At 31.6% G+C, this 72,089-nt stretch overlaps 3 protein-coding genes across 3 annotated transcripts; 1 reads left to right on the forward strand and 2 right to left on the reverse strand.

Moving 5' to 3' along the window:
* Window positions 1–30,006: 30,006 nt before the first annotated feature.
* On the reverse strand, window positions 30,007–31,326 carry LOC120083777 (uncharacterized). Its single transcript, XM_039039643.2, has 2 exons — window positions 30,929–31,326; window positions 30,007–30,520 (listed from the first exon to the last, which is right to left on the reverse strand). The coding sequence occupies exons 1-2, from the start codon at window positions 31,293–31,295 to the stop codon at window positions 30,216–30,218; spliced, it is 672 nt and encodes a 223-aa protein (XP_038895571.1). The 5' UTR covers window positions 31,296–31,326; the 3' UTR covers window positions 30,007–30,215.
* Window positions 31,327–44,532: 13,206 nt separating this feature from the next.
* LOC120084234 (alpha/beta-Hydrolases superfamily protein) lies at window positions 44,533–52,324 on the forward strand. The gene is made up of 8 exons (XM_039040134.2): window positions 44,533–46,753; window positions 47,223–47,267; window positions 47,349–47,478; window positions 50,567–50,636; window positions 50,718–50,766; window positions 51,040–51,137; window positions 51,710–51,848; window positions 52,065–52,324. The coding sequence occupies exons 1-8, from the start codon at window positions 46,397–46,399 to the stop codon at window positions 52,209–52,211; spliced, it is 1,035 nt and encodes a 344-aa protein (XP_038896062.1). The 5' UTR covers window positions 44,533–46,396; the 3' UTR covers window positions 52,212–52,324.
* A 105-nt stretch (window positions 52,325–52,429) lies between these two features.
* On the reverse strand, window positions 52,430–53,339 carry LOC120084236 (protein TIFY 5A-like). The gene is made up of 3 exons (XM_039040135.2): window positions 53,093–53,339; window positions 52,922–53,009; window positions 52,430–52,809 (listed from the first exon to the last, which is right to left on the reverse strand). Exons 1-3 carry the CDS (start codon window positions 53,227–53,229, stop codon window positions 52,600–52,602), a joined length of 435 nt encoding a protein of 144 aa, XP_038896063.1. The 5' UTR covers window positions 53,230–53,339; the 3' UTR covers window positions 52,430–52,599.
* Window positions 53,340–72,089: the final 18,750 nt, after the last annotated feature.

Consider the following 72,089-nt stretch of genomic DNA (forward strand, 5'->3'; position numbering starts at 1 on the left):
CGTTCTAACATATCAAATACGTTATTTATTTTCACTGAAGTATTCTAATATCATATCATATATGTTATTAAACTCCCACTGAAGTGTTCTAACGTTAAACAGGGTATACATTTCCTTAGGCTTGTTCCGACTAATTAAACAATCTAAGTCTAGGTGTTTATCTAAGTATAACATTTATATTTGAATTTAATCTACGATGTATAAGTGATAAACCAGTTTTAAAACCTCACAACACTCATGTATTGCTCATAAAACCGGTTAACAACGCTCAATTATTCTGCCATAATCCCCAGGTAGGGAGTGTTCTATAGATCGTCAACTTAAATACCCCCACCTTTCGATAGGATTATATACCGATTGAGTTTGTAACCCTAGTTTTACAAGTTTAATGACCTATTTTAACTATTAAAATGAGTGGTTAACCTACATGAGCATGCAACTGTTCTTTGTTATGGATTTTAAATGTCTAACCCAATTTTATAACAGCTTACAAAATTTTAGACATGCTAAACATCCCCAACATACATCAAGGGCATTCAATATTTAATATAACATTTATATTAAATAAAAGAAACCCTAAACATGCATACTATATATTATAACATACTTTCAATGCATGTAACATGCTTCCTATGGTGGGATTTTAAATCTACATGGCATACTGTATGCACATACAAGATTTATTTAATTATAACATACATCACATGTATAAATAATTAAACACAAAGTGATATGGTTTTAGTTTTGGCATTTTCAAGTAAACAACAGAGGCCTAATTATTATAACAACTAGCAAGAAACAGCTCCAAAACTCTTCCGGACCGCTCGAATCACTCCAGACCGGACCCGAACAGATTGAACTAGACATGAACTGTTTGAACCAAACCAGCCAAAACCTTTTGAAGCTAAACCGGACCGAACAAGAAGAGAACCAATCGAACAGGCTCAAATCTCACTCACTCGTACATCAAACTGGACCAGAACTCACTTCCTCGCTCGGTTAACGCTCGTCAAGCCGATCAAACTCGTATGGTTCAGTTGAAACTCGATCCTCGACGTCTGGTAGAAGAAAACTCGATCCTCGCTTCTCAATGAAACTCGTTCCTCACTTGACTATGAGCATCATGATGCTCAAGGACAGCGTTGCAACGCTGCCTGGACAGAAGCTCACGATCCAGTTTTCTGCAATTCGGCCTTCTTCATTTCTTTCTTCAATTACAACATAATTTCAACTCTAATGACTCCAAATAAATTATAAACTCTTGAGCACATATATAAGCTCATTAAACAAGAGCCAATTATAAATTTAATCAATGAATCAAAAAGAATTTAAATGCCAAATCTCAGAAAACCATATAAGTGCACCATTTTTATATATCACATGAAAAAACACCCACCACACCGAAATTAAACCAAATTGAATGCTTAAATGATGCTCTAATACCAATTGATAGAGTATATCAGCATGCAGTGAAATCAACAAGGATCAATAAGCATTCTAATTCATTAATTTTGACTATAAATTAAGCATGTTCATAAACTAATAAGAGGGTTTCATAACATACCTTTGTAAAACTACTTGAATCTCGAATTCCACTGCAAATCTTCTCCAAATCTACTTGTGAACAACCTCAAGGTCTTTCTCTTGGAGCCTTAGATTGAGTTGTGGGACTTAAAATAAGCTTGAATAAAGGAAATTTGGAGAATAAACACATTGTTGCAACTTGAAGAACATCTTCTTCAACCTCTCAAGCTTTTCAGCAAAAACTCATGAAGTGCATCAATTTGTATGCTCAATTCTCAGCTTATTCTCCTCTATTTATTGTAAACCCATCATCAAAATAGGTTGCTTCATGAGGAGTAGCTCATGCTTGGAGATTGACTCAATGAAAAGAGTGGGAAATGAGTGAACTCCTTAGTAGTGATAGTGGAGAAATCCAATTTTTCCATTTTTATTGTTTTCAATTTTTGTTTTACAAATTTGATTTTCAAAATCAATTTTGTTTTCAAAATTGAAAACTTTATTAGTTTTACAAAATTAATTCATTAATTAATTTTCTAATAAAATTATTAATAATTAATTAATTAAAATTTTAATTAATTCTAATTAATTCTGAAGGAACTCTTATCAAAGAATACCTCTGAGTGGAAGCAAGATCATTCCAAACTCATTATGACAGAATTATCGCATTCACAATCAAACAGATTAGTTATGCATTTAACAACAAATTACGGCATGTTTTTAACTTTATACAACAAATGAACAAGATACGTACCAATTGAAGAACCCTTCTTCGCCTCAAATCTCGCTCTCACTGTGCAAGCCAAACCAATCATCCACCAAACCATGTTGTCATTTGCCCACGAACAGACTCCTCATGAACAAGGCAGTAGGGAAGACACCACCACTCGGAACCCTCGGTATTCTCGAAGTGAGAATCCAGGAGGTGTAGGCTCTGTTGGATTTGGTAGAGGGAAGGAGGAAAGAATGATCGTTTACTACGACTGAGCAAGTGGGAGATATCGGGAGTCTATCGTATAAACAGATGCTTGATAGTTTAGGTAAAGGTACAGGATCGTGTAGTAAAAGTGGCTTTGATCGTATAGACGATCGTTTAGTAAAATGCTCAAGCGCGCGATTGGTTAGAAAACCCTAGATGATTGTTTAGGTAATTTTATGCAATCATTTAGTAAATGCACGCAAGTACACAATCGTTTAGTAAGCGTTGAGCTGTCGTGTATGCTTTCGGTTTGCTAGGCGAAAGACAGTGTACTCAACGATGAGCGAATATCTGATCTCTTACAAAATGAAAACCATTTTCATTTTATCCTTCAGTTATGAAAAATGAATGCAACCTCCCACTAACTCATTCGGTTACCAAGAAAAAATGGCAAACAACTATCCCATAATTTTTTAAATTAAAAAATAAATATAATCATACTATATTTATAACATATGGCTTAATATCACATCATATGCAATATATTAATCATAGTCCTTTTCTCCTCCACTAGATATAAATCATATTTATATCCTTTTTCCTCCAATTAATTTATCTCATACATCATGTAAACTATATCATATATAATTGACCCGTTTAATTATATCATATATAATCAAACTCCCTCTTGTCAATTTGAACACTTCAAATTGACCCAAAAACTTATTCTCAACTTGAATCCACTGAGCTACCAAGGGGACCTTATTGAAGGAACTCTTGTATAAGAGTACCTATGAGCAGAAGTGGATCTTTCCAATTCATTGTGACAGAATTTTCACATATACATTCGAACAAACAGATATGCATTGAAAACACTAAATTACTAGCATGCTTTGAAAGATAAAAAACAAAAGAACGAACTCCTCACACTCTTTCTCGTCCAGCAAGCAATCACCTAGCAACAGGTCATCTACACGAACAGCAGCGCAAAAATAACAGGCAACGGGGACGACACCACCACTAACAGCCCTTAGTATTCTCAGATTGAAAATCTAAAGGGTAGGCTTTGATAGAATTGGTAGAGGGGAGGAGAGAGGGCTATCGTGTACTATGAATAAGCAAGTGGGAGAAAGGGAAGACTATCGTATAGTTGGGTGCTTGATCGTTTAGAGCAGGGTACACGATCGTGTAATAAAAGCTAAGTGATCGTTTAGTTACGCTCAGGCGCTAAGCGATCGTCTATGAAAAGATAAGCGATCATTTAGGAAATCGCGGGCGATCGTTTAGGAAAGCACGACTGTGCGATCGTTTAGTAAGCGGGAGCTATCATATAGGCTCTCAACACTAAATGATAGAATGCTAACATACCGTGAGCGATTATGCATATCTCGTGCAAAATGAAAACAATTTTCATTTTATTCTTCAGTTACTAGAACTGAATTGAACTTCTCACTTTCGCACGAATTCGGAGAAAATGTCGGCCAATTATCTCAAAACCATCCAATTAATAAATTAATAAATATAATCATATTATATTCATAACCTATAGTTTGATATCATATATCAACCATAATGTTTTCTCCTCTACTTGATATAAATCATATTTATATCCAATTTCCTCCAAAATAATGTATCTCATATATTTAGTCAATTATATCATATATAATCAAACTCCCTCTTGTCAATTTGAACATTTTAAACTGACTCAAAAACTTATTCTCAACTTGTATCCAAGATACCAAGGGTACCTTATGGACCTATGGCTCAAAGCTCCAACGGTATGTGAATAACTGACTAAACTCTTTAGCCACGAGATCTATCATCTGTTAACTACCAGGCATTCCACTAAACACCGACAATTGAACTCTTCTTACCACAGATATATTTCTGTGTCCATTGGATATAACCAATCATGAGTATGATAACCCTTCACAGATGCTCATAAGTACAGTTGGGCCAATTTATCAGTTTGCCCCTGTAGCTACATCTCATTCCTTAAGTACCACGGATCCCTCTAACGAACAATACAACATAGTCCAACTATGTGTGAATACCTCTGGGGCCATGAGAAGATGTGTGGCATCACGTTCAAGCCCTAGAATCAGTCCTTAAGGGAGCTATCTATCTACTTACCCCTGCTTCGGGAAGGAATGAATTCCATCTTGTGTAGCTGAGTTCCCAGCTCCCAAATTAGACGAATCCCCAAAATGGTAGGTTTGAGTCGATAGTCTGGCAACTCACACCCATGCAAATCAAAGGACCGCCCTCAATGGCAGGAGTTCCTAACTTACTCAAGATTGAGGTCATGTTACCTATGGTCATCCTAGTGAAGTAAAGTCTCTGTCATGAACGGTATTATATAATGAGACGTTAACACTTCGTGATCAGGTCTTATACAAACTCTTTGTATAGGACGCCCCCGCTCGCATGTCCCCTACACGAATGATCAGGATCAGACCATCTGTGACAAGTCACAACACTTGTAACTATTCCACAAAGTGGGCCGCATCCGTAGCATTACTAGGTTCCCTCCTATATCCATATACTACAAACCATTTTGGTTATTAGTTAAGACATGATCCACTTATATGTCACCACATACATGCTTAAGTTACATAAAGACAACCAGGGATTTTAATTTATTGGTTTGTGGTAAAGCAAATAAAACAACCAAATGAGCAAAATCAAGAAGTGAAGTAAATATTATATATTATACATCACAAGCGTTCGTACAAACTGTTTACAAACTACAGGATACGAGACTTTAGGGCATCAACCTCAACACTTATGAACCTATGGCTTGAAGCTCCAACGATATGTGAATAGCTGACTAAACTCTTTAGCCACAAGATCCACCATCTGTTAACTGTCAGACATTCCACTAAAGATCAATAGTTGCACTCTTCTCACCACAAATATATTTCTATGTCCATCAGATATAACCAATCAACAGTACGATAACCCTTCATAGATGCTCGTAGGTACAGTTGGGCCAATTCATCGTTTTTCCTCTATAGTTACATCTAACTCCTTAAGTACCACTGATCCCTCTAATGAACAATACAACATAGTCCTACTATGTGTGGACACCTCTCGGGCCATGAGAAGGTGTGTGGTGCCACATCGTTCAAGCCCCGAAATCAACCCTTAAAGGAGCAATCTATCTACTTACCCCTACTTCGAGGACGGAATGAATTTCATCTTGTGTAGCTGAGTTTCCAACTTCCAAATCAGACGAATCCCCATAGTGGTAGTTTTGAGTCGGCAATCTGGCCACTCGCACCCATGGAAATCAAAGGACCACCCTCAAAGGCATGAGTTTCCAACTCACTCAGGATTGAGGTCATACCTATGGTCATCCTAGTGAAATGAAGTCTCTATCATGAATGACATTATATAACGAGACTATAACACTTCGTGGTCCAGTCTTATACAAACTCCTTTGTATAGGACGCCTCCGATCGCATGTCTCCACATGAATGATCAGGATCAGACCATCTGTAGCAAGTTACAACATTTGTAACTATTCTACAAAACAGGCCGCATCTGTAGCGTTACCAGGATAAGGTTTCCCTCCTATATCCATATACTATAGACCATTTTGGTTATCACTTAAGGCATGATCCACCTGTATGTCTCCACATACATGCTTAAGTTACAAACGACAACCAGAAATCTTAGTTTGTTGGTTTGTGGTAAAGCAATTCAAACATCAAATGTTCCATAGACAAAAGTGAAGAAAATATCAAATACTATTACATCACAAGTGTTTGTTCAAAACTGTGTTTACAAACTATAAGACCCAACGAGAGTTTAGGGCATCATACCCAACAAATTCAATATCAAATATTAAATTAATTTTAATACAAAATCCACCATCATGAATTCCTATTCATGAATTTAATATTTAAATCATATTTAAATATTAATTGATTCTCCAATTCCATTTAATTCCAAAATTAAACTCGTAGTTATATCACATATAATTACTAAATCCCTTTATTCTAATTTGAACTTTTCAAATTAACTTATCATGCTACTCTAAGGCTAATCCACTTACGAGCTAGTAGGGGGACCTCGTGGACCTACAGATCATGGGCTCCAACGATCCAAGATTAATTGGCTAAACTTTTTACACCAAATTAACCCCCATTCGTTAACTAATGAGTCCCTCCACTAAAGCCCATAATTGCACTCCCCTCACTATAGATATATTATATCCACTCGATATAACCATGATTAGTAAGTTTACCCTTCACAGGTTATTCGTAATAACTGCTGGTCAAATGTCTATTTTATCCCCTGAGATTACCTCTTGTTCCTTAAGTCCCATTGATCCTCTAATGAACAATTGATTTGTGATTCAATCATCAAACCGAGTCCCTCTCGGGCCAATAAGAGGGTGGGGCCCTTTATTCAAGACCCAAAGTCAACATTTAAAGGAACAACCTCTCTACTATCCATGAAAGCGAGTAGGAGTGAGTTCCATCTTGCATCCTATGTCCCCTACTATCTACCCGTTTTTACCTCTGAAATGGAGGTTTATTGAGCTGTCGCTATTGAGTCAACCCTCACCTATGCAAATCTAAGGATAATCTCGAATAAACAGGAGTTCATAGTTAGCTCAGGATTAAGGTTAAGTTACCTAGGTCATCGCTTTGAAATAGTCAGTCTTAAACAGTAAACAGCGTTATAAAAGTAAGAGTGACTAATTTCGTTGTCCGATCTTGTACAAACCCATTGCATAGGACGCCCTCACTTCTTATGTCATAACATGTACGAAGTAGGATCACATCGTCTGTAGTACTTTACAACTCTGTGTAACTACTATAGGGTGGATTACATCCAATAGTGTTACCAGAATAAGGCACCCAATCTTATTTATATACTATAGATCATTTTGACTATTTACTCGAACCTAATCTACTTTTATGTTTCCACATAAAGCTCAAGTACTCATGTAATAGTCATGGATCTTTTAGTTTATTGCATTTATTTCTAAAATGAAATAAGCAATTCATATATTCAATAACAACTTATTGAATTTTCATAATAAGATTTATTGTTTACAAACCATGAGTTTTAGGACATAAAATCCTTCTCTTCGCACTACATGGATATCGTACATCAGTCTAGACTTCAACTGGGGCAACACCATTTTCTCTAGTCCACGACATGGAGGTTGTTCTTCCAATTGAGGTGAAAATTTCTTCGTTATGAATTCTTGAGGAAGCTAAATTAAAAGGAGCAAAGTGGGTCCAAAATCGCTATGAACAATTTAATTTAGTGGAAGAAAGAAGATTAACAGCATTATGCAGAGGTCAGATTTATCAAAGAAGGATGACAGAGCTTATGACAAGAAGGTATGCCTTAGAGTTTCCAGAGAAGGAGATCTAGTTTTAAGGCAAATTCTCCCGTTTCAGAAATGATCGCCGAGGAAAATGGACTCAAACTATGAAGGACCATATGTAGTAGAAAAGGCCTTTTCTAGAGGAGCTCTAATCTTGACAATATGGATAACCATATACTTCCTAATCTAATGAATTTAGATCATGTGCGAAAGTACCATGCTTAAATTTTAGAAGTCTTAGCAAAGTTTCAGCGAGTATCTAAGAGGATTGCATTTCTTTTTCATTCTCATTTTTCAACTTTGATGTTTATTTTCGACTTTGGTCCTAATAAGATGTTCTTTATGAAATATATTTTCGTTTGCTTCTTCTTTAAATTGAAAATGTTGGCATTACCTTTACGATACCAGAAATAAATAATTAGATTGATAATCAAAACAATTGTGGTAGCTCACTATTTCGGTAAAGTGTTAAAACATCATAAAGTTGAAATTGTAGCAAAACCTTTTTTATTTTTAGTACCCTTAAAGATAGTGTTGTGAAGATTAAGCTACTAGATTCAACTAAAGTTTCTGGAGATGTGCGAAGCAAAGATGGTGATCGAGCTATCGTCATTTTAAAATAAGAAGCAAAATTTATTTATCACTATTTTACGATACTGAATGTTACACTCACCTCATGCATTCAAGCATTTGACATCAATAAACGCATTTCGAGTTGTTACATTAGTTAAATCAAACCTTGCTATTTAGTTGAGATCGAAGCCTGGTTGAGTCAGATCTATATGCTTCTCATATTTGTTAATTTTAACCCAATTCAAGATTAGAGTTCAAAGCTTGGTCAAGTTTTCTTTACTTTTACCGTTGGTTAAATAGAACCTTGCTATTTAGTTGAGGTCGAAGTCTGGTCAAGTCAGGTCAATTTGCTTTTCATATTTGTTAATTTAAACCCAATTCAAGATTGGAGTTCGAAGATTGGTTAAGTCATGTTTGCTTTACTTTTACCATTGGCCTCCCAATTTTCACTAATATCAGTGGCTATTTACAATTTAGCCCTCACCTACGTTATATATATATATATACATGCATGTATTTCTCTCTCCTCCATGCATACTTCTCTCCCCCATGCATATTCTTTCTCCCCATGCATACTCTCTCTCTCCCATGCATATTCTTTCTCCCCCAATAATATATTTCATATATTCTCTCTCCCGTAATTCACACTCATTTCTTCCTCTTCCCTCTCTTTTCTCCTTCCCCTTCCCTCTTTTTTCTCTATCCGACGATGTGAGTTGTAGATGGTAGACGACGACGTGGGCGAATTGATGGCTTAATCAATACGAGGTGACACAAACGACTTGGGACAAATAAATGGCACAGACGGCGTGGGATGAATCGAAAGTGACAGGTTGAGCAAATTCAATTGATGGAATGACGAGACGAGCAAATCCAGTCGACGACGATGGGGAGAGAGATTTGTGGTGGCCATGGCTGAAGAAGAAGAGATGAAGATGGAGGGTTATGTATTATAAACCCCCATATGAAGATGAACTTTGTTTACTTTGTTTTAGCTTTTGTAGGAAATTTGATATATATTGTGGTATATGCATTCGTTTATTTGATATAAACAAGTGTTTTTTTTTTATTTTATTTAGACTTATTGTATTATGATATATATACTGTGGTGTAAATGAAATTTATGAAGAGTTATATACTGTAGTATATTTCATATGTTGGTTTATACTGTGATTTATGTAAGTGTTGAGTCAATCTCTAATTTATAAACTATAGTATACTTCATATATTGGTTAGAATATTTTCAAATACCTAACAAAATGTTCTAAGGTATATTTAAAATACATGAATCCGTCAAAATGTTCTAAGGTATATTTAAAATAACCATTAATCTGTAAAAAAAAAAAAAAAAAAAAAAAAAAAAAAAACTCATAAATTGATATGTACAAATAAACAACGGAATATATTACATGTGCAAGTGAACAAACAATGTATTTCGCATAATATCAAAAATAAACATGAAAAACAAAATGGAAAATAAAATCATATTAAATGTCATTTTCTCTCTCTAAATGAAAATGAAAAAAATATATCAAATGCATTTTATCTCTACAATCGAAAAAGGAGAAAATCATAATAAATGCATTTTCTCTCTCCATAATAAATGCATTATATTGTGATCTATGTCAAGTATTGAATTTATATATTGTAGTATATTTCATATATTAGTTAGAATATTTTCAAATTTCTAACAAAATGTTTTGAGCTATATTTTAAATAACCATGAATCCAAGAAAAAAAAATCATGAAACCAATAAAAATAGGAAAAAAAATCATTAAATGTATTTTCTCTCCAATTAAATTAAATAAAAGAAAAAATCTCAACAAATAAATGCATTTTCTCTCCTCATTTGAAAATATATAAAAAAAAATCATATTAAATTAATCTTCTCTCCATAATAAATGCAGTTTCTCCCTCCATCACTAAGAAAGTTTTGAAAATAGGGAAATATATATAAAATCGAGAATAAAAATAATAAAAAAAAGTAAATTTGTCCAAAAAATATTAAAAGTCTTTCTTGAAAAAAATTCAATTCTAAAGATATTTTTTAAATATAGGACTTAAAGATGGTTTTTTAATGTAAAAATCCCTATTTTTTTTTAACTAAATGATGGGTCTCATTCCTTCTTTTAAAAAAATTGTTTTTATTTTAATAATTGTAGTATGTCCCACTTATTAGTCGTTTTCAAAATTAATGAAAATAGTGGGCCCACTTTAATATTTATTTATTTTTAAGGCTATAATGATTTGTTTTTTCTTAGTCGCTTTTTAAACTCTAATTTAGTATTATTTATTTATTTCAATTTTTTTTTTTGAAGATTCCAAATTTCTCTTATTTATTTAGTTTTATTTTTATATCTTTTTCTAAATCTTAGATGGCTTTAAGTAATCTTCAATCCGCTCTAGGTTGTAATTTAGGATTTCCATTAAATGATTTTGGGTTCTATTTACTTAGACTCTAATTAAATGATTTTCAATTTATTCTTATTATTCTTATTATTTTTATTATTCTTTTTAATAATAAAAGTACACTTTCATTATTATCTTTATTTTTTCTATTATATATATATATATATATATATCTTTTCTCTCCATTTTTGGTTTTCAACATTTGGTCATCTCCTTATTTGGTTTTCTTCTCCTTTCTTATTTATTTCATCAATTTAAATTACTTCAAAATATCTTCCATTGATTCCTTTGTCTTTAAATTGTTTTCAAATAGTCTTCAATTTCCTTTAGGTTGAAGTTTAAGGCTTTTTTATATGATTTGGGATTCTAAATGTTCTGAAATGCATTTAAAATCAATTTGTAAATACAAATTGTTAGGAAGAATTTCGAATTAGAAATCGCTTTAAAACATTGTAATTTTTTTTTTTTTTTTAATAATGTAGGTCCCTAATCTAGCATTGTTTAATGAGTTCATATTAGATTTCCAATTCAAGTTTGGAATTCTTAATCTAAAATTTCTTTTGAATTGTAGATCTATTCATCTTTAAACACTCGGTTACAATCAAATTAATTTTAATTCATTTTCCAAAACAAACCTTAGCTAATTTAAATTTCAAAAAATTTCAAATGCTTTTTCAATTTAAATGATTTAAACCACACTCATGACTTTTGATTTACATTTTACTCTTAAATTATTATGCATGCAACATTTTCCTATGATAGAATTGAGATGATTAATATCTCATATTCTCAAGGAATTCTTCTACAAAGGAATCAAATATAGACTAACAGATATTGTCAATCACACAATTCAACTATACTTATTCTTAAAATTATGGTGAAATTTGGTGAGACAATTCTTTTATTTAAATTTTACCAAATATTCTTAAAATAAAATTTATTAGAAAGTAATAATTATGTCTAGGCTGAGGTACTTATGTAGACCGTAAGGGAACACTTCTATCTGGGAATTATTTAACTAGATAATTTTTATTAGTTTTCATCTTTATCACCTTTCATTACAAATTTCAATAATAGAGTAAAAACGTTTTCAAACGGATGTTGTAAGGTGCTAATAACTTCCCTATACTCATCGACGTCCAAACCTATCTTTGGTAAAACAAGACCAGTCTTGTTTGTTTTTTTTAGGGGTGACCAATCACATCCCGTAATGATTGGTGGCGAATTCAAACCTTTCATCTCCAAAGAGACTCCAAAGAAAAGACGACGATCACTCTGCGTCACGATAATGTTGCGACAATAAAAATGTAAATTTTGAATTTAACACAAATGAAAAATAATAAACCAATGTTTTTAAGCTTAAACATGAAATGGGTCATTAGGGATTAGGACTGTGGAGTCTAATCTATGACTTTCAAAGCTCAAGAAAGGGTCTAAATCTCATGGAGATGTACAAATGCAATGGTGCATGATCACCTTTTTGTCACAATCATTGATGCAACAATGCATTCATTGAACTTAATGCTCTAAATTGCACATTCCACAAAAAAAAATGGAGTTATAACGTTGAATCGTACAAATTAGGTCAAATTTACACGTGTGATGTAGTCTTACACATGTCTTTTTATTGTACATTAAATAATTGAGGAATAAAGCTAGAGACAATCTTTCACATACAGAGATTATTTGACATAGATCTCGAATCTAAAAAGAATCTTTAACACGTGCTAACAATAAACATTGTATTTGGCCTTGGACCAAAACATTAAAAAAAAAATCACATACAATTATAGAAAAGTGAAATTCCTTTTATTTTTAAAAAAATGTGATTAAGGCTCAACTCCAACTCTTTCTTCATAACTCATAGTCTTTTATTTCTAATGTGATAGCAAAGCCTAATCTCATTTATATTCTTTCTATTATTGTTTCTTAATAAGTAAGAGACAATTAATTTCTTCTTACGATTAAGATCATGAAAAATTATTTAAAAAAATAACATTACGATCATTTTTCTAATTCTAAACCTTTGGTTAGTTTTATCTCAGTAGGAAAAAAAAAAAGCTTTATTTATGGTAGAACCAAAGTACATATATGAAGACAAGACAAACAATTACATCAAAATTTAAAAGAATTGAAATGAAAGGTATAAATATTAAATGGTAATGTTTGATGATTAAGACCTTATGGTTACAAATCTTTATAATATCACAAATGCTAAGGTGTCAAAATATTGTGTTACTTAGGGGCTTGTGAATTTAACTTTTAATTTGGTGGTGTGGAAGGCTTTTGTTTATGGCCCTCCACAATCTTTTCCTTTGCAATTAAAGCAGCTACGTGGCACAACAAATTTACACTTCCTTTCCCACCCACCAAATTAAAAGATTCAACCCCTAAAATAATAATAATAAATAAATAAAATAAAAGATTCAACCCCCAAAATAATAAAATAAAATAAAAGATCTAACAGTAACACAACTTTTTCCCCCTTTATCTTAAAGAACTATTTTCTAGTACATGTGAAAAATAATTTATCTTATTGAAAAGTTTATTACTCTATGCTGCTCTACTATACCGTGTCTAAATTTCATTGAAGTTTAATATTGCAATATATTTTTTAGAATCGCTTTCCAAAATATGGGTCTTAATATTTATACAATAAAAATGAACCACAAGTATATGTTAATTAAACTGATTAAGATATATATTCTTGATTTTTACCTTATATTTAAATGTAAATAATAATAATAAGTTACTTTTATGTATATATATATATATATATATATATATATAATTTAGCTTTCGTTATTGTATATTTTTTAGTTTAAAATATTTTGTATTATCAACACAAAGGCACACGTGGGTCCTTATAATAAGAACTTACATTTTATATTATTAAGTTTAATGCCAACCTGAGCATATAATTTGTTGAGCTATTTTATGTTTGATGACTTGGACCATATATTTAGTTAAGGATTTTTAGCATTCTATTTTTTATGTTAATAAAAAAAGGTTATCAAATTAAAAGATTTAAGAGTATTTTACGTTAGGGTGGTAGGACTAGAATAATTGTGGGAAAAAAACTATATAATAGTTTTCACTTCACACTACACAATTTTGAAAAATAAGACGGGCTGTGTTTTTCCTAATTTTGTATATTGATTATTCATCAAAAAATTTAAAAAGTCTAATCCGATAATTTTTTTTTCTTTGATGACATGTGAGATGGGAGATCGAATTTCTAACTTAGAGATTGATAATACAAATTTAAGATAATTGAACTATATTCATGATGAGAAATCGTATAAATAAATTCTTAAAAGAACATAACTTATATTAATTATCTTTTATCGAATTCAAAATTAAATTTATTGGAGATTAATTTAATCGAAATTATATTCCAATAGCTTAAACTTTAAAGCATGCATTATTAAACAAAAAAAAAAAAACAACTTTAATAAGACATTATAATCACTTTAAGTTCCATCAAAGAAAGAAAAATTTATTTATGAAGGATTGATTAAATGGGAAATAGTTCCACCTGTATTATTTTAAGTTCCATCACAAAAACTAAATGTGATTATATGTATCATTTAAGAAAATCAAACAATCAAAACAAGAAAAGTTAAGCAAATAGGTGTGTGGTTAAGTAACTTAATTGTAGATCCTACCATTTCTCTCGAAGAATATTTTTTTATTCAAAATATCTCAACTCCGTTTTTTTTATTTAAAATATTATAAGAACCATTGTTTATAATAGAAGGTAAACTTCCACTTTTAATTATATTAGGGTTGTTTAGAAAATATTTTGAAATAAATTTCTATGTATCAAGAAATTATTTCAAATGGTAAAACTATTGAAATATTTACAAGATATAATAAAATTTTAGAACTATCAAAGATAGACATTGATAGACTTTTATTAGTATCTATCAATATTACTGATAGACGCTGATAGAAGTCTATCAGTGTTTATCAGCGTTTATCATTAATAGTTCTAAAATTTTGCTATATTTTGTAAATATTTTGGTTATTTTTTTATATTCGATAACAAACCATTTTCATCTTCAAAAAATTGTTATAACTTACTTGAGTAATTGTCCTCTAAATGGTTTTTTCTCCCCTAATTTGATTTAGTAATATTTTGGTTCTTGAGTTATCTTATAGATCTTTTTTTTAAGAAAATATTTCAAGTATATATTTCCCCCTCTACTCGTTGCTGTTTTTTTTTTTTTTTTATTGCCTCCTTCTTTCTTGAAGAAAAAAAAGAAGAGAGCGAGAAAAATAACATATATTTAAAAAAAATATGTCATGTTAATATCCTTCAATAGAAAACTAACAACATGAACCTAATAAATCATTTTCTCAAATCTCAAAGATTAAAATATCAAGTTTAAATATGTATTTTTCTAAACTTTTTTCCTTTTTTCTTTTGATTTTTTAGAAAAATATTTTTAGCCACAATGGAAGTGTTATTCTTTTCCTTTGATTATGTTCAATAATATTAGCTTTGACATTTTTGTTTGATTGTATTATAAGCTCAAATGTATATATATTTTTTTTTTCAAACAAGATGTCTAAAGTTATATGCCTTAATCAATATTGTGTTATATAAACTCATGTATAGCATAAAGCAAACCTAAGGGTGCTGAATTATACACAAAAATTAAACTAATTTTAAATATTTATTGTTTTTATGAAGCGAGAGAGAAATCTCAATATCTCACAAGTTTTTTAATGAAACAAAATGTGATATGATTTTGGATATCTTTCCATAATTGTTTCTTAAATCATAATTAAATAACTCACTAATATTTATCACCAATATTAATCTAATTTTTTTTTAATTAAATAATCCAAGTCCAAACCCTATTCCTTAGCAGCTCAGTGGTACTAAAACAAATACTTTTTCATCCTAACTTTTTTAAAGTCGTTTTAATAGATATTTAAAAGAGAGATTTTCAAATATAGAAAAATAAGTCAATTTATTTATAAATATAATCGAATGTTATTGGCTATGAGTAATAGATATGGATAGACCTCTATCAATACCAATAATTACCCTTTTCAAAACCTTTTGAAGTTTTAGCTAAAAAAAAAAAATTAATTCTTAACATAATTTGCTAAACTGTTTATGAAAAACATAAGAAGTGTATTTTTTTTTTTTTGGTCTTTTAAATATTAAAAATATTTACATTTTATAACAAAAAAAAAATTCAAAAGTACAAAACATTTTTGGAACTTTTTGCTATAATAAATTCTTATTCAAAGCACACAGAATTTTTATGGTCTAAACATAAATGTACGCTCCTAAATTTTAGATGTTGTATCCAATTAAATTCGTGAATTATTATTTGAATCAATCTAAGTTTTAAACTTTAGAAGGTGTATCGATTTACACCTTTCATTACGTTTCTTTTGGTTAAATATTGTGTGAAACTTATAATTTTATTTATTAAGTAAACTTTTAGATTTTTATAGACAAATCAAATTGAAATCTCACACTTTGGAATTTCAATCATTTGAAAATGGACTATACATTAATTCTAGTGGTCTATTTTGTTAGGGTATATTTGAAATACATTTTTAAGTGTTTAATTTAAAAATAAGTCATTTTAAACGAATTTGGAGTATTTGGCAACCATTAAAATAGTTTATCAAATATATTTTAATCAATTTTTATCATAAATACTTAAATATAAATGAGTTTCTTTAATTTAAAAAAAAAAAAAAACTTTTTTCTCAAATGAATTCAAACAAATCCTAACTACTTTGGAAGAAATCTTAGATACATGTAATAATTGATTCATGGACGATTTTTAGGTTAAAGTCCATGAAGGGATATATTTCTAAAATGTAAGGTTAAAATAAATATGATTAAAATAAAACAATAATAACAAATAAAATAAATATGGCCGACAACATAGATCAATTGAAGGAACTTGGTCTGATTATGATTTATGTGTTGTCAATTTACTTCAATAAATTTTGTTCTCTTTCAGTCTTTTATATAATATATTGTGGTGGTAAAATGTTGTATTATACACTATCACTAGCTAGAAGGGACTAGAAAGCTTGACATATCATTATAAATTATGACTCATATTAGTTGTATATAAATTGTTACACGGTGTTAGTTTAAATATATTGAAGTTAAAAGTTTGAATCTCTTAACTCATATGTTTGTTTAAATAAGGAAAAAAAAAACATTTTTAGTATAATGTTGTATAGATCTCTTTCTATATTAATAAAAAAAATATTTAATATTAAAATTGTAGTTAAAATATTAGACTAAAAAAAGTTTGTCAATAATAATATTTATATTTCGACTAACTAAAATTTGTGGATTTTATTGTTAAAAAAGAAGAAGAAGAAGTTTAAGAATTAGTTATTACTTTCATGATTAAGTTTTAAGGACCAAATGTGTTGCAAACTAATAAAATTATGGAAATTTTTTAAAGATAGAAAAAATATCAAACTATTTCTAGAAATAGCAAACAAAAATATTTATAGACTTCTATCAGCGTCTATCACATAGTATCAATGATAGACTTTTATATCGATGATAGACGTTTATCAGTTTCTATCACTGATAGACACTGATAGATTAAAATTTTGCTATTTTATGTAAATAGTTTTCCTTATTTTTTATTTTTAAAAATTTCTCAAAATTATTTTAATATTTATAAAATTTTAGAGAAAAGTAAGAATTAAATATATTAAGGGATTGTTTGGGGCGTAGAGTTGGGATAGGATGTTTGGAGTTCATATGTTTATTGAGTTTATATATATGTGGAGTTTATATGTCAATGTGTTTGGGTGCAGACTTATTTGGTCTGAGTTTATATGTCTGTGTTTGGGGTATAGAGTTCATATATTTGAGTATTTGATGCATTTTTTAAAACTTTTTTGTTCAATTATTCTACCAATCTTTGTTTGAATAAAATATGAATTGCAATTTTTTCTTTTAATTTTAAATTTTTCTTTCTTTCTTTCTTTCTTTCTTTTTTGGGTAATGAACAACAATTAATCCATTATATTTCTTGTAGAAATATGTTTACATAAAATAAGAAACCAAACCGAAATCAAAACTTTTTATTCTAGCTAATTTTTCTCTATGAGTTTCATTATCGTCTTCTTTTTCTTTTTCTTCCTATTGTTGCTCTATATTTTTACTATGTCGTGAATTTTTTTAATTAAATCTCCTCCATCATTGTAACAACAAATGGAATATCACCACATTTCTTTATCAATTTCACTTTCATTTTCTCTAAATTTGGAGGATCACCAAAGAACAAATCTCTATTTTTCACTAATTTTTGCTGAAAAATGTTCTAGGATTTTTTTTTCATTTTTTTTTGTTATATGTTACATACTTTTTAACTACATACGTACTTTTCATCTACATACTCTTAACACTCATTTGATATGTGAATTCAATTAAATAAAAATATTTCTTACAAATTTTTACGTATAAATATTGCACTTAATGTAGATAAAATAATATTTTTTTATAGAATCAACAACCCTACAATATACTTTAACAGTCATCAGTCTTATAGTAGTCGGAAGTGGTTGTCGAAGTTAATTATCGATGATGATATTTGCTGGAGTTTGTAGTCGGAAGTAGTTGTCGGAGTCTGAAGTTGGTTGCATAAAGGTGTATTGGAGTTGGTTATCGAAGTTTGTCATCGGAGGTGGTTTTCGAATCTCGGAGCTAGTCGGGCGATAATGGTCGTCAAAGTTGATCATTGAAGATGATTTTCACTGAGATTATAGTCAGAGGTGATTGTCGGAGCCCGAAGTTAGTCGCATGAAGGTCGTATTAGAGTTGGTTGTCAGAGTTTGTTTGCGAAGGTAGTTATCAAAACCCTGAGTTGGTCGTCAGAGTTGCTCGCTCAAAGGTGATCATTGAAGGTGATTTTCATCAGAGTTTGTAGTTGGAGTTGGTCATCGGAGTTTTTTGTTGGAGCCAATTGGTCATCGGAGTTGGTAGCATGAAGGTGGTTATTGGAGTTGGGTCACTGGAGGTGGTTGTCGGGGGCCAGAATTGGTTGTCGAAGTTGGTCGTGCGAAGAACGAACCCGTCCAATATATGTGTTTGAGAATTATTATTATTTTTAGTTCAATAAATATTGAGTGGGAAAAATTATGTCTGAGTTAATGTGTAGTAAGAATGAACGAATATTAAAATATAGTATTTTATAAGCATAAATATGTTTTAATTAGACAAATCGCCTTACTTAGTTCAATCAATAACAATGGTCATAGTAGCTTAACTAGTATAAGGATGTGTTAATGACCATAGGACTTTCGTTCGATTTTTTTCTACTTCCAATTGTATTTTTAAAAAAAACAATAGCAATAGAGGAATGGATTCGAATCTTTAAAAAGTTTGTAACATAATGCATTAACTTGTTGAGCTATACTTGAAAAATTCAGCAACTTAATTAAACAAGCCAATACATTATGTAATATATGATATAACTCTTTGGCATAATATTGTCCTAATTGAATTTAGACAAGGTGCCAAAGTGAGTTTACTGTTGAGAAAAAACTCTCACTTCTACCATAGGAAAAAACAGAAAAAGTAATAGAGAGATTAAAAGAAAGCAATAAAAACTGAGAACTCAAGAATTTACATGGAAAACTCCAACTTGAAAAAAAAACTATGAATTAGAAAAAAAAAATCTACTATATGAACATAAAAACTCCCAATTTACATGTTCACTCTTCCAATGAATGACTCCTCCAACAATTTTGAACATGAACGTTTCCTTGAACAATCTTGAACACAATCACAAGAATAACCTTGTTATTCTCAAGGATTCCAATAGAAGAATAAGTGGTATCCAACTATTAGAAGAGTGTTACATCTAGTAGTTACTATTTCGCGGTCCGATCTTATGCAAACTCATTGCATAGGATACCCTCACTCGCATTTCACTTACACGAACGTGTTAGATCATTGTGTTTGTATCAAATACAAAGTGGGTCATATCCACAGTGTTACCAGGATAAGGTACCCAACCTTATCCCTATATTATAGACCCTTAGGTAGTATCTTGAACATTGAACATGTATGTCTCCACATACAATTCAAGACTCATTAGGCAACCTTAGATGTTAGATAATTGGATTTAGAGTTATTAAGACAAAATAAGAAAAAACACAAATAATAACATTTATTTAATTAACATTTATAACTCTTTATTGATGACGGTCAATTAATAACAGCGAATTGTACATGATATCAGAATTCAAAACAGCGGGATTGTAGTAAATAAATACAATAAACTAGGGCATCCATATACCCATTACACATCTTCCACTTGCCCTAGATTATACAATGTACATGTCTCATAGACCTAGATTCTCTAGATGACCATCGAACACTTTAACCGAGAGAACCTTCATAAATGGATCAACAATGTTGTGATCTGAGGTAATCTTTCTGACGATCACATCTCCTTGTTGCACAGTCTTCCGTATTAGGTGATACTTCCTCTTAATATGTTTTCCTTGTTTGTGACTGCGAGGCTCTTTAGAGTTGGCTACTGCCCCACTGTTGTCACAGTTAAGGTGATGAGCAAGTCCATATTTGGAACCACTTCCAAATCGCTTAGGAACTTCCTGAGCCAAACTGCTTCCTTTGTTGCTTCACAAGCAGCTACATACTCAGCTTCCATGGTGAAATTTGCAATGCATCCTTACTTGATACTACGTCATACTACAGCTCTCCCTTTCAGGGTAAACACTGATCCTGACGTGGATTTTCTAGAATCCTTGTCAGTTTAGAAATCAGAGCCGGTGTATCCTATAAGGATCAAATCCTTAGCTCTATACACCAACTTGTAATCCCTCGTTCTTCTAAGATACTTGAGAATGTTCTTAACTGCAGTCTAGTGGTCTAACCCAGGATTGGACTGGTACCTACTGACTATTCACATTGCATAACAAATGTTTGGTCTAGTGTAGAGCATAATATATATTAAGTAGCCCACAACTGAGGCATAGAGAATACGTCTCATATCCTCAACTTCGTGAGATGTCTTAGGACACTATTCCTTAGACAAGTAACCCGTTCCTGAAAGATAATAAACCATTCTTAGAGTTCTGTATGAATATCAAGTCAACGTTTTGTCGATATAAATTGCTTGAGACAGAGCCAACATTTTGTTCTGCAATCCCTAATAATTTGGATCCCAAGTAAATACTACGTCTCTCCCAAATATTTCACTTGGAATTGGGTTGTCAACCATTCTTTAATGTCAAAAAGGTATCCTACATCATTCCCAATGAGTAGGATATAATCCACATAAAGTACTAAGAAAGTTACTTTATTGTTGATGATTTTTTTGTAGATATAAGGTTTATCAACGTTTTGATCAAAACCAAAAGATTTAATTGTTGTATCAAATATAATGTTCCAAGATCTGGATGCCTGTTTCAACCTATAAATGGATCGATTCAGCTTGCAAACTGTTTGCTCCTGTCCTTGGGCTATGAACCCCTCAGGCTGAGACATAAAGATGTTCTCTTCAAGATTGCCAACAATAAAGCAGTCTTGACATCCATTTTTCATATCTCATAATCTTAATATGTGGCTATGGACAAGAGAATTATTATAGACTTAAGCATAACAACAGGGAAAAAAAGTTTCATCATAGTCAACCCTTTCCCTCTAGGTATAACTCTTTACCACAAGTTTAGCTTTGAAGATTTGTACCTTTCCAACTACAACTCTCTTTCTTTTATATATCCATTTGCACCCTATGGGTTTGAACCCTTCAGGTGGATCTACAAGCTCCCATACTTAATTGAAGTACATATACTCCATTTCAAGGTCCATGGCTTTAACTCATTAATCTTTGTCTACATCATTCATTGCCTGTTTATAGGACAATGGATCCTCAACACTATCATCTAGTATGACAACCTGAGTTTTAGTTAAACCTAATTAACGGTCAGTTTGTATCACAACCTTCCCCCTGCATCGAGACACTTTCAATGATTGAGAAGGACGAGACTGACCTGAAGTGCTGGTTTCTTCATTAACTTTTGATGAAGGACCAGCTGCATCAACAACCCTTGTTTATTCATCAGTAGCTTCACTTAATACTATTTTGCTATATGGTTTATGATTTCTTATGCGGTCTTCCTCTAAAAATGTAGCATTTGTCGATACAAACACCTTGTTTTTTTAGGGTCATAAAACAAATGACCTCTCATTTCCTTAGGGTAACCAACAAATTGGCATAATATTGAACGAGGTTCCAACTTTTTTGAATTTGTCACTAACACATGTGCAGAACAACCTCATATTCTGAAGTAATGTGTACTCGGTTTACACCCCCTCCATAACTCGAAAGGTGTTTCAGAAACACTCTTCGAGGGAACATTGTTCAAGATGTGAATTGCAGTCTCTATTATATACCCATAAAATGAGTTAGGCAATTGAGGATAGCTTATCATAGAACGAATCATATCTAGTATGGTTCTATTTTTCCTCTCTGATACACCGTTCTGCTAAGGTGTACCAAGTGCTGAAAGTTGGGATTGAATTACATGTTCTATCATATAGTCCTGAAATTCTAAATCCATGTACTCTCCACCCCGATCAGAGAGAAGTGGTTTAATCTTTTAACCTAATAGGTTTCCAACTTCAGCCTTATACTCTTTGAACTTTTCAAAGGCTTCAAAGTTATGTTCCATTAGGTATAAGTAACCATACCTTAAATAATCATCTATGAAAGAAATGAAGTATTTTTACCCTCCTCTAGTATTTACATTAATTAGACCAAAAAGATACGAATATATGAGCTCTAAGGGCTCTTTGGCTCTATAACCTTTTTCATTAAAAGATCTTTTAGTCATTTTTCCTTCAAGACAGGATTTATACGGAGGTAATGAATCATCTTCTAAGTTGCTTAGAAGTCCATTTTTTACCAATCTCCCAATCCTATCGAGATTTATGTGACCAAATCTCAAATGCCAAAGATACGTATCGTTGTTACTTGGAGAAATTCTTCGCCTTTTGTTTGAGTATTCGTTGTTTTAAACATCTCATGATTTAAAAGTTCTTTTGATCTAGTTGATCTTAAAACATATAAGTTGTCTTCTAGTTTAGCTGAACAAATAGTCACACCATTTTTCATAATGAATACTTCATTAGAAGAAAAGGAAACAGAGTATGATCTTTCCATTAAACATGAAATAGAAACAAGGTTCTTTCTCATTTTGGGAATAAAATATGGGATTGTTTGGGGCGCTGAGATGATATAAGATGTCTGGAGTTATGATATCCGGGGAGTTCTAATGTCTGTGTTTGGGTGTGTAGAGTTGTTATGTTTGAGTTCATATATCTGCATTTGGGTGTGCAGAGTTATTATGTCTGTATTTGTGTGTGTAGAGTTGTTATGTCGAAGCTCATATGTCTGTATTTGGTGTACAGAGTTCATATGTCACTGCTATCTGGTTCAATTTTTGTACTCTATAATAATTTTCCTGCATGAACACTATATTTTTTTAAAAAAATCTTATAATTCAATTATTGTATCCATCCTATTTAGAATAAAACATTGATTGCATTTTTTTATTCTTTCCAATCTCAAGAAATAGTATACATTTCGATTTTATATTATTCATTCCAAACTTCTCATTAAAGAAAGCCAAATGATTTTACAAAATAGTGTTAATTTAGACCGGATATGAAATTTATTAAATTCATTCCACTGATAAAAAAAAAATTATACCGGGTATGAAATTCATTAAATTCATTCCCCTCAAAAAATTTTACATAATTTGATAGCCTTATATATGAACATTTTACAACTTGCCTAGAAAAATTTGCATCCATCATGTGTAAATGAACTCAAATCCAATTAATAAACCGATTGGGTCATTAATGAAGTAGTTGAATGGGCAGTGAAAATGCGCAAATGGAATAAAATTAGCAAACAATCAAAATAGTCATTACTAAAGTTGGTGGACAGTTTAATAAATGAAGTAACTAATAATGCATAAAATTGAAAATGTGCAAAAATTAATAAATAGGACTAACACAATTCAAGATTCACGGGGGCATTAGGATTAGAACAATATTAAAAACAAAATAATAGGTTGCATGTTAAGAAAAAATTGAAATTAAACATGGCTGGAAAATCAGAACATGGCAGGATTAAAAATGAAATTGAAAATTTGAATGAAAGACACAGAACAAGACACAATATTAAAAACGAAGCAAGAAACAGAATAGTCTCATCAATAGGTTGAATGTTTAGAAAAATTAAACATGACTGGTATTAGATATAAAACTGACTAGTTAGATATTAGTTATACCATTCTATTATTGAAGTTTCTGTTATGCCCTTTATGGTCTTTTTACATTATTATATGATGTAATTATATCTTCATCGAGAAATAAAAAGCATCAATTTCAATTCTTCTATGATCAAGTATGATCGAGTATGATTGAGTATAAACGATCGAGTATGACCAAGTATCATTGAGTATGTTCAAGCATGATCGAGTATGATCGAGTATGTTCAAGCATGATCGAGTATGTCCAAGCATGATTGAATATGAACAAATATGATCTAGTATGATCGAGCATGATCAAGTATGAACGATCGAGTATGATCTATGTTCAAGCATGATTGAGTATGATCGAGTATGGTTGAGAGAGTCGTTAGAGAGAGGACTACCGATGTGCGTGAAATGGAAGGAAAATGAAATGTGGCATACGATACACAAAGAAAAATGAAATGGTGAGATACGAAACACGGAAGAAAAATGGGCCTACAAACAATTCAAATCGGTGAGATAGGATAATGGACCCCACAACATTGAGATGATATACCAACCCATGTTATACCATCTCATGTTGGGCCCTCAAACATCCCCTATATGTTTTCTAAAAAAAAATCTACTTCTAAAAAACAACTTAGCAGATCCCACTACATGAGCTGAAATGGAGTCTCTCGTTCCAATCTTGAGCGCCGTTTCACCCTCCTCAAGCTACTAGAAGGAACTAATTCCCTGTAAAAGAACAACAAACGTGACTAGTAGCTCCTGAATCAAGTATCCGGTATCATGATCATTTTCCACTAAATAAGTTTCCAGAACTAATAAATCATATTTACCTTCCTTATCTTTCTTCTTCTCAGCAAGGTACTTGGGGAAATTGTGTTTCCAGTGATCATCCACATTGAAGTGGAAACATTTTCCCTTGTCAGCCTTAGCCTTTCCCTTTCCAGCCTTCCCCTTCTCTCCTTTCTTTTTCTAGATCTTCTTAGAACCAGAGGATGAAGGAACAGATTTAGTTTCTAAGGATGAACCCTTATGGAACTTTTTGGAATGAGCAACATTTGCCTTTCCTTCTACTAGTCCCTTACCTTTCATAAAGCACTCAAAAGTTTGTAACTCATTAAGAAAGGATAGTCAAAGTGTATTGTATTTTATTCATAACCGCATTGTTGTGAGATTGTAAAAACTCTTTGGAAGAGATTCTAAAATAAAGGATACCTAACTCTGCTCGTCGATGACTGCTCCATTCATTTCAAAAATATTGAATTGGACCATCAGGTCAAGAACATGTTCTTTCACTGTCTGGCCTTCCTTTATGCATGCATTGCAAATGTACTTAATGGCCTCATGTTGGATCTGAGTGGTCGGTTGTCCAAACATCTCCTAGAGGGACTCTATGTTCTAACGTGTAGAAATCATGGCCTCATGCTTCTTGGTAAGAACCTCAGATAGACTTGTCATGATGTAGACTCGGGTCTTGTCATTGGCCTTCGCCCAATAGTCATAAGCATCCTTCAACGCTTGGGATGCATTGTGAGCAGGGACTGGAGGACATTCCTCTGTCAAGACAAACTGCAGATCATCAATAACTAGAATCTTATTCAGGTTCGTCGCATAGTTTTCACCAGTTAATTTTTTGTTTTTAAGCAAGGAAATGATTATGGAAAACATGTTGAAACAAACAACTATCAATTGGTGGTATTAGTTATATTTGTCTTAACCCATTACATAATTATCCAATCAATTTAGTAAAAAAAACACATGCAATCATAGAACCCTAATTAAACTATTGATTTTAATTTTTGCAATGATGCTTCAGAGGTTTAGAGCAACAACCACCAAAGGGTGATCAGCTACTTCTTCCTTGAATTGAGGCAATCTCAGCTAATTACTAATACCAGAATAACTCTTATTCTAATAGTTTTAGTTACCATTATTTTGGTCGAGGATTCATTAACTAGCTTAATTCATCCTATAAATGTGACCCTCTCATTTTCGAATCCCAGAGGTACTCATCAACGGGCTAACAAAAGGAAAGACAACTGTTGAAGATTAACCTAAGAAATCAGATCCATTGCTGGATTTTGCGTTGTTCCGACTCCTATGATCAGGCCCTCCGAAGGGATGATCGCTCTAGGATGACATGCAAGCAGACCATAGGAATCTCACGATACAACCTAATGGAGGAGACCGTAGGATACTCTCACTTTCTATGAACACTTTCCCTATTCACCTTGTTATTAACTCATACAAATACTTTCCGAAGGGAGGCTGCGCCCAGAGTGATACAAAGTTGAGCGTGGATCTCACGATGTGAACTCTTAGGGACGTGAAAGCTGAAGCTTGATATGTATCAAGCATACCAATTTCCTCCCACTAAGGTATTCTAATATTTTTAGGGTTTTATTATATACTTAGTTTAAAAAATCGGCTAATTAATTTATCTAAATCCTTTTAATTTGCTCAATATAACATTTATATTAAATGATTCAACAATACTTTATTTCATTTATTAAACTCTATAATAAAATCAAATGCTTATAAAATATTTTCCCAACTCACCTTTTAGCTAGGTCGGTTCTCACGTAGAGGTGTTATGTTTTCGCCAGCTTAAATATCCTTGCCTAGATAGAACATTCCTTAGACAGAGGTCCCTTATGGACAATTATTTTATAAATTTAATCTTTTGATTAAATTCATTTTAATTCTATTAAAACAAATTAAAAAGATTAACCTATTAAAACAAATTAAAAAGATTAACCTATTTTTAATTCCATTAGAAAAAACTCTAACATAAGTCTAGGTCGATCAATTTTAAACTATTTAAAATTAATTTGGACCTATGTTTGCAGGCAACTCTTGATTATAGATTTTAAACTATCTCATTAAAACTATAACACTTATATTTTAATGCTTTATTAAAAACTATAAATTTGCATCTAATGACATTGATTACATACAACAATTATATTAATTCAAGTAATGTCATGCTCAATACAAATTCTATTTTCATTTGATAAATATAACACTTATATAAATCATACATAAAAATCAAGCATTCACATACATCATTCCACTATTCATTATAACAATTTTAATATACAGCATGATGCATGGATATGCTTAGTGTAATCATACATCATTATAACATAACACTTATATCATGATGCATGAGCATGCTAATTTAATCATGCATCCATAAGATATAACCCTTATATTTAATTATCATGCATGTATATGTTTAATTGTTTATCTTAAGGTTGGTATTTTGAATCTATATGACATAACAATATGTAATATGAATTCAAATATTAATCTAAACATACATCCAATGCATAATTAAATTAATTTTAACAAATAAAATTGGACCAATTTTGGAATCCTAATTCAAAATTAATTAATTAAATCAATATAACTATTATATCAATTTAATTAATTAATATTAATTAAATACAAAATCTAAATTAGGTCAAATGAAGCTTCAGCCGTTGCATCACTCCTCGCACGCGCGCCATCACAGTTTCATCAAAGTTCGTCGCAACGCTACGAATTCCATGTGTTGTGTTGTACCACCTCGCCTTTCAGCATTACAACACTGCGATAGCAGCGTCACGATGCTGAAGGGAAAAATGCCTCTTTTTTGCACAATTTCGTCTCAGAACTTGTTCGGAACACCACCGTTTCTTTTGATCTCTTGAGCAACAGTTGCTCTATCGATCGACACGGACTTACAGAATCGAAGCAAGAATTAAATTGCTAAAAAAGTACAATGGACTCTTACATTTTAAACAAATTAAAAGTAATTTGTGTGTCAAAATCTAAAACATCCAATCTTGAAAACCTTTATTCAAAATTCAGATTTAATAACCCACCTTTAAACAGATTTTTTTTTTTTTTTTTTGAAAAATATGAAGAACAAAAATGCGAGAAATTGGCTTTGATATCAATTGAGGGGGTCAAATCCTGAACGAAAGCATGTGAACGCCTTGCATCTTGCAAATCATTTTTTTACCTGAACAAATTCAGTGTACTAAAATAGAATATATGTAGAATAAACATGTGAAATAATATGCTTTAGGGAAAGGATATAACCATTCTCGCTTTTGTAGATTCTCAAGCTCCTAGAACGATTCTCTCGATGTTCCAACGAACAACTCGTCCAACGATCTTGAACACAAATGTTTCCTCGAACAATCTTGAATACGACCACGAGAGTAACTTTGTTATTCTCAAGGATTCTAAAAGAAGGATAAGTGGTATCCAACTATTAGAAGAGGGTGAGGAGAAAAACCTTTGGGGGAGTAGAGAGAATTTCTTTTGTGGCTAGGGTAAAATTGCACAATAAATGCTTGCCCAAAGGGGCCATAAGGAAGATTTTATATAGAGAAGAGTCAACCACCCTTCTCCAAGTATTTTTCTAATTTTTTCTTGTGCACAATTAATTAAATAATACTTATTTAATTAATTAGTACATTAATTAAATAACTATTTATATATTAAATCCAATTTAACTTACATATTTAATTATCATAAACATCATATGCCTATGTGCAATACTTCTCTATTTATTAATTAATTGTTTGTGAATCTAATTCACTTGAATTAATTATTTGAATCTTATTCAAATGTTTCTTTCTAACTTGATTTGGTTTATAGATCACATCCATAATCAATTACATATTAATCATATTAATATATAATTTCCTCAAATTGATTTGAACAATTCAAATTATTTCTCTTTAATATTTTTTAGTGAGCTAACAAGGGGACCTGATGGACCTGTAGATCAGAAGCTCCAATGATTAATTGGCTAAACTAATTAACCAAGTTAATCAGTATTCGTTAACTGTAGGTATACTCCACTAAAGACTCACAGCTGCATTCTTCTCACTACAAATATATCTCTGTGTCCACGGATATGGACCAATAACTGCAAGTTAGTCCTTTACGAGTGTTTGTAACTCCAAGTGAGTCAAATTATCGTTTTACTCTTGGGTTACCTTTGACTCCTTAAGTAGCAGTGCTCCTCTAATGAACAACTTGTGTATGGTTCAACTAATAAACAGAAACCCCTCTCAGGCCAATGAGAAGATAAGACCCTTTGTTCAATTTTCGAAGGCACCACTTAAGGAAACACTCATCTACTTACCCTGAAAAACGTGAATGAGTGAATTTCATCTTATATTATTATGTTCCTAATTCCCCACTCGATCTTGTCCTTAAAATGGTAAGCATATTGAGTCAGCGAACTGACCACTCTCACCCATACAAATCAAAGGATAATCTCTCGTGAACAGGAATTCATAATGTACTCAGGATTAAGGCTAAGTTGCCTAGGTTATCCAATTAAAATGGGAACCTAACTAGTTAACAGTGTTACATTTAGTGGTTACTATTTCACGGTTCAATCTTATGCAAATTCATTGCATATGATACCCCCACTCGCATGTCACCTACATGCATGTGTTGGATCATTTCATTTGTATCAAACACAAAGTGGGTCGTATCCATAGTGTTACCAAGATAAAATACTCAACCTTATCTTTATACCATAAATCCTTTAGGTTGTATCTTGAACATTGATCCTTATATGTCTCCACATACAGTTCAAGACCCATAAGGCAACCTTGGATGTTAGTTTATTGGATTTATGATTATTATGACAAAATAGAAAACAACATAATCAATAACATTTATTGAATTAACATCTATAACTCTTTATTGATGACAGTCAATTAATAACACTTATTATCTACAAATTTTAGGGCATAAAACCCAACATCTAGAGGTGAAAGCCGTTGTTTATATTAAAAAAAAAATTGAATTTAGACAAGGTAATTAAACAAACATTGTTTCTATAGAATGACAAATTAAAAAGGCAAATCATACCTGGGTCAATTTGAAAAAACTATGAAGAGTCGAACAAAAACAATGAGAAGGGAGATGATAATTCATATATATGGATTGTGGATGAAGACAGCTCCATACATGAAAAAGTATTATGAGTTATCACCATTAAAGGAAAAAGAGAAAAACTGTAGCTATTTAGAAAGAGACAAGTGAGGAAGAAGACAACACACACTAACTAAAAACAAAAACAAAAAAGTTAATGCATATTACACATATAAACAACCAAATTAGATTAAAAGCTCTCTATTCTCATTGCCATGTTCATTAATTTCTTGGAGTCTTATTTGTCGGTTGAATCTTTCAATAAACTCTTCAACTCTTCTGTTCAATTCTTCATTTGTCATCTCTGCAAACTCATCCTTTTCTTCTTCCTTCTTTTTTGTCGTTGTCGTGTCGTGTCGTATCATCGTCTTTGATCTCTTCATCGTGATTTTTCCCGCTTTCTCCCTCAGTCTTTTTATCTCTTTCTCTGACTTGCTTCGTTGGTAAGATTTTCTTGAATTATTAAATTTAGGAGGAATAGAAGTTTTTTCTGAAATAATTGACACATTATCAATCAGCACTAATTGATAAGCTCAAAACATAGCACTTAGTTAAGATAGAGATTATGGAATGCTTTATAGGAAAAAGTATTTTTAGAATGAAAACATTTTTATTTAAAAGCACTTAGAGAAGACTAATTTCTTTTAATTATTAAAAATCTCAAAAAATATATCATTAATAGGGTATTCACCAAAAACATCAACTTCTATTATACTAAAACTTTAAACTTTCTACTTCAAAATAAGAACTGCATCTCAATCATCATGAAGCTTGAATCTATCGACCATCACTTTTTTTTAATTAGATGAGCGGATTGAGGACGATAAAAAAAGAGTAAAATAAAAAAAAATATATATATTGAAAAATAGGGAAGAGAGAATTTTGGTGTGAACTTTACCTGTGGTAAGTTGGATTATTATTTCTTCTTCTTCTTCATTTTGAGTTAGTATGGGTGAATTAGGAGGTTCCTTAACGACGACAATCTTATTAAAGTCTTTTGGCGGAGTTGGGACGGTATCGGTGGCAGCGACGAAGCTGGACGGCGGAGAGAAAGCGCCGGAATCAGCGGCAATGATGAAAATGAGAGTGTTGGTAAGGAAAAACCAGAAGTTGGTGTGGTTGAAGAGATTAGAAGAAAGAGAGAAGTAAATGAAGAAGGAGAGAAGGAACAGAGCTGCCTTTGCAAATAAATGGAGGAACTTTTTGGGTAATTTTATGCCCATTACTAATGATTTTGCTGCTGAAAATCCCCTCATCACATACATATCAACAAACAAATAAAGGGAGAATTTTTGTTTTGGGGTTTTGAAAATCAGTTGATGGTAGTTTCTAATTGCCAAAACACTCCTTTTTATAGGTTGGATTTGGGTTTCCTTTTTCTCTCTCTCTTTTTATTTTTATTTTTATTTGATCAGCATAATTTTTGCTTTGACTCATTTTCCTCTCGTTATTTTAAAAAGTATTTATCACCGTCTCTATACTTTTAACTTTTGGTCATTATGATCTCTGTTACCATTTTAGTCACTTTCATTTTTATTTTTATTTCGAGAACAAATTCAACACTTTTTAAAAGTTTAAAAAGTAAAGTGAACGATAATACGAAAGTACAAAAATAAAAATGAACATTTTGAAATTATAAATACCAAAATTGAAAATATAAACACTAAAATAAATATTTTGAAAGTATGAAAACCAAAATGAAACAAAACCAAATGTACAATGAGAAATGCATATTATCCTCCTTATGAATTAATTATTAGTTAAAATATCATTTTAGTCCTATAAATTCCATTCCATTTTAATCGTTATACTTTCAATTTTTCTATTTTATTTTCGATGCTTTCAATCAATTTAAAATTTAGTCATCCAAAATTAATTTTTATTTAAACTAGTTAAAAAATAATAACAACTTTCATATAAGAAAAGACATTGCGTATATATTTTCATAATTTATAAAGATAATTCTAGTAGAGATTATTTTCTTTTAAGAAAAATCAACAATAAATTAGTTCTAGAAACTAATTTTAAGATTTTTTTAAGGTTTAAGGACTAAAATTCTACCTTAATTATGAAAACCCAGATGCAAAATAGAGGTCCTAAAATAGCATTTTTTGACCTTAATTATATTTACAATCTTCTTTAATTTCTTCTTTCTTTGTTTACTCACATGTCCTTTTCACTACAATTTTTTTCTTTCTTTCAATTTAATTAGCTTGCTTTCATTAGTGGAAGCTTTAATAGTTTTTTTTTTTAATTATTAAAACTATATTAAATACATTTACTAGTACTCGAACTTTTAACACCCTTTCAGATTATGTATTTGGTTATTCAACTATACCTAGGTTGAGATATTGTTACTTTTTTTTTTTTTTGGTTATTTTAAAATCAATAAAGTAGTTTAATTACTTTGATTTTAACAATATCTTTATGTTAAAATAATTTTAAATTTTAAATGGAATAATTTAATAACCCAATGTATAAGTTCAAGTGAGAGAATACGCTCATGTAATCTCATTTAAAGGGTTTTCAAGTGACGAAAAAATGTGTTTTCAATCTTCAATTAAAGGGTTTTAAGAGAGCTTTGTTGAATTGATTTGTGAGTCTTTTAATTGAGAGAAAAATGGGAGAAATAATTTTTGAGAAATTGTAAACTCTTCTAAATTTTCTCTTTCACAAATTAGATGTAAGCTCGTGTAATCTCTCTTTCCTTATTTTCACTTTATTATCAATACATTCTTGTTACTTAAAATTAAAGCATTTACGTTTATAACCAAAATTTAACTTAGAATTGAATTATAAATATTGTTTGAATTTGATTCATTGAATTGAGAGGGTTATATGTTTATCCAGGTTGAGATTAGAAATTTGACATTTTAGTTGAATATATGTTTTTTATGTCAATTGAGTTGAGCTATATTCATGTTGACTTTAAAAGAAATTAGAACCTCTCTTTTAGTGATATATTAAATAATTGATAAAATCTATGTCAGCTCAAAACCTCAAAATATATATGTTGAAATTTGCAAATCTTACTTTTTAATAAGAAAATATAAAATATACATTAATTACCAATTGAATTATGCTTAAGTTGATAATTAATAAGGTTTCTTAAATACAATTATTTTATAATATTTGAAGATAATTTTGGATTTTTGAAGGTTAAATTAAATTATTATAAAAGGATAACTCAATTTTAATATTTGTTTAGAGAAGAATTTTGAAATTTAAATTTGATTAAGGAAAATTTGGGATTTATGTCAAATAGTTTCAATTTTAATTTAATTCGAAAAATTGAATTAAAATTGGGAGATTTGGTTTTATTTTGTAATTTGGAGAAGATTATTAAATTAAATCGATTACTTAAGAAAATGGATTTGAAATTATTTTCCTAAAAGGACATGGGATTTAAATCCAAGAAGGATTTGGACATTTGACTTTTTGGAGAAGGAAAAGAGAAATTAATTTAAAGTGTATATATATATATATTGTATTTTGGAGTAAAAAAAATAAAATAAAAAATTCTTCTTCTCATCTTCTCGCGTGAGGACATAGCCTAGAGACATCCACAGGGCAGGGTCGGGTCGGGGATGCCATTCTCCATCCCTGTTCCCGCTCCCCGTTTCATTTTCCATCCCTATGAAATCCCCCACAGGGATCGGGCGGGGATTACTCGCGGGAAATTTGCAGGGATCAGGTTCCCTGCGAGAAAATTTTTCCCGTTACTTTTTTTTCTTTGTAAAAGACCAATTAATTTAAATCACTAAAGTGAGTAAATTTTAATTAAATAATTAACTTTAACACTAAATTGTTTATTATGGTTAGTTTTACATAACAATTTGAATTTAAAGATAAATTACTCAAATTTTGGCCTAAAAACGCTAATTAATTTTTTAGAAAGAAATAAATATTAATTAAATTATTCACATATATAATCTAAATTTAAATATTCAATTTAAACATATTCATTATCTTTCTCAATAAATAATCAAATTTAAAATTTAAATGTAATATTTATATAATAATAATAACATAACATTAGATAACTATACTAAATAAATATGTAGAAGCAAATCGGGGCGGGGACGAGGGACAAGACGGGGGTGGGGACGGGGACGGGGACGGGAAACATTCTCTGTCCCCATCTCTGTTTAGCTCACAGGGAATTCTTTTCCCCCACTCTCTCCCTCATTCCCCGCTTAATCAAGAATCCCCGATTCATTCAGGGCGGGACCTCGTCCCTGTGGGAAAATTAGACATCTCTACACAACCCCCCATAAAATTTTCTTTTCGTTCTCCATTTAAGCCCTAGCCGTCGCTCTCTATTTCAACTGCCACCCAAATCTGCCAAGAGCCCTAGTCATCGACCCAGACGCCCTCGGGAAGCCGCCGCCTTCAACCAATCACGCCACTAGATCCAACCCTCACGCAGTCGCCAGTAGCCGATTGTGCGCCTAGTCCCGCCGCCAACTACCCTAGCCACATGCACTAGTGACCAGCCGCCACTCGCCAACCTCTGATGTTCGTCGCCGCCAGCGCCAGTCGTACCGCTGATTGTCATGTCCTCTATCAAGGACGGCCATCAGTTTTCATTATGGGTCTCAGTCAGTGAAACTTTCTGGTGAATTTTGGTGGATTTTCCATATTTTTCTTGAGAATCTTGATTATTCATCAAGTTTTGGCTACAATTAACATTTACCCACTATATTTATGTTGAGGTTGGTGTCCTAATTCTCCCAGAGTCTCGTAGTTTGTAATCTGTACATATTTTTATGAATAAAATAAGAGTTATTTTATTTGGCATTTACTCATATCCAATAAACAAAGCTCCATGGTTATTGTATGTAAACTTAAGCATGTATATGAGATATACAAGTGGATTATGCCTTAAGTGAAACCTAAATAGGTCTGTAGTATAAGGATTAAAGAGGGATACCTGATCCTGGTGACACTACGGATACGGCCTGCTTTGTAGAGGTTTGCAAGTGTTGTGAACTACTACAAATGGTAGATCCTAACCATTTAGTGGAGACATGCGAGCGGAGGTATCCTATATAAAGAGTTTGTATAAGACCGGACCACGAGATGACTAGTCTCTGTATATAGCCATTGATACTTGAGACTTAGATCTCACCTAAACGACCATAGGTGACATGACCTCAATCCTGAGTCTTTTAGAAACTCTTGCCTTTGAGGGTGATCCTTTGATTAGTATGGGTGAGAGTAACCACATTGCCAACTCAATATGCCTACCATTTTAGGGACTTGTCTGATTTGAGAGCTGGGAACTTAGTTACACAATATGAAATTCACTCATTCCTCGAAGCAGAGGTAAGTATATAGATTGCTTCCTTAAGGGCTGATTCCGGGTCTTGAACATAATGGCCACAGCTTCTCTTTGGAAGAGAGAACTCAGTCATAGTAGGACTATGACTTATGTTCATTAGAGGGATTAGTGGTATTTAAGGAGTTAGATGTAACTACAGGGGCATAACGGTTATTGGCCCAGCTGTACTTACGAGCGATATGTGAAGGGTTATCGCACTGTTGATTGGTTGATATGGACACATAATGTATCTGTAGTAAAGAGAGTTCAGCTATCGGTCTTTAGTGGAGTGCCTGGCAGTTAATGGATGGTGGATCTCGTGACTAAAAAGTTTAGTCAGTTATTCACATACCGTTGGAGCTTCGAGCTACAGGTTCATAAGGTCCCCTTGATAGCTCAATGGATTCGAGTTGAGAATTAGTTCTTGGTGTTGATTTGAAATTTTCAAATTGACAAGAGAAAATTTGATTGTATATGATATGATCGGTCTGATGTATGAGATACATCAAGTGGAGGATTAATGTAAATGAGATTTACATTAAGTACCATGAAATAGAAAAAGAACTATAGTTTATATGTTTCATGAGATGAAATATTAAAACTATAGGTTATAAATATAATATGGTAAGTTGGTTATCATATATATTTATAATAATATTAATTATTGGATAATTATATCTTTTTTCTCTAATAACCAATTGAGTAGGAGATTATTGGTGGTTTCATGGTAATCCTGAGATAAAAGGAAAAATGTTTTCCTAAATTTAATAGTTGTTGAATTAAGATTTTCCATTCTCGGAACTACTCACGGAAAGGCTATCAAGTGGATTAGATTCATTAAACGATAGCTGAACAGAGACTAAATGATCGTGGAGTGACACTACATGATAGTTCACTCAACTGGCCGTTAGCTAAACGATCGCGGAGCTTTTGCTAAATGATCGCATAGCATTTATTAAACGATTGGGCATCGTTTATACGATAGACCTTTGTCACCTCCCACTTGTTCAATCGTTCCAGTCTCGTCCTCTAACCAAGTCCACACAGAGCCCACATTTCTGGATTCTTACACCGAGAATACCAAGGTAGTCATTCTGGTGGTGTCGTACTCAACTCGACATAGTTCGAGGTTTTTGAAGGCCGTTCGTTGGGTTCGTGATCTTAGAGACTGTTGTGTTCGAGTTCATTGTTGATCGTGCTATGTTTGAGCGTTCATGTGTTGCTGACTTGGAGTCGAAACGAGCGCTCGTGATCGAGGGAGTTTGAAGATGAGTCTCCAAAGGTATGATAATCTTTCCTTTGATCTTATTGAAAGCATGTTGTAATTTCGTTTTGTGCATAGTCTATATGTTTCCTTTTCTTTATTGTAATTGTGTATGTTCAAATACGAATGGAATTTGGAACGATCATTCTGCTGCTCATGGAAATCCTCATGTCCAATTTCCTTCAATTTGGACCTTAGATTTGGATTTTAAAGGAGTTTTTTAGGCAAAAGCGGGCTGTCAAACACCTTGAAGTTTTGTTTGTAGCAAGATTTTGGTTGGGTTACTTGATTTAGGGTAAGCAATTTGATGGTTTCTAAAATTGTTTTATATATGGAACTGGGCGTAAGGATTAAAATTAATTTTGTTCATGACCTGGAATTGGATTAAAGGTTGTAAAGTTAGATAGAAGAGGTTGCAGAAGTATTATTTGGGCTTATTTGAAGTAAGTAATCTTACTACTAGAACTGCCTTTGTGCCAGAAAATATAATTTGTGAATAGTTTTAAGGATTCTGAGATTGTTTGTATTGAGATGCATGAGGATAAATGACCTAGCATTGATTGTGTTTTGAAGCATGTTATGAGTGTTAGCATGAACTAAGTTATTTGTTTTATATGATTTTCTAGATGAACATTAAGCATGATGATATGTATTAGCATGTTTATGACTATGTTTTATGATGCATGTTATGTTAATGATAGTGATAGTTACGCTCGTTCGTAATTAGATACCTACCAAAGGTGGTGATCTCCTTCAAGATTTCATCAGAGGTTTGTGTTTCCTTTGGGATTCACCAGAGGTTTTTGTTTCCTTCAGATTCACCAGAAGTGGTGATCCCCTTCAGGATTTCACTGAAGGTTTGTGTTTCCTTTGAGATTCACCAGAGGTTCGTGTTTCCTTTGGGTTTCACCAGAAGTGGTGATCTCTTTTTGGACTTCACTAGAGGTTTGTATTTCTTTCGAGATTCATCAGAGGTTTGTGGGTACACCTAATCTATTGTAGAGCAGGTTCAACTAACCACTAGTTAGCCATCCCATGAAAGTAGAGGTTTATGTACGTTCCACCGAAGAGCGGCATTTTGAGGACATAGATCCTTAGCCTAACCTCAGTAGTGGGGTTACTTACTAAGTATTTTATACTAATTCTTTCTCGTGTTTACTTTTCAGATAAGAGTAGGAACATGTCAGTGAATGACAAACGATATACTCATCCTTTCTCATGTTTACTTTTCAGATAAGGGTAAGAACACGTCGGTGAATGACAAACCAAATCCGTGATCGAGCCACTTGGACCAGTCATATGCTTCCGCTCATGTTTTTCAGGATTTAATGTTTTAATGTTTTAATCTTGATGTTTGAACTTGAAGTTTTGAGTATATTTTCTTTTAGACTTTTTTTTAAAAGAGAATTTTCTAGTTTGTTTTATGGTTTTAAGGATATCCTGTTAAATGAATTTCAATTATTTAATTTTTATAAAGTTAATTATTTTATGCTATTTATTTGGTTTTACTAAGTCATGAAAAGGTATCATTTGAATAGTAAGCATGCATGTCTTTAGTAATGACCTAGTTTGAGTCCTAGGGAGTCAGGTTGTTATAGTTAGTATCAGAACCCATGTTTTGGATTGTGAAGACTGACTTACTATATAGGTCTAGATAGTCCATGTGGCCCAGTATCAATGTCCATCAAATAAATCATTTTCAATGTAGGTTAGAAGACAATCATTCATTCATTGACCTCCCATTCGATTGTGCAATCATGTCTTCACAATATGCATAGCATAAAATTTTCTCTCTACAATAGTTGTGGCAACAGGTAAAATCTATGCCAATGTGAGTCATTTGTAAACTAGTGGATAGTCCTTGTCTTTATTCGTCATGACCATTTTTACTGCATGATCACATATTTTTTTTAGTTCAATAAACTCAATATTTAAATGCATATCAAATGTAACATCCTGATTTTTATTTTGTAATTAAGCTTTTTTTATTGTTGGCTACTTGGATAAATTATATGAGATTTATGTTTTTGGGCTAAGCTAAAATATGATTTACTTATTTAGAATTAATTGAGTTTTATTTTGGCTTATATTTGGGAGATTTGGTTATCTAGGGAGATAATTAAATGTGTATATTAGATTCTTTTTAAAGGAAAAGGAAAAAATATATATAAGTATATATATTTTGGGAGATAATTAGGGAATTTGTTTTTTAAGGGAGAAGGAAGAGTTTAATTTGGTTATATATATTTATGGAAAGGGTTAAAGGAATGAAAAAAAAAAAGAAAAAAAAGTAAATTAAATTTACTTCTCTCTCCTCAACCCACACACACGCAACCCTTTTTTCTTCCCTTCTTCTTCTTTTCCTTCCAGCCTTAGCTGCCAGCACCTTCCACCTACCACCGTCCGCCTTCCAGCCGCCAGCCTTGTCGTTCCGTCATCGCCACCGTGAGTTCTAGCCGTCGTTGTGAGCTCCTCACTGTCGCAAGCAGTGCCGCCTCCTTGCCGTTTCGTTTGTCGCCTCTGCCTTTTTGAGATTGGGTAAGAATTGGATTATTTTGGGCAAGTTTTGGTGTTGAGTCTTTTTAAAGTGCCTCTTGGTGTTGGAAACGATTTTAGTGTTACCCATTGTGTCGACTTTCAGGATTTGGATTTCGAGGCGTTGCTAACAAAGAAAGAACCATTCTCTTCATCGAAGAGTTTTAGTTTTGTTAAGTTTTATGTAAGTTGGTTGGTTATTCTTTTGGATTGAGAGTAATAGTGGAAAAAAAATAAGTTATTGATTTTGGAATTAATTCTTGATCAGATTAGCTACTTGAATCAAGTTTTGAAATTTGTCTTGGATCAAGCCACAACTTTGGGTTGATTCAAGTTTTCCAAAGGTTTTAAGGAATTATTTGCGTGGACTTTTGTGACCAAGTTGAGGTAAGTGATACTATTACTGGTGCCTTCGTGCCAGGCGATCTAGATTAGACTTATCAAGTTACTTGGTTGACTCTGGAGCATGATTTTTGTTTGATATTATGTTTTGCTAGTTGCATGGTGGTTACAAGTATTATGAGCATGTTAAAATTATAGTCAGTACTGATATTATGTATGTGATGCATGAATAGACCAGTAAAGCGGTTTATTGTCTTACCTTGACGCGTGTTATTACTATGTTTGATGGTGTGTCTAGGGGTTGCTAGACATGCGTGAACCGACAGGTTAACGTTCATGTTATTATCATGTTTGACGGTGTGCCTACGGTCCACTAGACATATGTGAACCGACAGGTTAACATTCATGTTATTATTATGTTTGACAGTGTGCCTACGGCCGTTAGATATGCATGGGTCGACGGGTTTACGTTCGTGTCATTATCATGTTTGACGGTACACCTACGGGCCGCTAGACATGCGTTTCAAGGCAAGATAGTACGTCTTTTGGTTTTCCTTTCATCATCAAAAACTAATGTAACTGTATGAGCCACGGGCTATTTTTTTTCTTTGCTCGTGGATGCATAGTCTGATCCCGGTAATGGGATCACTTACTGAGTATTTATTATACTCAACCTTTATCCTTATTTTTTTTTCAGTAAGGGCAAGGACACTCGGGCGACTGACAAGAGGAATCCGTGACAGTACCAAAGGAACCAGAATTCGCTTCCGCATTTGACTGTTTATATTTTCGCATGTTTTGTTTTTATCCTTTCATGGATTTATCATAATTTAACTAATTAATTTATCTATTTATTTATTCATTTTTTTTATATAAATTGTTTCTTGTTGGGTTGAACGATTTAAGATTTTGAGATATGTTAGAACATTTTTTTTATAGACTTAATGCAGTTTAAGATTATGATTATTTTCTTTAATTTACTTTATTTTCTTCAATGAGAATATTTATGCATGCATGCAGTAGCGATCCCCTTTTTAGTAATCTTAGAGAGTGGGGTTGTTACATCAAATGTATAATTTTGAAGTTGATCCTCAAGCATAGAGAGTTCAATAGCTGAAAAATCTTTTCGGTAAAATTGAGTAAGTTAACTAAGTTTTTTTTTTTTTTTTATAATCAAAAGAAACAAATGAATTACTCGGATTTAGATATGTCACACAAAGAAGCAATTCAATATTTATTTCAGTAAAATGATTATTCAACTCTTGAAGTTGCATATTAATAATGACATAGAAAACTTCAACACGATAATGATGTAAATTCGTAACTGACTGAGAATTTCGCCTTTGTCGTCCTCGAATTAGAAATATGTCATCCATTTTAAGGACTTTAATATCATGACTATGATTGAAATCAGAAACCATACTCAACAACGAATCCTAATCAAATTCTCTTGTTTTCTAGAGTATTTCTTTACAAAATTTGACTAAATTCATTGCATTCACAATATCTTAGATCAAGATCTATAGGTAGTTCTTCTAGATTTGTTTCTGTATAAGATTGATCACAATCCAAAAAAATTTCTTCTTTGAAGATGATGCCTCTATAGTCTCTATTGTTTTTTTTTTTATATATCTCTCCATATTAATTTTGAATTAACTCTACAAAAGTATTAATAATAAGAATATTACATATTAATTTTGAATTAACTCTACATAAATCTCTCCATATTAATTTTGAATTAACTCTACAAAAGTATTAATAATAAGAATATTACATTCTATTATATAGATTTAAAAAGCATCAAAACTTAAAGTTTAAGAATATTTTAAAACTTACTTGTCAAGTTTGTATATCTAAATGAGTGACAACAAATAATCCTTTAACTTGAAGTTTGAAATTAATTTTAAAAACCTATACGAGTAATGTGAAAGTAAAAATAACACGGAAACAAACGGATTTATATATAGCGTAATGTAAATATAAAAATTATATAAAAAAATGAACGAAACATTTTTAATAGAATGTTCTTGAGAGTTGAGATTGAAAAGTGAATTTCAAAAAAGAAGAAACCCAGTTATGTTACCGATAAAAAAAAAGTATTGTTTGACTATTTATTTATTTAAAAAATATATTATATTTTAAAGGGCACGTTGTTTGACTAACTTTTCTTTTATTAGGATTTACATGAGTGGGACTTTAAAAACACATTAGAGATGAAAAAATCTAGGTAAAAAGTCATTTAAAATTCAAAATAAAATGTTAGTAAATTGCAAGATTTGAATCCACACCAACAAGTCATTACCAATATTGTTATTTAGATTGAACTTTTATATATATATATATATATATAAATACATATCACTTTATAATTTATATTAAAAATACAAAAAGACGGATAAATTGATGGGGGGCATGTGCTCCTGGCTCCTACGTGGCTCCACCTATGTTGAAAAGTATTGTCTCAACCTATGTACAAAAATATTTGTGTTTGTTTATGTGTTACTTAAGTGAACAAATCTAGACACATACAAGAATTAGGGTTAACAAAAACATGGTAAATGAAAAAAAAAAAATTAGAAATTAGAGTTGTGGATTGATGACAACATGTATAGTTCATAGATGATCATGTGTCTTTATGTTTTTTTTTTTTTTTTTCATGTATGTGCTTAGGTCATTAGTACTTCACATAAACAAATACAAATTTTTTTTGTCTATGGATTTAGCATAAAAAACCAACCAAAGTTGGTTAAATTAAAAGTTTCAAAAATCGTTATTAGTCTTTATTCCTAAAAGTAACAATTTGGTCAGAACATTCAAAAGTAACGATTTGGTAAGTGTATTTTGAAAATAGAAAAAGATGGAGATTTTTTCTCTACTAGCAGCAACCCCGCTCATAGAATGAATCGCTCGAGAAGAGCACAAGCAATTTCGTTTCCAATGGTCTGAGAAATTTCATATGAAAAAGTATTCGCTTCTTTCCGTCCACTCTTCCACCCTGCAGATCTCAATCTAGCAATGTAGAACCACACAACTATCATTGAAAATTGGGACTCAAACGAGTCAATAAGATAAAATATCATGACAGTCGTTTCGCCGCTATTTTTACCAAGATTGGTGATTCGACATTCGACAATTTTTGGTCGTAGACACAGTGTTGCGTAACACTTTATGCTAGTTTAGAAATATTTTTTAAAGTTTGAGAATAATATTACAATTTTTAAACGAATAACAATATTTTTGAAATAAATGACAAAATTCATGAGTATCTTTTATAATTTAGCCTTACACATATGTCAAATTATAAGTTTAGTATTCGAACTTTCAAGTTTTTGTATCTTTTGGTTACGAGTTAAACAAAAGTCTAATAGATCTCTAAATTTTTAATTTTATGTCCAGTATGTTTCTAAGCTTTAAAATTAAGTGTATGTCTCTAAGCTTTAAAATTAAGTGTTTAATAAGTCTCCAAACTCTTAATTTTGTATCAAATAAATATGTAAATGTTCAATTTTGTATTTATCATTCTTTTGAAATGAATAATAAACGTTTATTAACTAAATGGTTATACAATAATAATAATTTTTTTTTTTGAAACATATACCATAATAAAAATTTTAACCGTATAAAGCTTAGGATTATGACATTGGATATAAATACACTTTTAATATGGTGTCAGACAAAAAATTGATTATTCTTTCAAAAAAAAAAAATCATTAGGACACCTTGAAACTTCCAAACAGTACCATTAACTAAAAGTAGGGGGACAAAGATGATTGAAAAATCGAGCCAAACGATTAACATCGATCGAATCGAAGGTTGGAGGTCGATTTTTTCACAAAATCTATTAGGATCAATTTGTCAAAATTAGGGGTGTTCGTGGGTTTGGATTAGGTTGGATTTAGGGATATTTTAGGCTCAACCCTATGGTTCGGTTTGTGTATTTTTCTAACCCAAACTAACCCTTGTTAAATTATGAACCCGAACTAAACCAACCCATAAAAAATGGGTTGGGTTGGTTTGGTTCTATCGGTTCCCTTTAAAAAAAAGCCTGGAATCATCAATAAAATACACATAAGATTCCACAATTCACAAGAACGATATCTAAAATCTATTATAACAAAACAAGTCTCCAAAATTCACAAGAAAGACCAAATATCTACAAAATTCAAAATATAGGCAACAATGTTTTCAAATGTCTACAAAATCCATAAGTAAGACTATAATGTCTACTAGGGTGTTCATGGGTTGGGTTTAAAGACTTTTTAAACCCAACCCAATTGTTCGGGTTGTAAATTTTTTCAATCTAAATAACCTTTATTAAAATATGAACCAAATCCAACCCAACCATGAAATATTTGGGTTGAGTTGGTTCGGGTTAATCACGTAATTTATTTAAAATATTATTCTAAAAAGAAGCAAAACGTAAATATGTAAAAGTCTAATTTAATTATTTTTCATATATTGAATTAAGATTAAAAACTCAATTTCAATTTATATAGGGAAAATTTTCTTTAAAGTATAAAGAAACTACTTCTAAGAGTTGTTGAATAATAAATTATTCAAAAATATGGGAATTAAATAAAATTAAAATCAATATATGTATAAGTAATTGTGTTATAAGTAAGAAAAAAAATATTTTTTAAAGTTAATAATAAATTCGGATTGGTTTGAGTTATATTAGGTGAACCCATAAACTAATTTAACCCATAAAATTTTCATTTATTTAAATCCAACCTAACCTAAACCGCACGAGTTGGGTTGGGTTGATCGGTTTTTTCAGGTCATCGGATTTTTTGAATACCCCTAGTCAAAATACTGTTAAAAATCGACCACCTCTGACCAACATGTAGATCGAAACCGACAGCTACGGGCCGAATATAAGTATTATATTCTTTTTGGTTTATATATTATAGGATATAAATATAAATATAATATATTTTTATTATAAAATATCTTCTTCCTTCTCCCAACTTCGGAAACTAATTATTATTTTACACAGAGTATCTTCTCCCTTCTTCAAACTTCCAATAATCATCGTTGCTTTTTTCTCCTTCTCTCTCCTCTTTACCTCTCTCACACAGGCTTCCCCATTCTCTCTCTTCTTCCCCATTTTCTTTTCCTTTGGCCCATCTCTCTCACAAATTTTGAAACACTACCCTCCCTCTCTTTCACTCTCCATTTTTTTTTCTTCTCCATTCCTTCATTCTTTTTTCTTCTCAATCTTTGTTTTCGTTAGTTATTGTTCTCCCTTTCTTATTTTCTTCTTCATCCTTTTTTTTTTTCTTTTTTTTACTTCAACTACTTATTTTCACCGATGAAACCACCTGCTTCGTCGACCGTGTGATTAGACGAACGGTGGTAGCAAGCACCCATGCACCGACGAACACCGACCCAAAACCGACACCGCACACCCGATGATCACCCCTCTAAATGCAACTTACCCAAACTTTAATTTTGGGGTTTGATTGGACCTACTCTATAGGTGGAAGATTTTTTTTAAGTTCAAAGATATACTAAATGCAAGGTGATGAAGGAGGTATTGTACTTTATTTTTGTGTGACTAATATTACTTTGATGTCATGTTGTAGAAACTAGTATACAATGTATAAGTAGGTTGTACTTCGAGGAGGCAGTGCTTTAGAAGTGAGAGGATTCAAACTTCTTTCTCAATAACATCTATTGATATGGACATAATAAATAGTGACATTTTGTTATATTTATAAATAAGTTGATATATTTTCATATATTAAAAATAGTCCTATATATAATATCCCCGACTCGTACCATATTAATGGAGAATTTTGTTGCGCTATTCTCGTCTCCACCGCATGAACCTCTTTCACTAAACACATTTTGAATAAATACATAACTTCTAAATTTGCTACCAAATACCTATTTAAAATTACTATAAAAGGTGGAATAGAATTTCTTTTTGGTTGAATTCCAATTTTTGCTAACAAACCCTAAACTTTTTTTTCTTTTATTTCTTGTTTTGAATTTAGCAATTTAGTCTCTAAATTTTAATTTGTAACGATTTAACCTTTACATTCAATTTTTTAATCTTTTAGATCTCGTTTAATGACCATTTTATTTATTTTTATTTTTTTGAAAATTAAATCTATAGACACTACCCCACCACAAGTTTCTTCTTTATTATCTACTTTTTATCAATAGTTTAAAAAATTAAAAAAAGTAGCTTTCAAAAAATTGTTTTTGTTTTTAGAATTTAGTTAAGAATTCAATCAATGTACTTAAAAAAATGCAAATCATGGTAAGAAATATCGATGAAATAAACTTAATTTTCAAGAACTAAAAACAAAAAACAAAATATTTATCAAACGAGACATTAATTTTTCAAATGTAATGAGTAATATAGTCTATATGTTTTGAAAATGATAGTAATTTAGTTTTTACAATAAAAAATCTCATCAAGGTTAAGTATCACTTTTTTATTATATTACAATTTTTTTAGAGTATTACATTACGACTTAGTCTTTTTCATTTATCAACCAATTTGAATTGCATTTTGATTTAAGAAATTCAATTAAATTTTATGAAAAGAAACTAAATTATTTCAAATTACAATCTAAGGTTAAAATTGGTCAAAAAAAAATTGAGGTTTAATTAGTTGATTTATGAAACTCTTGATATATTTTTACAGGAGTTTAAACTGATATTTACTCTAATTTATTAAAATTTATAGACTAAATTTTTATCCACTACAATTCCGAAACCAAATTATTACTTTGGAATCTAAAAATGTAATTTAACAAAAATAAATAAATAAACAAAAGAAAAAACTATTTTATTCTCTGGGATCCGAACTGCAACTGCACTGCAACCAAGGCGAAGGCGAAGGCGAAGGTTTTGTGTAAATGACCTGAACGAACAAAATTTTCAAATTCATGGCTGTTCTTCCCTCTATCCATTCCATTTCCTTCTTCCAACCCAAAATTCCCACTCCAAAACCCATCGTCAGGGCAAATGCCGAGCTCATTAGACCCCAGAAAATGCGAGTTCCATTCAAGCTGAAGGAGGAACAGAACCGCATTTTCCACGAACTCCCCTCTGGTCTTCAAATGGAGGTGATTGTGCAAAAGGGTTCGCCGAAATCAGCCCAATCAATGCCTTCAAATGTAGAACGCCCACCTCTGATCTTTCTCCATGGAAGCTACCACGCTGCTTGGTCTTGGGCAGAACACTGGCTGCCATTCTTTTCGGCTTCTGGGTTCGATTGCTATGCCATCAGCTTGTTGGGTCAGGTGGGTTTCCCTCTCCTCTTAAATCTTCGTTATCACTTGATTCCATTCTTTATGAGGTATTATTTAGGGGTTTGATTAGCATTTCTGAAATTGGGTTTGGATGGCTTTCTCAGTTCATACCTAATTGCTGATTCTATGTTTAAATTGCCTTACTCAGACCATTTTCATCTCATTGTGTATCAATTTGCTGTTGTGGGCTAAAAAAAACTGTAAACTATTTGCATTTGTTCGATGATATAATGATATAATATTAGGTCTATCGGTAAGTTAAAGATGGTATAGAAGCATCTGGTCTAGGAGGGTGAATGTGATTTCCACTTATTGCAATGTATTTATTTCGTAATTAATATTGATTTCCACTCATTGGTCTTCTACTTATTTCATATTCACAAGTGAGGGGAAGTTTTTGGGTCAATTGGTGATTTAAAAACATCCCATCATATTTTTCTTACTTGTTATGAATTCACAGGGTGAAAGTGATACCCCATCTGCATCTGTTGCTGGTACTCTCCAGGTAATTTAGCTGGATGTTTCTCTGTTATTTGGATGTATCGGTGGCCTTCTTATTTATTCTTCATTCTAAATTTTGTAGTAGACACATGCGAGTGATATTGCTGACTTCATTCATAGAAGTTTTAGTACACCACCAGTGTTGCTTGGACACTCATTTGGAGGTCTTATTGTACAGTATTACATAGCAAACAGCAAACATGGTGATTCTTCAGGTAGCTCATTTTCATCAATCTCTTCTTGACCAAAAGGAAATAAGGTCTAAATTGGTATATTTCTGATAGAACTCGGATTATCTATTCACTTTTTAGGCTAAAATGCCAAGGAAGCTGTGACTCCCTCCCTTACAAGCTCTCTGAGCTACACCTCAATATAATGCAAAAAGATGAAAATCATACTCACCTCATACCGACTAAATATAGCCCCCCTCAATCTAACTAATCGAATCTTTCCCCTCGGGCTCACATACAATCCGTTGCTCCCCCATAAGTAAGGGCGTAGTATATCATTCATTATCGATTGGAATGTTGATGGGGAGTTTCGTAAGCCAAATGACATTACCAAGAATTCGTAATGCCTTTCATGAGTTCTGAAGGCCATTTTATGGATGTCCCTTGGTATCACTCGAATATGATGATAGCCATACTTGAGATCAATCTTTGAGAATACAGTGGCACCTGCTAGCTCATTGAGAAGTTCATCAACAATAGGGATTGGAAAGTTATCAGGGACTTTAGCTTGATTAAGGGCTCAATAATCAACACAAAATCTCCAGCTTCTATCTTTCTTTTTGACTAGGAGAACGGGGTTGGAGAAGGGGTTGGTGCTAGTTGCCAACATTTCTTCCACTAGACGTTCAATCTCATCCTTTTGGAACTGAGGGTAATGGTATGGTCATACAGTCACAGATCCTTCCCCTTGTTTTAGTTTGATGGCCTGGTTATGATGCCTCAACGACTGTAATCCCTCAATCGGTTTGAACACTGATTGAAATTGTCGCATAAGGTTGTGCTGGTCCTCTTGAATTCGTGCCTTCACTGCGTTCAACTCAAGTAATACTCCTTGGCCTTCTTCTTTCACGTATTTCATCATTGACTTAAGGGATATTTATGACTTCACTAAGATTCTATCTCCCTTATGTTGGATCCTCCATTCGCTAATTTGAAACTCCATTTCTGAGGTATTCCAATCACATTCAACTCGTCCCAACGTCATCAACCATTGAACCCCTAAAATAACATCAGCATTGCCCAACGAAAAAGGAAAAAGAATCATTAATAACAGTCAAATTAGGGAGATTGAGAACCACACATTTTGCATATATCGGTCGTTCGAACAGACTTCCTTGTACCCAACATGATTCCATAACTTGAGGTTGCAGATTGAGGCAGATTAAGTGAGTTCACTAGCTCTTCATCAATGAAGTTATGAGATGCTCCACTGTCAATTACTATTACCACGTTCTTCTCTCCTACCATGCCCATCAGTTTCACTGTTTTGGGAGAATCCAGCCCTACCTATGAGTTGAGGGACAATTCAGCTGATTCAACTTCCATTGGGTTGATAACTAGTGTCTCTAATGTAGCCAGGGTATTTCCTTTATTATGGTCGCTTCCTCGATTGCCTTGGTCACGGTTTCCCATTCTTCTTCGTCGTGATACACCAATAAGTTTAACTCCTTTTTGCATCGATGGCCCGCACTATACTTTTCATCACATCGATAACATAGGCCCTTATCTCTCCGACTTTGCATTTCGCTATCTGATAGTCACTAGTACGACCCCACTGTGAATGATTCTCCGTTCACGTTGCATAAAGTCACCGTGTTTGGTGAGGTAGTTGAGTTGCAATTAGGGTTGAGGGGAATGGTTCTAGTTGCCCCCGAGCTTGAGTTTGCCTTGGGTTGAGGTCGAATTTGACCCGACTGTCTTGTCAGGTGTGCTTGGGCTTCCTCCCTCTCATTTCTTTCGTTGGGCGTCTTCAGTGTCTTCGATCAATTGGGTCATTCCCATTTTCTCTTTAAGACCCACCAACTTAAACATTCTCATTTCTATTTGGATATCCTAATTTAGCCCACTTACGAATTTTCTTTCCAAAGTTGCATCAGGCAAGTCTTTCACTGGCGCAGATAATTGTTCAAACTTACACTGATAAGCCTTTACTGTCCCTTCCTGTTTTAGGTTGAGGAACTGCACTCATTGATCTCCCTCCTTCGTCGATAAGAAATGGAACAGCAGTTGCTCTTTGATTTTCGCCCATGTATCCATCGGCGTTCGTTCTTCCTCCCACTGATGCCATTCTAGTGACTCCCCTTCCAAGCAAAGCACTGCAGCATCGAGTTTATCTTTCTCCCTCAGGTGATTAACCACAAAGTACCGTCCACTCGATGGAACCATCCAAGCAGATCATGTCCCACCTCTCCTTTGAAAATCGGTATCTCAAACTTTCTTAAACGCGTGTCAAACAAGGGTACCTCTCTTTTTTCCCTTTCAGATGTACTCCCCATTTGCTCTGCTTCCTCAACTGCTGGTTGTTTGCCTTTATCAGTCACTGTAAGTTTAGACGACGCTGATTTTCCTCCATCTTCTACCGTACCTCCTCTCCTTGACCGTGCCTCAAGTGCTAATATCATTCTCTATTCCATAGGCTCCCCTATCGTTCAAATCGGGCTGCCATGGAACTTCCCATCAGTTGCTGCATTTTTGCAAATCGTTGGTCCATCCAAGACTCCATTCCCACTTGTAACAGAGTGAGTTGTTCTTCAATCGCAGGCATTCGAGCCTCCATTTTCTTCACCATCCCCCAAGGAGCGGCAGCTCTGATACCAAAATGATAGAACTCGGATTATCTATTCACTATTTAGGTTAAAATGCCAAGGAAGTCGAGACTCCCTCCCTTACAAGCTCCCTGAGCTACACCTCAATATAATGCAAAAAGATGAAAATCATACTCACCTCATACTGTCTAAATATAGCTTCCCTCAATTTAACTAATTGAGTCTTCCCCTCGGGCCCACATACAATCCGTTACTCCCCATTAACTAACTAAATTCCTTTCACAATCATTATCATTTACATTTCATTCACCTCCTCTCTTTCTTTTTCTCACATACCTCCTAATAACTGGGGGCCAATCAAATTCATAATCCAATAGGTTTGTAAAATGTGGAGATTTTATCTGTCACCATTTTAAATTATATGGTTTTATGTAATGAGGTCAAACCTTTCACATGTGCATTTCATATCTTATCCTAAGAATCCTTTGCATCCTGATTTGAGATTTCATACCAAATGCATGATGTAGATGCAGAAAAATTGTTCCCAAGGCTTACTGGAGCTGTTCTTATCTGTTCTGTACCTCCCTCTGGCAACAGGTAAATCCATGCTGCTCAGTTCAAAATTGTTTATTCATGAAAATGATCAAACTAACTCGGAATTTTTCTTCTCTTCTTTAGTGGACTCGTACAACGCTATCTCTTTACGAAACCCATTGCTGCTTTTAAGGTAATTGCTCGTGAATTTGAGAAATAATAACTAGTGCTGCGTGGCTTGTGCATCCTTTTCTATAAGTGTATAGACTGTTCTTGGTTCATTAGGAATATCATAAATAGGCGTGCTTTTGGTAGTGACTTCTATTTTTCCTGCTCATATTTGTTCTATAAAGGTATTTCACTGAAAACATCAGTGAACATGACATATTTTTACTAAATCTTGAACATTCTAATGTGCTCCCATATATTTTAGCGATTCATGACTATCTTGTTTTACTTCGAGTAGGTGACACTCAGTTTGGCAGCAAAGGCTTTTCAAACATCTCTTCCTCTTTGCAAGGAGACATTCTTCTCTGTGACAATGGAGGATCATCTTGTTTTGCGGTTTGTATAGTTTGAAATGGCCAAAGCTAATTTAGTTGTTGCGATCATTGCTAGGTTTCCACTCCATAAGTGCATTGGAAATTTGATAGCTTAGTTGGATAAGAAAGCAACGGGGTTATTGCAAGAAAACAAGGGATTCCTTATTCACTAAAAAAAGGGGGAAGAGTGTTGAAGTAAAATGGAAATACCATTTAGTTCATTGAATGTTATGACTATTACATTAAGGCGGAGAGTATATTATTCTGTTCGATGGTTGCTTCCGCCACAACACAAAACCCGAGTTCGTTTATAACTTGTACGTTTTACGTTGTCGATACAGAGTAACATCAAGTTGTTTGAGTTTCTTTTGCAAATTGTATGTAGATGTTATACTTGAGTTTTCAGCTTACTCTAACTTGATGTTCCCTTAAAAGTAAGCTATTTATTTCCACTCAAAACCAAACGTAGTGTATCATAACTTGCATCTATAAACCGAAGAATAACAAACCTTATCTGCTCGGAACTCTAAAGTCCCTTCACTATCAAATGAAACAAACATTTTACTTCCGTTCTTCCCAAAACCTTTCTTTCAGATATCAAGAACTGATGAAAAAAAGCTCAAGGATGCCATTATTTGATCTGAGGAAGTTGAATGCTTCTCTTCCAGTACCTTCTCTGCCCAAATCTTGCATTGAAGTACTAGTGCTTGGCGCAAGTGATGATTTCATTGTGGTAAATTTATTTCCAAGTTTACTCATCTTCCATGTCCTGGTTTATATCAATTTGGCCTCTACCCGGTAATGATTTTGTTTTTGGTTTTAAGGGTTAATTTCAAGCATAATTCTTAAGAATTGGAAACAAAACTGTTATTCAACAAAATCTTTAATTGCTACATTTAAATCCAAATCCCCTTTTGTAATGGATGGAAAATTGTTTCTTCTTGTGTAGGATGCTGAAGGATTGAATGAAACAGGCAGGTTTTACGGTGTGACACCAATCTGTGTACAAGGAGTTGCTCATGACATGATGTTGGATTGTTCTTGGCAAAAAGGTGCAGAAGCTATCTTAACATGGCTTAATTGTTTACGATCATAAACATCAAATTCCAATTTTGTTATCAACATTCAACTTCTCTTTCCCCCTTTTCTAGATCGAACTTTTCAGATTTGTTCAAATTAATATCAATATTTACATATAAATTTCCCCCATACTTGAGTCATTCTATAACTCAATCATGTACCGGCTACGTTTCGAAAGCATTCAAGTTCTAGATCTTGAGTTTAAAGGCGGGGAGGGGAAACAAGAGTTAAATGTGGCAAGATCCAAACAATGAACTTTTTTTTTTATATCATTCAAAATTTTCATTGAAGGAACACCAGAAAAGTAAGTTCTCTACAAATTACAACTCTAAAATGTTGTTACATATTCAATCATCTCAAAAAGTAATAGAAAGAAAAGAAAAAGAAAGTGGATCAATGAATGATTAATGATGGTAAGGTGAAGCAGATTGAATCCTGTTCTTCCTTTTCTGTAAAAACCTCTGCAAAGATCTCTTCATGGAGAGCCCAGAACCAGAACCAGAAACAGCTTCAACATTACACTGCTCCGGTGACGTTGATCGTTCCAATTTCTGTTGAGGATTTTTCGATCTCTCCTCAACATGTCTTGTTGCAAGCATTATTATAGCTTTAGCCTGAAATCACCAACAAGTTCATAAATTACAAATCTTAATTCCTCCCCCCATTATTATCTAATTCAATCCTCAAAACATAACAAAAAATGAAGAACATGAAGAAGAAAAGTACCTGATCCTCTGTAAAATCCGCAACACAAACTCTACCATTATAGAAAATGGTCATCTGCTGCTGAGAATTTTTGTTAAATTCATCATCCCTGCCATAACAAAACAACCCAAAATAAATACTTTTTCACACATATATAAAGATTTATAGGGAAAGAGAAAAAAGGAAACTTACAAGAACTGGTGGAGATGAGGGTGGTGGTGGTGACGGTGGTCGTCGGAATGATTGTGGGGGTAGAATGTTGAAGAAGAAGGAGAGAGACGAAGTTCCAAGTTGCAATTTTGCTCCATGGAAATGGGAAGAACCGCCATTAAAACAAAGCAAATTTGAAGATTGAGAGAAAAAGAGAGACCCAGATGAGAAAAATCGCCGGTGAGTTGTAGGAATCGGAAAACGATGAGATTTTGCAGATAGAAATGGAAAAATCCAACGAAGAATGAATGTTTATTTATATGTATGCGTGTAGAAGAAAATCAAAAAATAAAAAACGCACGTTTGAAATGTTTAAGATGAAGACGCCAACCTAAGGACCAAGACAATCCGCCGTTATTGATTGTGAGCTCAATTTTTTTTTCTTTTTATTTATTACTATTATTAGGTTTTAATGTCATTTTAATCACGTGGGTAAGTCGGCAAGATTTTCTCTCTCCTCTCTTGCTTTTTAGTGGTTGGTAGTAAAGTTTGAATTTTGAAAGTCCTTTTGAATTTAAAAAAAGAAAAAAAAGAAAAAAAAAAAGAAATTGAAGGTCTTTTTTCTTTATTTAGGAGTCACGTGATATTATATTTAATTCTTAATTTATGCTCATAAATATTATATTTATCAACCCACCTTCGCCGTCAATCCGTCACCGTCGGCAAATTTGGTTTGAAATATTGTGTGTGTGTTCTTTTTTTCCTTCTTCTTCTTCCTTCCTTCTTGGGGGATAGAATCATATTTAGCGGAGTGTTGGTTGTTCATGAACCTTCTAGGTTTGTCTCCATCAATCTATTTGATTGCCTTTATCCATAATTATAAAGGAAAATTATATATATATAGTAATGAGGTCTAAAATATTAGCACATATAGTTCAATACAAAATTTTTTTTACAAATATAGCAAGATTGAGCTTCAGTTCTCAGAGTCTATTAATAATAAATCATATCGCTAATAAGAGTTTATCTATGATAGGATCTATCACTAATAGAAGTTATGAGTCTATCATTGATAGATTTTGTTATATTTTTTAATTTTTAAAAAATATTTCTATACACTTCAATTATTAGCGCTAAAAGTGATATCTATTGTAATTATCATACTTTTTTTTTAATAAGAGGTTTAAATTTAGTAAAAATATCTTTTTAATTGATAGGTTTTGGATCTAATCCTTAAATTTCAAAATGTTACCTTTTTAGTTTTTAAGTTTGAATTTATTTTGGGACCATATATTTGAAACATGTGTGAGTATATATATATTGTTCAATTTATTACTAATATTAATATTAATAATATTATTATTATTACTATTATCATTATCACTATCATTATTATTAAAATAAGATTAAAAAAAATCCTCAAACTCATCTTCTTCATCTTCTTCATTTAGTCGTCCTCCAAAATCTCTTTTTCTCCTTCTCAGCCTCATGTTTGCGATCGTTGGTTCAACAACCCTTTCTTGAATTCCATCGTCTGGACTAGCTTTTGACGACCACCCTTGCCAGGTCGCCGACCTTTTTCGCTCGTTTACTTTTGTTTCTACTTCGAGCATCGCTTTCAATAATGCGTTATAGGATTGATAATTTTTAAAGTTGGCTTTCAAGATCCTATGAGCAAAATATCACATGGAATGAAGACCATAAAACTCTCTACAACTGGTTTGATATCAAAAGCAATCAATCTCCAATAGTTACATCGTCCTGAAGTTACAATTTTTTTAAATACTCACTTACTAACAACGACTTCATTGGTACAATCAATTTTTCTCTTTCTCACCTTGGACGAAGTTTATACATCCATAAGTTTCTAATGACCCCCACCGTCTGGTCATCGTCTTCTCTCATATACACGAATTCTATATATAGTTGGAAGTATTAAAGGTCCATATTGAGTGATTTTTAACTTTTACTTCTAGAATATTTAGATACTATGTATTTGTGGTTCTAGAATATTTAGGTAGGGTGTATTTGTGGAATTCTAGTTGTTTTTTAAGCCTATATCTTTGCATTCTTGTTTGTACTTAATTTTATTGTCTTTTGTCATTTTTTTTCTATTATATAATTTCATTTTGATATTTTTACAATTTTGAAACCTTTTTGACATTTTCGCAAATGAAACTTTAAAATTTTTTATTTCTCTTATCAGGTCTTCAATTAAAACAAAGTTATATTTCATATTTTTAGATATGTGTTTGTTAGTCGATTAAAAAATTGGATTCTAATTTAAATAATTGTTTAAAATGTGTTTGATATTGTATATTTATAAATTATAAAACTAGTTGTAGTTACCTACTAATATTTAGTTGACAATACATTATTATTAATTTACTTATGAATATGATTTATGTTAAAAATATTATATAATTATTATTTTGTAGTAATATATAATTTATACTACATTACATAATAGATAATATATTTTTTAAAAAAATTATAACCTAACATATTATATTTCTAAATGTTTCTTCTTTATTTAATATAATTCTACATTTTAAAATTGAAATTCAAAATCAAAATATAATGAAAACATAAAAATGTTGTTTTAAAAATTTGCACCATCTGGATCAAGAAATCCGAAAACAATTTTCAGAAACAGAATTCGAGTTGTCTGTTAGATAAATATTTATTAAACTCAGTTAATCTAAAAACATAAAACAAAATCTGATTCTCTATTGAACTGGCCCTTAATTTTCTTGTGAATTCGTTGGGTTTATTTATTAATTCATAAAAACTAAAAAGTCTCAATTTTTATTTTAATAAACTTTTACTATGAACAACCTTGTATTACTGCAGTATGTTTGGTTGATTTTATTGCATTGAGCAACATATTTTGTAAGATGTCTTGTACTATGTCAAACAACAAGTTTTATATGTTGCAGTTTATGTCTGGAGATTCTTTTCTTATCGGTTGAAGTGTGTCGTGCAGATTCATTGACTTTTTTTTTCGTATATGTTTTTGCAGATAATATTTCTTTCTTAAAGATAGTCTCAAATTGAGACATATATATTGTACTTTTTTTCGTATATATTTTTGTAGATAATATTTATTTCTTAAAAATAGTCTCAAAATGAGACATATATATTGTGATTGTTTTTTCTATTTTTAGGGTTAGCTCTTTTGAAGAAGATACGTATATATTTAGGTTTTTAGAAATTGTCTAAACCTCAATCTTTATGCATGCACGATCGTGAAATTGATGTACTTTTGTTTCAAAGTGTTACCAATAGCCAATTAGACTTGGTAAGTTGGTTATGAGTATAGAAAGTCATTCAGGGAGCAAGTGAGAACTCAGGATGAGTAATTGATGTTGTATATATTAAGGGAATTTCATTCAAAACTAGGAGAAAGCGTGCAGTGGAAGTGAGGGAGCTCAAATTTAGGAGGAGCCTAAGTTGAAATTGAAAAGTAGCTAGGCTTTTACATGAGTTGCTTGAAAGAGAGTCGTTCATTTAAGTTCATTGTTGTAATTACTTAACTTTTATCTAGTGATGAAGTTTCTTTTCACCAGGCATACTACCCTCCAAGTATATTATATCGAGCTAGGTTATCAATCTTTGTGTGTTTTTTATCTACACCGATCTTATCATTTAATATTAAGGTACTTGGTCTATTAGTTATCTTGTTACAACAAGTCTGACTTTTTTGTATTCCAATATTAGATTCCAATGCTAGGTTATCAATAGTCTTTGCCCTAAATATGCTCTTAATAGGTGAACAATTTTTTTCTTTTTTCGTTTTTCTTTCTCTTTAGTATGATTATCATTCAAAACAAATACAATATTTTAACTGTTTTTGACTGACTAAATAAGAAAATACTAAACTTGGAGGTTTGAAACGTTGGATAAACAAAAACCGAAACAGAATAATTATTGGTCAGAACAGATCCTTTTTGTTTCCAAACAATAATAATAATAATAATAATAATAATAATAATAATAATAATAATAATAGTACGAACTAGAATTTGATTTTTTAAGCTTAATTTTAAAAGTATACTTTTGAAAAGATGAGAGGTGGAAAGTGGAGGGCAGGCTCTACCAAAAGAGTCGTATTTGGCAATGATAGCTGCAGCCAGCCGTCTAATCTTTTGCCCTCAACAATTCTAATCTCCTTCCATTTATTATTTTTAAGTGATTTTTAAAATAGAAAAATAAGATAAATTATTTATACAAAATAATAAAATTTTAATTTTTTTTTATAGAGATCGATAGAAGTCTATTATAAAAATTTATCATTCATAGACGATTATAGAAGTCTATCAGTGATAAAAATCGATTGAAATCTATCACGCTATTAGTGTTTTTTTTGTTATTTCTGTAAGTAGTTTGACATTTTTTTATATCTGTGAATATTAATTATAAAAAAAATGTAAATACTCTTAAACTTTTAAAAACAGTTAAAAAAAATATTCTTATCATTAATTTTGGATATGTTTTGTTTAAAAAAATATCCTCGAACTTTCAAAAGTTTCAAAAATATCTTTAAACTTAAGAAAATAATAATAAAAAATACCCCACCGTTAGTATTTAAACAAAAAATGTTAATACCTCATTGCAAAAATAAGTTTATTTTTTTAAAAATAAAAGTTTAAAAATGCTCGTACCGTTAGTATGATGATCAATATGTTTAAAGTTTTCTTGAATTCGAAAAGAACCAATTTAAAAATAAATTTTATATATATGTACATATATATCATTTTTCCATATATATTCTCATTATTCTCCTATTTCTTCAATTCTTACACCAATTTTCTCAACAATCAAAATAAAAACTAAAGATTTAAGTTAAAATATAAAATCTCATAAAATTCCAAAATCAAAATTTTCTCCTCTTAAAACATATCAAAGGATAAATTGTCAAATAAAAAATTATTTAATTATTAACACTCACTCAACTACTGGCATACAACTTTCTTAAACATTTAAATTTTAAAATCTCTTGGTGCTTTCATTATTCTCTTTTTTCTTATTATAGTTCATTTAAAGGGTTCATTTGGACCATAAACATTAGTTCATGTGCATAGATATTAAATATCTGAGATTTGAATGTCTTAGTTTAAATCTCTAGAATAATTAATGTCTGTGTTTAGATATACAAGATAATTAATGTCTGAAAGTTAAATATGTGTGTTCAATCTACCAAATTTGTAATTATAAACCAAAATTAAATAATTAATTAACTAAATACAAAAGATCAATTATTGTAGTCATCAAATAAATTTAACATTATTTAATCAATAAAAATAAAAATAAATATTTTTATATTAAACATAATTAATTAATTTACAAATAATTAAATTATCATAAATTAATTAGAATATTGATAATCATAATCATAATAATAATTTATATTAAATAGTTAAGATAGTATAAAATATTAATTGTAAAAATTTTAGTTGAAATTTATTAAGTCTAAATTAATATATTTATATTTAATAATTAATTAAAATTAATAATCATGAGTAATTGATATTAATTTGTTAATCAATTAAGCTATATTTTTATTGGTCATCTCCCAAACATAAAAGTCTCACACTTTAGATGGATTTTGAAGTTTTGGATAATAATATCTAGTATTTTAAACTTCATTTGGTAACTATTTTATTTTTTTTTTTAAAAAAAAAATTAAGCCTAGGACACCAGTTCCACCTCCAAATTTATTCCTTTCTTATCTACTTTTCATCAATGGTTTAAAAAATCAAGCCAAATTTTGAGAAGAAAAAAAGTAGTTCAAAAAATTATTCTTGTTAATGGAATTTAATTTGGCTAAGAATTCAATCATTGTACATAAGAAGGATACAAACCATGGTAATAAATGTTGATGAAATAGGCTTAATTTTCAAAAACAAAAACAAAAAACCAAATGGTTACGAAATGAGCCCTTAAAAATTGAAGTTCTATTAAACAAATAAGGATATTAAAGGCCCATTTGACAACGTTCTCATTGCTTGTTTTCTGCTTTCGTTTCTCATTTTTCTAGAAACCGACTTATTTGATAACCATTGTTATTTCTCGTTTCTAAAATTTGAGAAGTCTAGTTGGTTTAAAGGTGCACGTAAAGACATCTTTGCAACCATGTCTTGTGTTCGCATCTAGCTAAGTCATTTTTTTTAAAAAATTTCTTTCTTTTCTATATTAACTATGCTATATTCCTTTCTGTTTTCCTTTTTTGGTTCACTTTAATATTTTACAATCAGACATTTACAAAAAGACATTTACATAATAATATAATTAAATTAGATTTGAATCAAGATGAGACAAATGACTTAAGTGAAAAATAATACTGCATATAAAATTTAGCGACATATAAATGATAAAAACAATTATATTATACTTATTAATATTGCATCAGGACTTATGTATATTTAACAATGTAAATGTTTTATAATTTAAATATAATTTAGTTATGTAATATATATATATATATATATATATATATCGTGAGCTCGCAAGGCTCATAGGATGGGATCGAAGAGGAAAACCCTTCTCTTCATTTCATTGACGGGTTGGAGAAATGTTCAAGACGTAAGTCAGTAGAAGCAAACGGGCAATCGGCTACCTAAAGGACCCCATTTGTGGTTGAAGGCTAAGTTCATTCTTCGATATATCTCACTCCGCTATGCTAGAAGGAAAGGAGTAAGGTTTAGGCTTTACCCAATAGTTGTTGAACTCGAGGTTGGTAATAAACTGAAGCTGCTCAGTCTTCTAGCATAGCGGAGTGAGATATATCAAAAAATGAACTTAGCCTTCAACCACAAATGGGGTCCTTTAGGCAGTCGATTGCCCGTTTGCTTCCACTGACTTACGTCGTGAATATTTCTCCAACCCATCAATGAAATGAAGAGAAGGGCTTTCCTCTTCGATCCCATCCTATGAGCCCTGCGAGCTCACGATATATATATATATATATATATATATATATTACATAACTAAATTATATTTAAACTATAAAATAAGAGAAAATGTAAGAGGAAAAATGTAATAGAAGAGAAACAAGAAATGATTATCAAACAAATTTCTGTTTTTGTTTCTTGTTTCATTTTTTTAAGAACAATAAACAAGAAACAAGAAGAAATAAGAAACAAATAGTTACCAAATGTATTCTCGCTTCTAGTTCCTAAAAAACAAGAAATAAGAAACAAGAAATGGGAACAAGCCCTAAATGTCTGTTTAAAATTCTATGGGAAAACCTGTGAAACAAATAGGTCCTAAATGAATCGCACATTTTTATTTATTTATTATTTTTTAGATAAATAAATGTCAAACAGTTAACTGAAAAGGGAGTAAATAGAATATTGAAGAAGAGATGGGTGAAAAAAGAAGGAAAATAAAGAAGAAAGACGGTAACAACGATTTCCATTCTTATAACAGTAAGGTATTTTCGATTTTTTTAATAGTGGTTACTTTTGAAACTTTTGAAAGTTCAATGGTATTTTTTGACATAAATACTAACATTTTTCATCCAAAACTAACAGTAAAGGGATTTATTTAATGCATTTTGTAAGTTTAAGGGTATTTTTCACACTTTTGAAAGTTTAAGAGTTTTTTTTTAAAAAAATTATTATTTTTTTTTTTACATAAAATACAAAGTTTAGAGACATTTTGTATAATTTAACCTATTTTATATTGAGTTAAATTATATCAAATACCCACCAACTTTTAGTTAGTTTCAATTATATAAACATGCCAAATCAAGTATAGCTCAATTGACATGCGAGTATATTATTAACTACAAAATATATGATTCGAATCCTCCTACCTCTAACTACGTACTAAAGAATTAATTATATTCACAAGACTTTGAAAAGTTTAATTGTTACCTATCAACTATGAAATTTTTTCCAGAAATTGTCTTAGAGAGTTTTTCACTAAAATAGAATAAAAATTCACAATGGCTAATTTGTAAAAATAGGAAGACATATACATGACATCATTTGAAGTATCATTTATATAATTTTATATGACAATTGATGAGTAAAAATTAATTAAGTAAATAGTTTTAATATAGCTTTTGAGATTAAATAAATGATACCAACTTCTTAATGTTCTATATAGCTGTAATTAATATCACACACTTTTAAATTTTCAGATTTAAAAATACTTTTGATCCTATAACTTTCATAGAATAATAATTTAGTTCTTGAATTTTAACCAGAAACAAAATTGTTCCATATATTTGAAATTTTGTAACAATTTAATTCTTATTGGAAAAAAAAATCTTATCAAAATTAAGTGTTCATTTTTAAGTAATGACATAGCCTTTATAATTTATAAACAAAATTGATTTTCGATAAGTTTCTGATCGGCGATCTTCATATGTAAAATTATTCATTAAAATCTTAACAGTATTTTTCATAATAGAGATTAAATTATTACAAATTGTAAAAGTGGACGGATTAGATTGCTTTTTTATTATAGTTCATAGATTAATTAAATTGTTACAAATTTGAAAATAGAATAACTAGGTCCCATTTAGTAAACATTTCATTTTTTTATTTAAACTTATTTTTTCCTTATTTCTTACAATAATTTGTATTTTTTAAAATAAAATGGTTGAATTCTTAGCTAAATTTCCAAAAAAAAAAGAAAAAACAAATTTTTAATAGCTATTTTTCTTTTTAAATTTTAAAATTTGACTTAATTTTTTTAAAACATTGATAAAAAGAAAGAGAAATTTGGAAGCCTAAATTGTGATTAATGATTTAATTGTTACTTATTTTTGGACCAATAGTGTTGTAAACCATTTTTTTGTTTTTATTTTTGTTTTGTTTTGTTATTATTATTATTGTTGTTTTTTTTTTTTTTTGGCTCTAGTTTAATGATTTAACTTTCACGTGGTGAAAATAAGAGACCACGTGGAAATAAAACTAAACCGAAGCAAGTGGTTTCGGCGTGCAGTTCAAGTTGCAACTAATTTTGTGGGCTGGAAATAAGGCCCACAATTCCCCCCCGACATTTCTCCACCTTTTGTTATTCGACACGTGGATAATGCAATTTCTTAAAAATAATCCATTTCCACTTCATTTTTCAAAATTTTCAGCCATTAAATATGGAATTTTCGACGGCTGTTCCAAATCATATCCAAATCCGCGATTACAAACCATTCATTTCTCCATATCTGATAGAGTTGGCAAAATTCTCGGCAGGATCGGGTTCTCGCGGGGAGGAAAATCACTAGTTTGATTAGGGATGAGGTCAAACCGGAAAAATTTTTTGAGCCCCGTCTGGGGACGGGACGGGGATGGAGACTGTTCGTACGAGATTTCAAGAGAAATTTATTTCGTGGAACTTGAACATTGTATTTGTATTAATTTCGTGGAAAGTGAGTATAATCTCTAATACATAATATTTTGATACTTTCAAAATAAACTATAATCTTTAAGTTGGTTGATCTTCTTAAACGATCGGCCTTTGGGCTTGTTGATTTTCTTGGGTGATCGGCCTTTAGACTTGTTGATCTTCTTGGATGATCGGCCTTTGGGCTTGTTGATCTTCTTAAAAGATCGACTTTTGAGATCTTCTTGGAGGATCGACCTTTGGGCTTGTTGATCTTCTTGGACGATCGACTTTTAGGCTTGTTGATCTTCTTGGATGATCGGCCTTCGGGCTTGTTGATCTTCTTGGATGATCGGCCTTTGGGCTTGTTGATCTTCTTGGAGGATTAGTGTTCGCACGAGGCTTCCGGAGAAACTTGTTTCGTGGATTTGAACTTGAGTTGGTGTTGATATTGAGGTTGATTTAATGTGATGTGGTTCCATCTCTAGTACTTTATCCTCTTATTCTCTCTCGGTTGGGTGGATGCGCTTGACTTGAAGAAAGAAAACACTGAACGTTCTTGAAGTAGAAGTCTTAGAAGAATGTTTGTGTCTTCAAAGGTGTTCTGTCTTCTAGGAGTGCAGCTTCAGGAGTCTTGAGAGTCTTCTGCTTGTTGATGAATTCTCTCTTGGCTCTCTGAATGTAGAATTACTTGTATCTTCAAAAGGACTTCAGTTTTCAAGCATGGTCAGATTGCTTGTATCTCAGTTTTCAGGATGCTTGCATCTTCAAAGGACTTCGGTCTTTAGGCATGGTCAGGTTCAGAAGTCAAGGAGTCGGAATTGTTGACCCCTCCAAATGAGGAGAGCTTATCTATTTATAGAGTTCACAGGTGGATTTGGGCTTGGTTGATCCATGGGCCTAGTTGGACTTGGGCTTGGTTGGTCCATGGGGTTGGCCTTTGGGCCTAATTAAACGAATTTAGGCCTGATTTGACATTTGGGTCAAATTCAGCTTATTTTTGGACTTAGTTGGACTTTGACCCAAATAATAATATCAAATTGGGTCAAATTAATCTTATGTGATTCAATGGTCATGATAAAACCACATGGCGTCATTGAAATTTGTCTTCAAGTTCAATTCAAGACATATGTCAACTCCTAATTGAGCCCAAATTTAATGATTTGAAATTTCATCATTAATTTAGTAAATGACGTGGCAACTTGTGATTGGTCTAAAATTTCTCATTCAATTTGATATATTTATATTTTTAATATTTTATAAATATATATTTATAATATATAAAATAACTTATTTATATGTATATTTATAATGTATAGACTTAGGTCGTGGAGCCCAATATTAAATATCTAAATTATGAATCTAAGCCCAAAGTTAAGCCCAAATTTTAATCAAATTTTAAATAAAATTTTAATTAAAAAAATGGGGAATCCCCGTGGGAAATTAGTAGGGGATTCTCTGCAGGGAAACGGGGAATGGAGCCTGTGGGGAATCCCCGCTCCCGTCCCTGCCTTCAAATGATAGGGACGAGGGCGGGGATGTGGGAGAATTTTTCCCATGGGGTCGGGGACGGGGGACGCCCCCCGCCTCGACCCGACCCTGTTGCCAACCCTAATATTAGCTTCTCCCAAGATTTTAAGAGATTTTTGAGGTAAAGACTATCTTAAGACTATGATAATTAACTTTTAGTATGATAAATATTATTTTAAAATCTCCAGTTAACTACAGTCAATACTATTTCAAAACTTCATTTGCTACAGTAATTACTATTTGCTAACATTTTTACTATTTTATATTCATTATTTTTTATTCTTTGCTACAGTATTTAATATTTCATTTTCAAACTAAAATAGTTTACCTCTCAAATACATAATATTATAACCCAAACTAAAATAGTTTACACCCTAAACACGAATTATTATAACCCAACTATAATAACTTAGGACTATAATAACCAACTCCTTGCCCCAAACGTCCTCTAAAGCTAATTATCAATTTTCTTCTCAATCTTTTCATATTTCCAAATTTACCCCTAGTTTATTAAAAAATTTCAATTAGTTTCTATCATAAAAATTTTGTCAATTATAAGTTGTTCATCCTTAAAACCTTGTGAACATAAACATGTCACTTGGATATTTTATGACATCTATTTAGCCAAACATATTTTTTGGATATTTTATGGTAGATGTGAAGTTAAAGTTATCTATCACACAATATAACAATGTTACACACAATGTGTCAGCAATGGCAAAAACAAATAGAAAATTAAAGAGACAAACTTTGAAAGACAAGACACAGAGTTCGTAATCCATTTCGGCGATATACGATCTAGGGGTAGTGTGCCCAAGAAAGATACTTTTACTAATATGAAGTCAAACAATTACAACGTTGTACTTATATGTAAATAGATCGTAAATTCAGGGACACAAGAATAGCACGACTTGATGAATGATCACTTAAGCTCCCCCTAAGTGTAGAACTTTCTCTCAAAGAAACTTAGTCTCCCCCTAAGTATGTGAGACTCATTCTCAACTGTAATTTTTCCATTACCTTTTAGTGAAGATCACTTCACTTGATGAACTTAAATTCCCCCTAAGTTTGAGAGTCTCTTCTCAAACAGTGATATCTTAGGCTCCCCTTAAGATCAAGACAACTATCTCACAAACAAGCTTCAAAATGATCTAGAGCACAACTTCAAGATCTACAAGAACTTTGAACCACAATCTCGAAGATTGACATACAATCACAACGTTCAACTATCATACAAATCGAAAAGCTTCAAACAAAATACTCAAAGTGGCAACCCTAGCAAGAAAACAACTCGTTCTTAAATAGACACAACGGAAAAAAGAAAATAACTCAATTAAAAAAATTGTAGAGCTTAAGAAAGGAAAATATCCAAGAGTAATAAAAACGTAGGATTTTTCAAATAAGGAAAAAATAATCTGCAAAATCAACAATCCGAGAGATATTCCATAAGATATTTAATGAGACAACTAGAAGAACACTTCTAACACACAAACCAATCAACCTTAAACAAATATAATAAATTTCTAACAAGATAGAAAATGAATTTTTTAATTAATAAAATTTGAACTATGAATTAACAAATTCTTTTTTTTTTTTTTCTCTCTTTTCTGAGCGACAGATTCAATAGAATGCAAATGTGCCTCAATATGTTAACCAACTCTGACATTTTTTTAGTGAAAAGACCGAGTGAGAATTTTAAATTTGAGTATTTTAAAAAGAAAACCTAAAGATGAAATTGAAAAGAAGTAAGTAGTGTGTATATATACATACCCTCATTTTTTAAAATTGTGAAAAAAAAAAAAAAAACACTAATGTGAAACATGGCTAAATCGAGATTCGGGCTCTAAAATACCGTAACTAATATTATTAATCTATTATTCTTTTAGGCAGTGCAAGAAATAGTGTGTATTTGTGTTCCAAACATATATGCATGGAACTATGCTTTGCGGCTAATTTATAGTTCTTTGCTTTTGCTTTTCTTAGTGATTAATTAGTTGGAATATCTCTTATAAAGAAGTAAGAAGTTTGTATTCTAAAATATACTATGTATTATTTTTCTTTTAGGCAGTGTGATATAGAGGTGAGATGCAAAAATAGACCAATATTTTGTTAAGAAAAAAAAAAAAAAACTCATTTGATCCCTAGATTTTGTGTTTAGTTTTTATTAGATTACTATGTTTCAAAATCTTACACTTTTGTCCCTGAGATTCCATGAATACTCACTTTTAGTTTTTGAGATAACATAATTGTTAGGGGGCATTTGGAGCGTAGGTTTGGAATCAAAAGTTTGGGAATCAAATGTATGGAAACTTAATTAAAGAGGTTCTTGTGTTTAGGGGGCAGGGTTCAGAAGCCTACATTTTTTAAGCCAAACCTGGGTTTGGGGTGTAGGCATAGGTTTAAACAATCTGGTTTCCTCCCTCCCTCTGTTTTTTTAGTGGTTGTTTTGTTAACTATATAATATTTAATGTATTTTGGATTAATTTTTATGATAATTTTGAAAGAAAATTTTAATCCATTCATTTTAAAATGAAATTTATATTAATTTCATCTTTTGTAATCCTAAATTAATTTATTTGGTCCATAAATTTTCATGACAATAATGTAGGAATCACAATGATTTAGTTATTTTTATAGAAAAAAATTAGTAACAAAGTAACAGAGTTTTGAAATTAATTAAGTTTTATAACATATGTTCAGTTCCCCTTCAGATTCTTATAAACAAAAAAATTCAAAAAATATTTACACTTTATAGCAAAAAGTTACAAAGTGCTTTGTATTTTTGAAACTTTTTGCTATAAAGTATAAATATTTTTAAATATTTTTTAAATTTAGAAATGCCCCATTTCTAATTTATCTCATTTTAAATAATAATATTTTTTTTTTTTTTAACAAAGTAGTAAATTTTAAACTTTAATATACTAATATATTTATAACAAAGATAGTTTTGCTTTAAATTTCTAGATTATCTCTTTTTTTCTTGTAGTCATGAAATGTATTTTACCTTTGAGCTTTGCATTTAATAGCATTCTAAATTCATCAGTCACTTTTCTTTTTTATTTTATTTTATTTTTTGTGAAAAATGAAGAAGGAGAAGAGAATGAGAAATTGAAGAGAGAAAAGGAAATAAGAAAGAAAGAAGAAAAAAAAGTGTAACCGCCAGTGGGTGACCAACGATGGTAGGTGTGCAATGGCTGGTGGAGAGAATTTGATAACCTATGAGTAGCACGGTTCATACAACACTTCAATCTTTAAAGCTTCTAGATGAAAGAGTCAATTTCTTGTTTCCGAAGTGTGAAAATAAGTTAGAAGGGGGGAAAGAGGAAAAGAAGAGGAAAGAAGGAGAAAAAATAATAAAAATAAACCCCTAGTGACTCATAGTGGACAATAGATGACAAATAACATCCGACCATCTATGACTATCATAATCAACCTTATGCTTCAACAAGGAGAAGATCCTAGAACAAGAAAGATTTTTTTTTTTGTGAAAATAAAGAAGAGAAAAGAATGAGAAATCCGATGGGAAAAGAAGGAAGAAAAGGGAAATGGACAAAAAGAAAAGTTGACAGTGGCCAAAGGTCACAAGCGGCCTGTTAACAGCAATTGTTGACTATCACCGACAACCATGCATCGAACTAAGATAATCATAATGGTCAATTGACGACGATAGGGCAATTGGTCGATTGTCGATGATTATGATGGTCGATCAATTAGTTGTCAATAGTCACAATAGTCGGCCAGTCACTGACAATCACGACAGTCCATAATTCAGTAATAGTCATGACAACTGGTAGCCGAAGGTCACAATGTTTGGTCATCGATTGTCACTATAGTCGGTCATTAACAATCACGATGGTCAGTCATTAACAGTCACAAGGATCAGTCACCGACGATCAAGATGGTCACCGACCAATGGTCAAAACGATCAATCGTTGATGCTCAAGTTGATCGTTAATGGCCACAACGGTCTGCTGCTGATGATCAAGGCGACCGGTCTCCCATGGTCAAGACGATTGGTTGCCGACAGTGGATCACAAAAGTCGGCCCATAGTTGTGGCCGAAAACTATGGACAAGATGTAAGGGATGAAGAGAATTTTTTTTCAGACCTAATTATATTTCTTAAAAACATATTCCGAACTCATATGTTTAGTTTCTTAATCCTGAGAATTTTATTTCAATAGACCAATATCTGGGTTTGACTTCAAATGTCAAACCTTTCAAATTCAAGGATCAAACATTTCCTTAATGACTAAACGAAAGACTGACTAGGATGATGACTTTACTAATTTTAAACTTAAATAGATTGATGATATGACTAGTTTAATCTTGATTGGGCAACATTTTCTTTCTAAAATAGAAGACACATAAAAAGACACTCCTTAGAGTATGATGAGGATAGGCATATGTGGCGCCTAAGGTGCTCAGTAAAAGGGGTTACGACGGCGCTAAGGCGGATATTTGGTCTAGTGGGACGACTCCACTTCGAGCTGATAATGTGAAGAAGACAACTTAATGTGGAGTTGAGTTTCCTCCCTGTTTTTTTCTTTTTTTTGTCTTTTTTTCAAAACCCATGGAAATGGGTGTCCGAGCGTTTGGATATTGATCCTCAAAAGAGAATTTCAGTGGTTGAGATAATGCAAAGTCCTTGGTTTCAAAAGGCCTTCACAATGACAACTTCATTCAATGAACTTTTCGCCCTATCAAAATTAAATTAAAATAGTCGCATTGTCTCAACCTATTTAGGTTTTAAATTAGTTCCGCATTATCATTTTAGTTAACATTATGTCAAGTCAATGAGATTTTGTCATCTCAAGCATTAAAATTTAACATATTATTAAAATCTCAAGAGCAAAAGTGTTAAATTTTGAAACATAGAGACCAAATATAAACTAAACTTGAAACCTAGGGGCTAAAAGAATATTTTTTCCTATTTTGTTTTTGTACCGTAATACAGTCGATTTGCTATAGTACTTAACACATTGGTCATATAAATACATTGTATTCAATTGTAAAACACAGGCAAAAAAGTACAAATTCATAAAACGTAGATGAGAAATGCGGTTGCGTCCGACCTGTTTGAAATGACTCGAGAAAAAAATGTTTTTCAAAGAAATCATTTTTACTTATGATAAAAACTAATTTAAATATACTTGAAAAACTATTTTAAGTGGTTGCCAAACACTCCAATTTCTTTCAAAATGATTCACTACAAGAATTTTGGGCTTTAATATCGGTTTAAAACCGACATTAAAGATAGTGCTATTAAAACTCTTTAATGTCGGTTGTGTCGGTTTTAAACCGACATTGAAGAGGGTGTACAATGTCGGTTTAAAACCGACATTAAAGAGCTTTAATAACACTATCTTTAATGTCGCTCAGAATTATTGTCCATTTTTTTTCAATTATTGTCTGTTTTTTATAAATACCATGTCCGTTTTTCAATTATTATTCGTGTATTCGATATAATTATTGTCCAATCCATTTTTAATGTCGGTCACAAAGTTAAAATCGACATATCCCTAAAACCAAGGTAATCAACCTATACATGCATAAAATAATTTCTTAATTGCTTTCACAAATTCATAATAATAAGTTACAAAAGAGGAATCGGAGATGATAATTTAATTCTAAAACCAAGGTAATCAACAAATTACCAAAACTCATAAGCGTTACATAAAAAAATTAAAATTTTAATCCAAACAAGAGCGAGAACTTACTTTTAAACTATAAAGTACAAATTAAAACTTGTAAATGTCTCCCCCACACACTTATTGTCATTATATAGTGTTTTCCAAATAGTCTTTCCATTGCTCCGTCATTATGTTCTCTCCACCATCCACCATAGATTTGATCCAAATCGAAAGCATGTTCCTGCAAGCAGAGAAAAATGGGCAAACAACATATAATAAGAACTTATAAAAACATATTAAAGAATGTTGCACATCAGGAAAATATGTCATCTGTTTTTCAATGTTGCACATCTTCACCCATTCATTAGCTTTTGCTCCATATTTGTGTGGGATTTCTTAAAAACTAGAAATGAAGAAGGCTGGCAAACTCGTAAGAGTAGACTAGCTCAAAAATCTTTTTTGCAACTTATGGATGACATCTTGTTCTGTAGACTGGGTTTTCACGTTTACAAAGGATACCATCACCTTCTAAGGGGTTGTTGGACCATTCCAAAGTCCAAACATTATTTTTTTTTGTAAACTAGTCTTCCACATTAACCAAAAGACTAACAAACCTGCCAAGAACGGTGATAAAGGTCAAACAACAGAGATTCAAACAAATTGCAGAAAAGGAGAGAGAGGTGGTGATCAACAGCTGCAAGAATTTCCTCAGCCAGTTTACAGACAATGGATATGCAATGCTAAACTTAAAAGAGTTCGATACAGCAACCATTTCCAAACCTAGAGGGTCAAACTTTAGTACTTCTTACCAACACTTATAATTTTCAATAAAATTGCTAAAGCATGAAGATGTAAAACCAATTATTAGGGAAAACTATAGCCTCTCCAAGTAATAAATCTTGAACTAGAATCCTATTTTACTATTATTAAAATGAGATTTAAGCCCAAAGTATTAAAATATACAAGGTCAGTAAAAAATTATAACATACCTTGGATTGATTTTTTCAAGTCCAAGAACCAAAGGAACTAATAAAAGAATAGGGCTCCAATCAAGTTGGCCTTTTGAAAACTCAAAACAATGTCTTAAGGCATCATCAATGCATAAAACTGGAGCACCACCTCTCTCTCCATCTTTGTCTCCAAAAATAATGTAAATGGCCGTTGGAAGTTACTGGTCTTGGAGATTAGGGGTCTCCCTTTTTAAGTGGACTAGAGTCTCCCATGACCTACACATGGCATATGGTCCCACCCATGACCCAGCAGTAAGGTCATAGGCTCTTCTTGCCTGAAGAAGATTATGGATTGAAAATGTTGATATCTCTAAATCATAAAAAAGGTGCAAAATTTCAACATATTCTTTATCCAATGGCTGCCAAATAAAATAAATTAGGTTTAATACTAATTTTGTTTGGAAAATAAATTGGTAAGTCAAACAAATCTTTTAGGATCATCACCATACAACCATACCTTCTGTAAAAAAATATATTCTCAGAGCAGCTATTGAATTTCCTCAGCCAGTTTACAGACAATGGATATACAATTCCAAATTAAACATTGTAAAAGAATATGTTCTCAGAGATAGCAATTTATAATCATGGTGAAGGAAGATCAAAATAACAATATCCATACATGCTTCACAAAAGTAGCTAATAATATTCTTATGAAAAAATTTCCCCCAAGAACTAGGAAGCTAATAATCTGAACAAAGGTTTTCTGAAAAAGAATTTGAATGAGCAAACTAAATCAAGCTAGTGAAATTTTGAAAGGCAAAATCCAATGATTAATTTGAATAGGAGTAATACACCTGGCAACAGAATCTAGTGATGGTAGACCATAACTACCACTAATAATAGGACTGGCAACACCCTTATTTTGCAAGCTCTGCAATGGCAATGGAGGCTTCCAAAATGCCATCGTACCGCACTGGTCCGGTCTTTTGTCGTCAAGAAAGACCCGATTAGCATTTTCATGATTTGAATAAATATAGGTAACTTGATGAATGTCACAAGAGAGATTTTTTTTATCAAATTTATAAAAATGAAGGCATCAAAATGGAGGCATCAGGCTCATGAACTAACTATTTAAGTTCTTCCACATGATAAGTGCATCCTTAACCTTCCTACCAAACAGAGCATGTGAATAAGGTTATTATATGTACACAAATCTGGACTAGAACACTTCAATGGCACTATTTTGAGCTTATTACGCATTATAACTCAAAAAGTGAAAAGTATATAATAAAGAAAGAAAATTGAACAAATAAGTAAATCAAGGATCATGCTAGCATACAAGAAAACAGACCCCGTTACAAAAATTTAACTTGAAACTAAGTTTACAAACTCTTATATTTTGGAAAATTTTCGGCAACATAACGATGCTACCACAATAAAAACAAAATTTTACCTTGAACCTATTCAAAGAAATGCACTCTTTCTATTAGAAAGAGTTTGTAATTTTCCTTTCTCCAACTTTCTACTGCTTCTGATCATATAAGTGGAAGATTATAACAACTAACAAGAAATATCATGTACGAGATTAAAAG

This window comes from Benincasa hispida, chromosome 8, assembly GCF_027475165.1.
Source record: "Benincasa hispida cultivar pf3 chromosome 8, pf3_genome.v1.1, whole genome shotgun sequence".
NCBI lineage: Eukaryota > Viridiplantae > Streptophyta > Magnoliopsida > Cucurbitales > Cucurbitaceae > Benincasa > Benincasa hispida.

Coding starts and splice junctions, on each gene's coding strand:
- LOC120083777 (XM_039039643.2), bottom strand. CDS start 31,295: ATGTATGTGATGAGGGGATTTTCAGCAGCAAAATCATTAGTAATGGGC. Junction 30,521..30,928: donor AATAATCCAACTTACCACAG/GTAAAGTTCACA, acceptor CAATTATTTCAG/AAAAAACTTCTATTCCTCCT.
- LOC120084234 (XM_039040134.2), top strand. CDS start 46,397: ATGGCTGTTCTTCCCTCTATCCATTCCATTTCCTTCTTCCAACCCAAA. Junction 51,138..51,709: donor GAGGATCATCTTGTTTTGCG/GTTTGTATAGTT, acceptor CCTTTCTTTCAG/ATATCAAGAACTGATGAAAA. Junction 51,849..52,064: donor CAAGTGATGATTTCATTGTG/GTAAATTTATTT, acceptor CTTCTTGTGTAG/GATGCTGAAGGATTGAATGA.
- LOC120084236 (XM_039040135.2), bottom strand. CDS start 53,229: ATGGCGGTTCTTCCCATTTCCATGGAGCAAAATTGCAACTTGGAACTT. Junction 53,010..53,092: donor CCTCATCTCCACCAGTTCTT/GTAAGTTTCCTT, acceptor TTGTTATGGCAG/GGATGATGAATTTAACAAAA. Junction 52,810..52,921: donor CGGATTTTACAGAGGATCAG/GTACTTTTCTTC, acceptor TGGTGATTTCAG/GCTAAAGCTATAATAATGCT.